The sequence below is a fragment of the Anser brachyrhynchus genome, assembly GCF_964034855.1.
Source record: "Anser brachyrhynchus genome assembly, chromosome: 1".
Taxonomy (NCBI): Eukaryota; Metazoa; Chordata; class Aves; order Anseriformes; family Anatidae; genus Anser; species Anser brachyrhynchus.
The window spans coordinates 50,399,975-50,472,063 of record NC_137694.1 but is presented as its reverse complement, the minus strand read 5'-3'; the positions used below and the strand labels follow the sequence as shown (position 1 = coordinate 50,472,063).

The following is a 72,089-nucleotide window of genomic DNA, read 5'->3' as shown; positions in this document are numbered from 1 at the left end:
AAACAAACAAACAAACAAACAAAAAAAACAAAAAAAAAAAAGAAAAAGAGAAAGAGAAAATGCAGAATTACTTCATAGATTTATCTTTATCTTCTTCACTTTAAGCTTTATATTCTTCACTTGAAGGTTCTCTAGTATTGGAGCTCACCAAGTAAGATTTCACTGTCAACAAGAGGTTATTGTACAGTGACAAAAATTGCCTAATCTTGTTATCCCTTAATATTCCTACAGGGAAACAAAGAGCTAAAGCTTTTCAACTGCTGAAGAAGAGACGACAGGGAGAACAGACACTGAGACCAGACCCTTTCTGGGAGACCACGAATTTGCTTTAGATATATATCTCTTTAAAAATAATAGTTAGAGAGAAGGAAAGGTTGGAAGTTAATGATTTTTCCCTATTTTAAAGGATTCTGTGTGACTGTGTGTTTTGAGTACAGCTGTCAAAGGAGGCCTCATTCAGAAGAGGAGATATCGTATCCAGTTAGATTGATGAGAAAGATTTGAAATTAACTTTGCCTAATAGTTTAAATCCTGAAAATTGACTCTTTACTTGACTATGGGTTTAATTGCATAAGAAAATACAGAATTAAACTACTTTGCTTTGGTTGTCAATTTCATTAAGATGGCAGTACTGACCTACTCACCAGCCCTGAGCTCTGACAGGATAGAGAATCAAGAAATATGAAGATGAGATGTATGTTTTTTCCCACACAGTTTTGGAAATAATCCAAAATGGAGGGCTGCAACACAAACGTAACATTTTTTAAATGGTAATAATTTTCATGTAATATATCCAATCTATTAAGTCATTTGCTAATTTTAAAGAGTGGTTATAAAAAGGAAATGTACTTCAGTCTGCCTTCCTTTATGAAGTAATATGAATTTAATGTATTGTTTTCAGAAGGACAGATTTGTGTGACAACTCTTTCCCTAGAGTTTCCAGCTCTGGGGGACTGTGTTTAACAATTTTCATTTTCTTTCTCTGTGTCATGCAATGCTGTCTAACAGTCATCATTTTCAGCAGCTTGAGAAGGGTAATTTGCCATATTTTCTCCCTTAGTCCTTCCTAGGTTAAGTGAATGGATTATTTCAGAAAGTATTAGGATAGCAAATGAGAGAGAGATAAAGAGAAAAAAAAAATAATGTGGATATTTTTGTTCTCCATTTAATTCCAGTCTTATATACATTTTCTTAAGTTATTCTTTAATCATATTGTGATTAATTGCATAAGCTTTGTATCTTGTAAAATACAATTACTTTTTTATTCTAAACAATCTGTCTTTAAATATCATTTAGTTCCTTTGTGTTCTTTAATTTTTGCAGAATTTACAAAAGAGCAATTAATATACTTCTGGTAATTTATTATTTTTCTTATATCTAACAGATCTCTGTTTTTCTCTAAGACAATAATTTAACATTTTTAATGCCTTTTTATAGGAAAATCATAGTATGATTTTGATAAACTCCATTCTCTTTCCTTTATCATAGCCTACCCTGTTAAAACAAGGCTTAAAAAATTCATGTTTATTCTGACAGACAGGAGCTGAGCTTATCTAGAGATGAGGACTGAACACTTCAGGCCTGTACTGGAAATTATTTAGTTAAATTTGACAGGAGCCAGCTGCTAAAAATTGCCATCAAAAAATCCTGCTGCCCCTAATGGCATTCTTTTCCCAGGAGCTTTGGCACTCTGTACTTGAATGGTCCTTCCTCCTCCTCTCTAAGACAGAGACCCAGTCATCTCTCCTTCACTGTACCTCTGCTTTTGTGTACAGGGGAAGGAGGAGAATTTCCTTGCCAACTTCTTGCCTTCTGGCCCTGGCCCTGAAATTGGTTGCTGTTCCCTTGGCAGCACATGATCCTGGAGCTCTACAGCTGTATGCTGCAGCTAGTGACAAATAGACAGCTTCAAGCTGCCTACTTCATCTTCTGCAGCACATTTACTTTCTTAACACATTCATCTTCCTTGCAAAATAAAATATTAAATCCAATTGTAGAAGGCAGAAATCACGAATGTGGAAAACAGTGATTTTCTCTACTGTTTGAAATACCACTTTTTCAGTGACAAGAAGCTTTGTAAATAAAATAAAGCAGGATTAGCTGTATTCTTATATTTCAGAGACACTGGTAGCTGAGGAAAAGGCAGATATGATAGTTGGCCCACCATACACCCTGAAACAATAGAGAGGTGTTGAGGCATGAGGCCTTCATAAGATCTCTTATAATATAATATGAAAAAATCTGTTAACTCTTGCTTAAAAGGTTATTCTAAATTCTGATCATGAATAAAGAAGGCTTATTTAGGAGAATGAACAGTCTGTTTTGTGGAAATAGAAAAAGATCTTTGATCACTTGGTTTGGTAGGCAAAAAGCTAAGATTCTGTGTTTCTGTGGAGGCCAAGGAAATATATAGGTAAAGCCGAAACAAGAAGCTAGTTGTATTTATACAAGGATAGGTGTGGCTAATAATCAGTTTAAGCTGGAAACAAGCAAACTACACAGGACTGATATTCTGAAACTGCCTTCCAAAAGGAGCAGTGGGAAGAAATAATTCCTAAATGGAGTTTAATCAGCGTATGACAAAGATGTTAAATTCTGCTTGTAGAAGAGAATAGCAGGTGATAGGAGTGTGAGGCCAAGGCAGTCTCTTGCTGTCCTTTCAGCAGACGGATAATGCAAGGAATGTAAGTGCATAAATTTATTTAATCTTTCTTTGTCCCAATGAATGAATATCCAGTATTTCCCTATAGACAGGTATGTGATGTTTCTCTGCAATGATGAGAAGCATTTCTGTCTCAAGTACTGTCATGGATGTCCTTTACGATCTCCTGTTTGTTCTTTCATCAATAGAACTTGCTGGCACAATTTTTATAGAAGTAGTAGGTGATACAGTGGAGATAAGGGCAAAGAGAGCTTTCTCTAACCTATGCAAGGTTGTGGTGCATCTCTTCATTGCTGTAAGGATCAGAAGGTGTGTTAAGGACTTCACAAATCACATGTTACCATGCCAGAATTAAGGGAAAAGACCTAATTACATGGTGAAGGTAAGCTAGAAATGGAATAAATTATGTTGGAGAAAACTGAGAATGTATTAACATTGTCTTTTACAGCAGAATAATGCTGGCAACAAGTGCTTTTCAAAACGTGTGTGAACATGTCCATCCTTTTATAATAACAGAAACTGATCCTTCGCTTGTGTTGTGGCATAGACTAGATCTTCAGAAATCTAAAACCTTTTCTGTCCATGTTTTCTTTTTGTCTTGGGATGAAATGACATGTTTGAGACTTTGGATGCTTCAGACTTATATTCAGATATCCTTATGAAGGTCTGCCTGCTTCAGTGCCCTGAGTGGATGTAAGGGGACTAGAAACAGAAGAACTAAGAATGGTGTTAGAAACTGATTCTTTCCTTGACTCAGGGGGAAATGTTACGGGACAGAGTTAGTCTCTGTTAACTTTATATAACCTGCATGAACTGTAGGTCAAGGGGATTAAAAAAGTCTGCAGTCAGTTTTAAGAAACCTGTTTTCACAATTGCCAGTTTTCCTGAGGTAAGTGGAGTAGCCAAAAAGGTTGCAAAACTGATGGTTTAAAGCAAAATGTATTCTCCCTATTGAAAATTCCTTTAGTAAATTGAAGATCTTATTTCAAGCAGTTTAAGCTTCATATTGGATTTTATTGTTCAGTAAAGTAATGAAAAATCCCATTGTATCCTTGATCTTTTCCCATTTGCTTTTTAAGAGAAATCCAAACATACAAAGGTACAATATTATATATTCTATCCTTTGTATGTGTGTCTGTGTATTTATTTATAATCACTGTTTCCGTGGGTGCCACAATAACAAATTTTGTTTTTAACCATCTATTCCAGCAATTTCATTTTACTTGGTGGAAATGATCTTGATTTATATACATAATCACATGATCAAAATTTGACCTTCTGTTTGGCTCTTAGTTATGCTGTATGTACAATAACAATATAATGAACTTGTACTATTTCAATAGCTACAGTGACATTAACAAATGGTCCTGGAACACAGCAAAGATTCTTCCGCAAGATAAGATACCATAAATTTAGTTACTGGAGCATTGCAACTGACGATGCTGAGGTTTGATTTTTAAACAGAATAGCTGCGTTAATCCCATCTCCATTGAATGCACAAAGAAAGAATTCATGGTAATTAGGAAGAGACAAATGGCAGCATTCACATGTGGAATTCTGGGCCCACATATGCGTCTACTAACCACTTTAGGTCTTTAGGTTTCTTACTTGGCAGAAAAGAAATTATATACAAGGGGAACTTGCATACTGGAATGAGGCTCCGCTCTGTCTCCAGACATAAAGAACATCTACAGGGTGAGTGGAAGCAGGTTTATAGTAATTATACAGGGAGCTGGAAACAGCCTGGTTGCCTAATATATTCCATTTTCATTTTACGTTTTTCTTGTATCTGTATTAAATGTTCTAATACCTCCTTTAAGGCTGTTACAAATAAACAATTTAGGCTAGAAAACTGTGTTTTCCTTTGTCTCATGAAAGCTGCTTTGAATTTGTCTAAAACAGAAATTGCAAAAAAATGGAATTTATTTTCCGTGACTTGAATTCCCCAGGAAAACTTGAGCAGTCTGCTAAAATACTAGCTGAGCATGAGCAACCTGAGACTGAATCCGTCTGTTCTGTAGAGGTGCATGCAGAACTGTGAATGACCCAAAACTTTCAGAGCAATGATAGTGATAGTGGAAGTGAAAATTGAAGGAAAAAAATGGGCATATTGTCTCTGTTTAACAGACTCAGCCACACAAAAGTTTCTAATGATGGGAAAGAAAAGGAAGCAGGATGGACTTGGCTTTCTGGAATGGTGGTGATGGTGGTGGCACATGTTCTGCTGAGGTATGGAAGCCAGCCTTAGCTTCTAGCTATTCAAATGTGACTGGCAGCTCAAGTTCAGGTGTGTATGCTGAAGAGCTAAATTTAGGGGAGTTTCCCTAGATGTCACTTAATTTATAAATAGGGAAATTCAGCCCTCTCCTTTCTAAAAAAGTAGGGAATTCTCTAAAGAAAATCTGTTCATTATACCATTAGACCATACTATATGAATGTTCCAGAATTTAATAAGTGGTTCATATACTGTCTGTTGAAATCACATTTATGTGTCTGATGAATTAATTATATAGAATGTCTAATTATATGTCCATTTACTTTTCCCCTTTCATTTAATGTGTGGGACAGATACATAAAGAGATAAAATGTCTTGAATTACCAATGCACAACTAACCATTAATTTGGCATTTCCTCAAATTCTTAGTCCTTACTTTTGCCTCCTAAAAATATTATCATAAAACCAAGATAGCATTGGTTTTAGTATAGGCTGAAGAATGCATGCCAGAAGAGCCGTAATCTTTGCATGTGGTTTAAAAAGATAACTCAAGCTTTGTAATACTGGAGGTTCCTTATATAGTGACACTGCATATTAGTGTTTCTTAAGGGAACATAGATAACAAAGATGCTTCACCCAGAACATAGTTGCCCTCCTTGTGTGTAGATTTATAATATTTATTCCAGTCTCTAAGTATGTATTACTCCATACAAACAAAAAGTAATAGTATGTTAATTAACACATTGATTTATTAGTGGTTTTGAACAGAGTAAAAACAGAGGAGAAGAGGAAAATAGTTGGCTTATAAGGGGAATCTCTAGGAAGCAAAGCTAAATCCCATCATATAAGTTTTGAAAAAAGCAGCATTTTTACCACGCTGTGTTGTGGAGTTGAAGGTGATAATGTAAATGCACCAAAAGGGAGCAACTGCCTTGTGTGCTAAAAGCAGTTTGAAACACCTCCTAAGCATGGATCTTTTTGCAAAAGATCACAAAACCAATGCATTTTAAATCTTGACTGTGTGTTGATATTTGTGTATTTGTTTTTGAATACCATATTTTGCTCCTTGTGTAGAAACTACTTGAATTAAATAAAAAATAATAATTTTAAAAAGCAGCATAATAAAAACTGCCATATTTAAGAATTCTATTGTAAGCTTATATTTAGGTGGCCTAAATCCCAGTACCCACCCCTTGTGACTCATGCTTCAGAGTCCTTATCCACTAGGAAAGACTAGTTATATGTGGGGTATAGACCATCTTAGTTTGGGGCCCTTCCAGATGTTAAATGTGGAATTAGCATCCTCTTAGGCAACCAGATTTCCAGCATGGGTATTCGTCCCTATATTTTGCAACTTTAATTCATTAGGAGTAATCCTTATGTAACTACAGCTCAGTTAAGAGTACTCACATAAGTGTTTATTTTGTCGAATCCTTGAATTATGTTTACAATACAGTTCTGCTATAGAAGTTTATAGAAGCTTTTTATGACCTAGCTGTTATTTGCGTGCACTGAAATGGAAAAGTAAAGGTGAAGGAAAACGTTACTTGTGACTTAAGCCTGTAATACCTGACCTGCTGAGAAGGATCCTGTCTTTTCAGAATTTCACTCTGAAAAATAACCATCCAAACATACCAGTTGTGCATATTTAGAAAATAAAGTGTTCTCACATGAATATGCTCTTTAAACTGCAGTGATTACAGAACAGGAGTGGAGAAGAAAAGACGGATTCAGAAATCCTCCTGGATCTGGAAATATGCTTTTGTGAAACACTGGGAAAATGATTGAGCCTGATTTTAATAACAAAATTTTATAATAGGGAGCTACTCATTTTGTTCATATCAGGCCTTTCAAGATGCTTTATTTATGAGGAATTTTAAGTTAAAAAGCAACTACTGAAATCACTAAAAAGCTATTCAGTTAAGGAGTAACAAGAAACCTAAGTGTTTGATGCTATTCCCACTGAAAATTTACTTCCTTGACTTCTATGGAAGTAGGATGAGGTTAATAATACTGATTTTGTTTCCTCAAGTGGTCATGTCTCCCACGTGCCTGGTGACAGGATGAGGGGGAATGGGCTAAAGTTGCACCAGGGGAGGTTTAGGTTCGATATTAGGAAAAACTTCTTTACTGAAAGGGTTGTTAGGCATTGGAATGGGCTGCCCAGGGAAGTGGTTGAGTCACCATCCCTGGAGATCTTTAAAAGATGTTTAGATGTAGAGCTTAGTGATATGGTTTAGTGAAGGACTTTTTAGTGTTAGGTCAGAGGTTGGACTAGGTGATCTTGGAGGTCTCTTCCAACCTAGACGATTCTGTGATTCTGTGATTCTGTGATATCATTGTTTTGACAGTCCTTTGGATCAGGTTTTAATCAGCTTTCAGATCTGCACTAGCTGCAGATCTGGAAGGGAGCTCTGCAATACCACTCTGTTCTTTTTCATCACCACGGCAAGAAACAGCACCAAAAATAAATAAATAAATAAAATAAAATAAAATAAAAAATAAAAAATTCAGAGGTGAATTATAACTTCTTTTAAAAATTCACAAACCTCTTCTCTGATATCTCAGAAGAAACACTCTGTACACTTCAATTAAAGTAATTACTGTCATGTTCTAAAGTTAGCCTTTTGAAACTCCTGATTTAGTTCTCAAGAGCTCCAAGCTGCTGTCTGACTTCTGTCCAAGGGACACCAATAAGACTTCTAAAAATCTTTTGAGAGAACTATCATGTGAGGAGCATGAATAATTTTTTTTTTCAAATGACTGTTATGTCGCTTCTTTGAATTAATGGAATAACATCCTGAAGCTATGGTGCTCTTTTTGTTTCTCTAGAGAACCCCCAACCAGATGAACACACAGCCTCACTTTCTATTGCAAAACTAAAGAAACAGTATACTTTGCCATCACAAGAACTGGACTTTAACTGCCTGTTTTCATTGTCTTGATTTATGGTACTTATGAGTTCATTCCCTCTGGCAGAGACTCGGACAGGGAAATCTGCATCTTTCTTTCAGGATATATTTCTTTAAAAACACTGTAATCTTTTCCTTGGAATTTTACAAAACAGCAGCAAGAACCTCATCCAGTGTAAATTTGCCTGCTGTATTGACTATGATAGAGCTCTGCTAATTTACATTAGCTGATTATCTGGCCTATGTTTTTTAACTTTCAAAAAATGCAAAGGGCTGTTTCAGGAACCGAAAAAGCTGTGCTTGACCTTTAAAACTACTTACACACAAGGGAGACAAGAAATGTGTGTGTTTGTTCTTGATCTCTTACTGCTTTAAAATTTAAACAAGTGCTTTAAAAATAGTTTAGACCAATGTTAAGCACTTTGACAGGATTAATAGCATTCTCTTTCTCTCTCTCTCTTTTTTTTTTTTCTGAGACCTTCTCCAATTTCATTTTAGCCAAGGTTAGACCTGTAAGTGCTAAGCTAACTTTGCACTGGGAAATAGAGGAAGTCAAATACTGAGTAAGAAATATCAGTGTTTGTCTTATTACTGGCTAAATAAGGCTGTGAATGAAAAACACTAGAACAGCTGACCTGCAAAAAGATGCACAGATAAGTTGTAAGTTTATCTAATCATTTTATGCAACCTGAGAAACACAACTGCTCCACAACCATGCTGGCTTTCCTTTCCCTCATTTTCCTTCCATCAAGTTACAATCATTTTTTCACACAGCTGGATTTTAGCACCCACCTGTCTTTCTTGACAATGGCAGTTGTATGTGTCCGATAATTTTTATTGCCCATTAACACAAATTGAGTTTCATGACTTGGAGATGTGGGGCTTTTGCTTCTTTACCTTGTACATTATTTCAATTTTTCTGCCAGTTTCCAAGTCAACCCTGGCTGCAGAGGAGCAGTTGTGCCCCACATTAATTCTTCCTGTGCTTTGTTTCCATGGCACAGGCAACTCTCTGCATGTTGACTTCTGCAGTCCAAGAAGCACACAATTATTTTTCACAGTAGGCTAAGGAGAACAGGAAATGCCCTTCCAGTTGTTTTAGCCATAGATGCCTAGAGTTATTAGGAGCAAAATAACGTCTTGCTACAGTGGAGTAATTCTCCAGACATTGTCCTCCTTAAACAGGACTGAGCGACTTCTCTTGTTCCATTAACAAGCAGGCATAGCCCTGCTGCTTGATCCTGCACTTGTCTGATTACTCACTTCTACCCTATCCGCTCTTGCTGGAGGGAAGGCCATACAAACAGTGGGTGGCTCCAGCAGTGGAAGGAGGAACAAAGCACAGAAAGCTAGGTGGCTCCTGGCCATAAACCCTCTTCCCTTGTCTCTCCTGAAGATGGTTGCATTGCAAGCACATCAGGATTTTCAGCAGGGCTTTGCCTCCACCCTCCAGAAGTGCAGTGTCTATGGAATATGTCCATTGCTCTGTGAAGGCAAATTTTACTTCTGTGAAGATGAAGGTGGAATTCAATTTTGCTTGCACAACTGAGGTTCTGAGCTAGGATTTTACCAACAGAAATTTTACATTGTGCCTAGACAGCTGAAAAGACCACTGCCACTGCTGTATTGGATGTAGGACACGTGCATGAGTGTGTTGATGCAGTGCAGTAGTGCAGTTTTCAAACTGCACTCAGTCATCTCCACTGAAGGCACATTGGCTTGGTTTATAGAGCAGGTTTTGTGCATGTGTATTAGTTTCCGTCTGGTTGAAACTAAACCAGAAGCTTTTCTCCAGGAATGTACAGATGTACACAACCCTTAGTGGGGGTTCCAAACCATTGACCAGTCCTTTGAGTAGCTGAGTCTTGTTCATGATGGGAATGTCCACTTCAAGGCATCAGACCAGATCTAGTCTGAGAGAAGACCCCTGAGACATAAATAATGCAGATGTAGGGGCAGCAGCAGCTTTAGTCTTCCAATCTGCTTTGACTTGCTGAGGTATTTGTTAATGTAGATGTAGCTTTACCTACCTGAAGAGATATTTATAGGCTGTTAAGACTTTCCACGGAACTAGCCCAGAGCTAGAAGTTGGAAAGGCTGAATAGTCTGTGGTAGATAATGTCTATGGGAACACCTAGAGGCTTATATTTTATACAGTTGCTTGGTGGGAATGCATTCTTCATGCCATCATTTCCTGGGAAGCATAAAGCACTCCACAAAACATGCATTTTTAGATACTCTTCCTTCACTGCACAATTGGAGCTCTAACTTTGATCAGTTCTTGAACTTGCCAGTGGTCATAAAAGCTCAGAGGCAGAGGCACCATGTACCTTTTTAATCTTGTTTATTGGTTCAGCTCACAGCGATGAAAGTGAAGAAATCCATGTCACAGAATATAGAAGTCAAGATGTCACAGAATATAGAAGACAAGAAGTCCTAAGACAATATTTTTATTGACTGGATAATTAGTCTCTGCTGCTTGTTTCCTGAACAGTTCTGGTGATTCTCTCCTGAGTAGTTATAAGAATAATTATTTCTGTCCTTATATAGAAAGCAATTATATTTAGAGTATATTTAAGAATATATTTGAGAAACTTTTAACTTTTTAACTTTCATTTCTTGTTTTTCTTCTTATCTGTTTTGATTTTCTGTTTTATCCAGTGAATGAATTCCAGATGTTTTCAGTCTTCCCACTTACTTCTCATGCTATCCTACATATTTAATTAGGAAATGTTTGCTGTATTTAACAGTTTTTCTCCATGTGGATCTGTTTTATATAATTCTTATGATTAAATATATCATGTTACATATTAAATATTACATACTTTATGTTGTTTTATGTCATATCTTATAGATTGTTATATGTATTTTATATATATATTTATAATTTTAATTATTACAGTCTACACATAGTGAGAAGAGAACAGCATAGCATTGTGTATCACAAATGGCATAAAATTTCAACATGTGACATGATTATAGCCCAGCAAACTGTGTTTCCTTTAAATGGATCTTTTGCATAACAACTATGTGGATAATTGAAAATCAGAGAATCATCTATTTCAATGAAAAAATTTCACCATGTTCCTAGAACAGTCAGTCATTTGGGTGAAAAGATTCTGTATTTGTGTATGCTTCATAGTGTTTGGTTTAGCAGCTTGTGTTTTTTGTAAAATGAATATGAGAATATGAACGCTATCTATTAACACAACTCACTGAAAGCAAGGAAGCTGTGTTTCAGTGGATTATTGCTTTCTGTTTTGAACATTAGTGGGGCTGATTTATCCAAAGCAATATAATTCTTCAATTTATGAAGAAGCTGATGAATTTACTGCTAATGTTCTCCATCACTTGACTAGTCACTGCAAGAGTAAAACTCATGTACAAATTTCTTACCGATAAGTCTTCATTTTAGGTCACAGTGAATGTTTTCCTTTTGTTTTGAGTTCCACAGATGCTGCTGATGTGCATATATTTGAAAAAGTGAATTTGGTATCTCCCAGAGCAAGATAAGCAGTCATTATAGTCACGTTAACCATGCAGGTGAAACTGCTGGAGTACTACATGTTACACACTTTTAATCACAATAAAGTTCTAGCTGAGAGGTAAGACAAGTCTTTTCTAATTCTTAAATTATCACTTGACTAATAGAAAGACTGAAGAGAAATTGCATTATAGAACTACAATAGAAGAATTATAGAAAGTACTATATAGCTTCTAAATTCTAGTTAGAATATCTTAATACTTTATCTATTTTTCTTTTAAATAGAATTGCATTTCATAGGAACTCAGATACTCAGAACTTGATAGATTTTGTAAAATGTTCTTGTTTTTAAAAGAGCATTTAAGCAAGATAATTACTCCTAATTAGCACCAAGAAAACGGGGAAGTGACTATAAATTTGGGATATAAATGTTGGCCAATGTTTCGGACAAGGTGCTGATTCCTGCATTTTTAAATGTCATTAAAGAGCTTAGAAAGGGCAAAGAATAAGAGTGTTGTGTCTGCCTGATGCTGACAAGACCAGAAACCTCTTCTTTTCCTAAACAAGTGTATCACAGTTGTTTACAGTACTATATGTTTTACATTTATGTGAGACCTGGAAGGCAGAATAATGACTTTACAGAATATGTTAATATTCTGCAGTTTGAAACATTTTAACAGCTAGCTTTGTATGTATCATGAAGGTAGTTAAGATTTCAGCAAACAGTAAACTTAAACTTAAATAAAACAAATCTCAGAAAAAAAAAAAAAAAAGACTTCTGTGTGCCTGGGAAGTAAGTTATATATCACTGAATCATATTCATGCATATGAATATATATCCATAAAAAAAAAGTCCAATAATTAATAGTACTAAAGGTACAAACAAAATAATGACCATTGTATTTTAATTGAGTCATTGTATCAGGCTTGCCTCCTCAATCCAACACTGAGCTGAAATAACTCTGGATACAATACTGCATTTGCAACTCTGTTGTGTGGCATTCCAGTAGAAGCCATACAAGTGTCCAGAAATGTCTGCTTTCAGTTGTGATGTGGCATATGCTACCATATGTTTTTCACAACTCCATTGAAAAGCACATCATAGCCCTTACCACCATGGCCCTTACCTCAGGCCCTTACCACCTAAAATATGCTGTTGTTGCTCCTGAGAGTGGTATGAAGGCAGTGTGACCATCTCCTGATGGTTCTGGCCTTCAATTAGAAAAGGCCCCAAAACCAAAATTAGCATTCCTTTAATTTCTTGCTGCTTTGTCTTTCAGCGCTCCTGCTAACTCATTTCTGTTCTCATCCAACTCTCCTCACCTGCAACTTCTTAATGTCTTAACAGTAGCTTTTGATTTACTCCATGTACTTCTGCTGTTCCTTTATATTAAGTCTTTTGATGTCTTTTGCCGTTTTATGTTTTTTATTTGCATGATTCTTTTTTTTTCTTCAGTTGCACTTAATGAAGCAAAATCCATTCCTTCTCTCTCTCTCTCTTTTTTTTTTTGTGTGTCTCAGACTAATTGTGTGTTTGATAAGTTTTATTTCAGTGAGTACTTACTCTGCTACTTTACTTTTCTCCTTATTACACCTTCCCAAGAGATCAAAGCCACATGGTCCTGAGATAAATTTTATAATATTTTTATTGTTATTATTTGGTTGCTTTCACTCCTCCCCTTTTTTGCTCTTTTTAGATTTGTACTCCATCATTTTCCGATCAGTTGCATAAAAATAATTGTCCATTTGCATATCCTCAGACACTTTCTCTATCTGTTAGTCTCCTCTAAAGCAACAGTCCCCTTATAATTTCCTCTAACTCTAATATTAAAAAGTTGGCCTTAGTGTACTGCAATATCTCAGAATAAAAACTTTCTTTCAAATTAAAGTAACAATACTACAATAGACAATGTACCTATTCTTTTTTCTACTTTACTTCCATTTATGGACATTCTTCCATTTGGCTTCTTGGTTATTCCTGTATATCAGATAATATATTTGATACATATAACATTTTGTACAACTTTACATCATATAGCAGTCATAATTTAGAGTAGAATGTCTTGTCCCATTTTTCCTTGCTTGTTCTTCCTGAACATGTCACATTTTTGTTAGCAATATGTCAGTCCTGTGACTTCTAAATTGCCAATTAAACTGCAGCCTTCATTGTTTACTAAAATGATATATATTGAGTTTATAAATTAATTTATTTTTGATATTAAGTTTCCCATAAAATCTTCAGACACAATAAATTATATGGTTTGTGAGGACTTCAATATTTTTTTTATTTTGAAAGCATGAAGGTAAATCTCAGAAAGTCAATTTTATTTCTTGACTCTTCACATATAAGTGACTCTTTCCTTAATTCGCCTTGCAATGATAGTGAGTTTTTACATGACCTTGAGTTTGAGCTTGAATTTCTAACTGTGTGTTCTAATGTCAACATGTATATAAGATGAGATTTGGTGTACTGGATCAGACAAAAGCACAGCTAGCTTAGTAACCTGTCTTCAACAGTGCCAAAGCTTAGTGAATCACAATAATTCACTTTGGAAGGGACCTCAGGAGAACTCTAGTCCACCCTCTATCTTCTCAGTAGCCTCTTCACAGGTATTGGAATACTGCTATTAGGTCCCCCCTTCTTTTCTCCAGTCTAACAAACACAGAGAGAGAAAGAGCCTACAGTATCACTTCCCCAGAATACCCTCCTGGCTTCCATCAATTTTTGGCTCAGTGACTAAATTTTTGTGTCAGTGATGATGTTTTTTTTTAATAGCCCTTAATCACTTTGTCTTTCATTAACTCTTTAAGAATTTTGTGGCAAGAAGTCTTATAGCTCAGCTACGTTACATTTTGGTTGTTTTGACCCAACCAATCACTAGTTTTGTTTGATGACTCCTATTTCTACTGGAAGAAAGTGTGTAGAGTTTATTCAGTGGCCTAATGATACTCTTTGGTTCTGTATTCCTTTTTTGCTACTTTTCAACAGCGTGTTTGCTTTTCTATAGTAACTGAGTGCTGAGCATAGAAACGTCTATTATAATCACAGAATCACAGAATCATATAGGTTGGAAGAGACCTCCAAGATCACCTAGTCCAACCTCTGACCTAGCACTAACAAGTCCTCCACTAAACTATATCACTAAGCTCTACATCTAAACGTCTTTTAAAGATCTCCAGGGATGGTGACTCAACCACTTCCCTGGGCAGCCCATTCCAATGCCTAACAACCCTTTCAGTAAAGAAGTTCTTCCTAACATCCAACCTAAACCTCCCTTGGCACAACTTTAGCCCATTCCCCCTCATCCTATCACCAGGCACGTGGAAGAATAGACCAATCCGCACCTCGCTACAGCCTCTTTTAAGGTACCTGTAGAGAGCAATAAGGTCGCCCCTGAACCTTCTCTTTTCCAGACTGAACAATCCCAGCTCCCTCAGCCGCTCCTCGTAAGACTTGTTCTCCAGACCCCTCACCAGCTTCGTTGCCCTTCTCCGGACTCGCTCGAGAACCTTGATGTCCTTATTGTAGCGAGAGGCCCAAAACTGAACACAGTACTTGAGGTGTCCTTGATCTCTTTCCTCTGGGGTACTGGTCAGAGTCCATTATCACTTTTGTCTTCTTTTGTGCAGCATTTACATTAATCTTCACTGAAACTTATCTATCATTTTAACATCCAGTCATGATATCTCATGCTTTCCGTCTATGCTTCTATGCTGATGCTAAACTCCTCTATCCTTAACAAATGCAATAGTTACAGGAAACTCACTATTTTATAAAATTTTGAATGACATAGTCCCAGTATTAGTACCTGTAAACCTGGTTTTTGGTTTTGTTTTTAATGGCCCTAACTTCCCTGAGTGCTCCTTTTATCCTCTGAATATGTCCTGGCTCTTTGGACTCCCTGACAGACTTCCTGTGCCTGATATATTTTAAAAAAATATTTATTGTTGTTTTTTGCAAACTTTCCTCAAGTGGTCTTCTGGTTTGCCTTACTGCATTTTCATGTTTAACCTGCCAAAGTTTCACCCTCTCTAGTTTCCATACTTGGATACCACTTCAACATTTTCAAACATGCCTTCTTGTCTTCAATAATCTTTCTTAGCACTGTTGTTTAGCCATGCTGGCTTCCTTTTGCTTTTCTCAAATCTTTCATGACAGGAAATATGCATATCCTTTGAACCTTCAGTATAGTCTCTAAACTGTACTTTTGCTGCTGGCAGATTTAACTCATTTTTTTCACCTTTTTATGGTCTTTTAGCTACCTCTTATAGTATATTTTAACAGGCTTCATTATTCCTAGCTAATCATTCTTTTGGGGATTGAGCACAATTTTTTTTTTTTTCTGTTGCTGCTGCCAATTTTTTCTAGCATATTGTGGTCACTTTTACAGCATCGTTCTTTCTCAGTAAATCGTGATGAGGACAGCTGAATTGAATTAAAGTAGAACATATCTCCAGAGAGTAAAAACACAACATTTCTGTCCAGTTTCTAAAGCACTATTATTTACCCTATAAGCTTTCCTAGAATTCTTCATTTTGGAAGCCAGCTTCCTTCCAAACTCCAGACTGGAGAGAGGTTAAATGATGCTATGTAGGGAAATCTTCTGCATCACAATGTCTATCTGTTTAAGAGTGTGAGTGAAGCATACGGGCAATTATTTCAAAAATGCTTTAGTATATCTGGTTAGACTCTGTTACAGAAGCATCCTGCCTATGTCTTGGCACAGTCATATGCTAATAAATGTCAGAAGAGCAGAATAAAACAGTCTGCTTGGACCCTAGGGATTCACCTAACCCAAAGAAATCTTCATATAACTCTTTAAAATACAATTATATCTCTTTTGTCTTATTGCATTCAATCTGACTAATAATTTTTTAGCAAAATACATAAAATAGAGTATACATTTTCAAAGTCATTGCTTCTACCTCTACTCTCTCTTTATAATTGTTCTCTTTATCCCATAATCGACTTGGTGATATAACCTGCTGAATTTACTCTAGGAAGAACTGTAATATCCACCAAAATAGCAATTTTTACCATTGTCTCTAATTAACCAGGGAATAGTTGTGTTGGCCATATCTGACTATTTTTATTAACATGGGATATGATTTACTGGCGACTGAATTTAGGGTACAGAGTACATTAGCTTGTTTCACTTGATGTTTCTTACAGAATTAGTAATCTGTTTCACAAACATGTTCCAAATGCATAACACAGAAAAAAATAATTCCACTTAGGTAAGTCAATACTCTCCTAGCACTATTGCTCTAAAAAGTTTCATCTCCAGCTAATCATAAGATGACTGCACATTTTTAACATATCTTCTTCAGCCCAGCTGGAGCACTTACTTAGATAGCAATATATAGCCTCAGAAAGGGACAGGAATAGAATGTTTAGTCTAACTTAAGCTGTTTTAGACATTTCATACAGACGACTTCAAGAAGGAGTATAAAGCTGCAACATCACTTTTAAGCTAATCTGTACTGGCATTGCCAGAATACTACCATTTGTCCACTCCAGCTCCATATGCCACACCTCTCATGCCAGCACTTGAAGTAATCTGAATCTGCAAAAAGAGTCAGTTCAAATGCTCAAATATCTACACTGAAAAAATAACATTTCACTTAAAAAAAAAAAAAAAAGGAATTAATTTTCTGCTGAACTGGCTCTGAGATCACTATGTGGCTAGAAAAGAATAGGAACTGGTGGTAAGGGCAGAGGAGGAAACACCAAAAGCAGAAGTTTCTGTAGCTCTATCAGACATATGTAGACTCTGTCTTCACCATCAGCTAGATCTTTGTAAGAATGGACATTAGTAAAACCTTTGAGATTGCTTACTGCCACTTTAAAGCTGCCATCTTTAATGGCAGTCGCTACAAAGGAAGAGATCTTGAAACAACAAAAAAATAGTTGGGATAAATAGGAAAAATATTTGCTCCAGTGACTGCAGTAGTAAATTGTTTTTTGAAAGATGTATAAAAAGCAGGCTTTCCTTGCAAAAAGGGGAGAGGAGTAAGCAAGATTTTCCAAAAGCACCTTGCCTTCAGTTATGGTTTCAACTATTGTACCTGCATAATAAAATCAGAAATTTTCCCAATTTCTACATTCTCACACAGCCTTGCTAGAACTGATTAGATTACTGAGACTTGACAGTTATTTTCCCTGTAACTGCAGTTGGCAGAAGACATTTTTGCATGAATCTGGGTGAAGGGATTGGCACTACAATGGTTTACACTGTATTATTATATTTTTAGGAAAGAAAAAATAAAAACGTTTTCTTTCAATGAAATGGCAAGCTATGAGAAAACCACAAGAAGTTGTGCAATTCTGATGATTATGAAATCTTCGCATTTTTTGCCTAGGATTTGAAGTATCTAGCTGCCAAGTCTGAAATCCATGTCCTTTTGTATCACAGTAGGCTAACTCCCTACTTACCACAGACATTATCCCACAACTTACTACAGAAAATGGAGCCAAAACACCATTGTATGGTCTACAAAGACTGTTAGCTAAGATATTAATCTAGTAAATACCAAATCTCTGCTATTTCCCTTTATATATGATCTTCGTAATTGCGTAACACACTTCTTTTTTTTTTTTTTTTTTGAGTTTTGCTTCAACTCGCTGCCTATCGAATCTGTTCCTTCTCTTTTTAGAAAAAAAAAAAAGGTTGGTTTTTTTTTTATGTTCCCAATTTTAATGTCTGGACCGCATTGGATCAGAGCCTACTGCAGCTGCAACTACTTACAACAGAGTGGTGTTTGAGGGAAAAGTTTACCAAAACTTCCTTTTTCCCACTATTCCCTCATGAGGGTCAGCACTTAAGCAGTAATTGTGCATGTTTCCCCTGATCTTAGTGGAGTTTTCTTTCTTGATGAATGGGACTTCAGGAGAAGAGCACTCAAGTGACTGCAGAAAAGAACATAAGCTGATTACACTCAAAATTGGCTGTTCGGTGTCCATAGCTGAAGAATGGTGCCATTACGTAATAAGCCTACGTACAAGTTCATCAAGCCGCTGTTTCATGGAGTGTGCATGTGAATGACTGCTGTTTGAGTTTGGCTGCTCTCACACCCAAACATCATGGACAGATCTCTGGCTCCACTAGTGTCACCCTTCCCTCTCTTCTTTCTGTATTGGGCTTACATGGCAAGGGTTTGGTAGCAGGGGGCTGCAGAGCTGGCATCTGTGAGCAGAGCCCAGCAGCTGCCCCATGTCAGATCAGAGCCAGATCCAGCCGGCTCCCAAAGGGACCCGCTGCTGGCCAGAGCCAAGCCAGTGATCAACATTAGCTGAGTCTCTGTGAGAAAAGATTTAAGAAAGGGAAAAAACTGCGCTGTGACAGCAGCTGGGAGAGACAAGTGAGAAGCAGCCCTGCAGACACCAAGGTCAGTGCAGAAGGAGGGCAGGAGGTGCTCCAGGCACAGAGCAGAAAGTTCCCCTATGGCCTGTGGAGAGGCCCCTGGTGGAGCAGGCTGTCCCCCTGCAGCCCATGGGTCCCACACGGAGCAGATCTCCACGCTGCAGCCCATGGAGGAGCCCCCGGTGGAGCAGATGGATGTGGCCTGGAGGAGGCTGCGGCCCATGGAGAGCCCCCGCAGGAGCAGGCCCCGGGCCGGAGCTGCAGCCCGTGGAGAGGAGCCCACGCAGGAGCAGGGGGCCTGGGGGGAGCTGCCGCCTGTGGGGGACCAGTGTTGGAGCAGTTTGCTCCTCACAGATGGACCCCGTGGTACAGAGCCATGTTGGAGCAGTGCTTGAAGAGCTGCTGCCTGTGGGCAGCCCCCGCAGGATCAGTTCAGGAAGGACGGCATCCCGTGGGAGGGACCCCACGTGGAGCAGGGGTAGAGAGTGACCATGAAGGAGCAGCAGAGATGAAGTGTTAGGGACTGACTGCAACCCCCATTCCCCGTTCCCCTGCGCTGCTCTGGGGGAGGAGGTAGAAGAGGGTGGATGGGGGCGAAAGATGTTTTTAGTTTGCTTTTAGTTTCTCACTATGCTAGTCTGCTAGTGATAGGCAATACATTACACTAATCTCCCTATGCTGAATCTGCTTTGCTGGAGACAATAATTGTTGAGAGACCTCCCTGTCCTTACCTCAACCCTTGAGCCTTTTCCGTTGTATTTTCTCCTCCTTTCCTCCTTTTACTTTGAGGAGTGGGAGTGAGAGAGCGGTTAAAGTCAAGTTCAGTTGCCCAGCAGGGTAAAACCACCACAGTAATAAAACAGCTTGCTTTAGCCTCTTGCTTTAAGATAAATTCACACAAGAGACCAGTTTGTTGACAAATCTATCAGAAACATTTAAAGCATTTTAATTTGATTAGCTTGATTGCTTTCCCCAAATAAACTGTAATGTTCTACAGCTTTAGTTTACAGTGTGGTGCCAGAAATGAAAGGTTTTTAGCCTTCAGCTAGCAGTTCTTTTCTGGTATTTCTTTAATGACTGCAGTGCAAGGAGTATGGAGGTGTTAAATGAAGGAAGCTGATGGGAACATGCATTTAAAAGCTTTTCAAAATACACAAAGGATTTCTGAATTCTCATGGCCACTAAGTTTTCTTAAATATCAATCAATTGCAAGAGGACTAATCTAGCTTTTTTTTTTTTTTTTTTGTCGTTTACTCAGTAGTGGTCACTTTTCTCATATGTTCTTGAGTTAATAATGACCTGCAGAGCATGTAACATCACAAGGAATTTCTTCTTCTCACTGCTTGGACAAGAAAGAAATCGTTTGGTGTGCTGCCCTTCCCTGGCCTGTCCCTCAGCAACCCCACTTGTTAGCAGGTGGTAGATGTGGGGCTGTTCTCCTCAGTGACTTAAGAAGTCCTTGTCTTCTGCCACTGTGAAGTGTACGAGTGGTTTCAGAGCTTTAATTGGGTAACTCTGCTGGAGGTGAGGACAAGTGAAGACCTTCCTAGGCAGGGTGAGTGGGATATATGTGGCAAAGCAGGAGGAATCTGGAGGCAGCATGGCCATTTTGAGGAAACAGCATGAAAGGAAGGGAGCTACAGTGCTAAGGCTTGGGGCAGATGTGGGAGATAAGAACCTCATGTATTAGAGGGGTGACTCCTGACATTGTGGGGAGTGAAAAGGGCGTGAAACAGAGAATGTAGTTCTTGTGAGAAACATTTTTGCAGCCAGCTAATTGTGGGACCAATCTGGCTAGTGAGCTGCAGTTGGGTTTTAGTTTGATGATGTCATAGATAGAGACCCCTCTCTACCATTGATGATGTGACATCATAGCACAGATAGACAGCACTGAGAATTTAATTAATAAGGAATTGTTCTGTGAACATAATGATTAAAAATTGATTCTTGTGGATTTTTTTTTTCTCATTAAGCTAAAAAACTTATCCTTTAAACTTCAGTTCTGGATTTCCTAATATTATGGTAGAATTACACTGACATTAGCTAGGTTCATTTACATACTAATGTTTAAAATATTGGTAATCATTCATATTATTGTTTTGTGTAACTTAGGGAAATATAGAGGCCTGAAGGGTGTTGTTGGAGTGATTTACAATTAAAATTTTTCTGTAAAAATGGCACACTTGCTCCATGCATCAGATCTCTGTATATTGGGAATATGTTTATTTTACTGACAAGCCCCCTTTTTTTTTTTTTTTTTTTTTACATGTTTTATAACAGTTGCTGTGCAAAAGAAGCATCCAGATAGTAAATTCAGTGATGGAAATTTGAGGATAAAATCTAATGTATTAATATATTTTTTTGTTTCCTCTGCCCTTCGCGTGTACTTTTCCTATGATTGTAGGCACTTTTGCACAGGAGCTATAGATTGCATTATGCCCTGGGCTGAAGTGCTATGTGAAGACAACCAAGACAGCTCTAAAGAAAACCAGCAACAATCTTGGCATGGTACTCAGTACAGTTAACTCTCTGACATACAAATTACAGCGGTTTGCACTAGGCCTTGTGACTGTGGTTAGCTATGTTCTGATTCTTGTTTATGGCTAGATCTTGTACCACCTCAATACACTGCCATCTGCATTTTTTTTGTGTTTATTCTGGATACTTGGAGAGCTTGTGGAGATCTAACTGGGTCCTAAGGGGACACACAGACACATTTAATATAGGTCTTGTGCATCATGACAAATAATAATAATTCCTGTTCAACTGTGAAATTCTGGTGTCATTTAAACCTATACACCCCATTCGAAACAACAGGATTTGGATGTAAATTTTATCATTGGAATCTTTAGGTCTAGTCTTAAGCCTGTTGGATATATTTTAGTGGATATATTTCCACAAACTTCAAAAGGTGCTTGTGCCAATTCTTTGACATATATGTGAGAAAACACATGAATAAGCAAGGCTGGCACAAATATGAGAACATTTACTATCTGTAAACTGAACAGATACAACACACACAAAAAAAATAGAAACATAATACCTGTTCCACAATTTATATTTTAAGGTCAGAATCTTACTTTCACAACCAAACATTCACCTTTACAAATAGATTTAGTTAAGGACAACGTAGGTAAATAAGTCTTTCTTTTCAGATATATGTAGATACCTGAGCTGAATCTTAACAGCTTATGTCCTTAACTTTCCTTTGGGAGAAGATAGACCAAGATTCCTGATGTTGTCAGTGTAGGGAATTACTTCAGTTCCTTCCTCCTGTGAGAGGAATGACAAAAATAGTATAGGTATTCTCCAGATACCAGAGGAGGAGGAAGTTACACCTATTAGTAGTGTGAAGAATAATATAGTCATCCTTGGCTTTTCCTCCCTGGAAATGACTTCAGGGATAGAAAACTGTTAAAGCACATGTGACTCTGTGTCTCTCCTTTGGCCATCTAAGAGATTAAAACAGGGAATGGTTATACCTCTGTTACCTTGCTGCTCATATAGAGCCATACATTTTGTAGCAAAATTAAAGAGAACCTTTAAAACACATTCTATGGTATAGTCACCAGAGCTGTGCTGCTAGAACTTAACCACTTCATTACATGTTTTTTTTAAACTCTGGTCAAGAGTATAACAAAGCAGATTGTGCAACATTCTGTTTTTATGGTTTCTGTATAAACATATTAAATAGAATTTTTCTTAATGATGCAGTCATTTATTAATAACAAAAAGAGAATTTATACATCTGTTTTGTTAGTGACTTTCAGAAATTCTGATTATGACAAACTTGCAAGATTAACTCCAAACATTCTAGTTCTAAACATTGCTACATTACTAGTGCTTAGTGAGACTCAGGCCCTGCCAATTCCACTCCAGGCTTTCAGAACAGATAGTCCTTGGTGAAGTCATATCTTTCTGCACATTCGTTCAAAGCATGGTCTCATTTTTTGTTCTCTAACCTGATGTCAGGACCATTCCTATCTCTTTCCCATCCCTGATTTCTCTTCCCAATCCCTTTTCTCTGGCACAGGCACTTCAGGCACTTCTATTTCCTTTTTTTTTTTTTTCCCTTTTTTTCCCTCATCTTCCTTCTCATCTACATCTCCTTACAATTGTCTTCCACTCATACTTTTTTCTCTCTTGACTCCACAGTACTTCTCACCAGCCCTTCTTCACCTCCACAGATGACTTTCCTCACCTAGTCACCATCACATCTTGCCTTGTCTCCACTCCTTTGAAAGAGTTGTTTGCTTTCTCTTTCCAGGCTCTCAAATCTTCCCATCTCATTCCAGTAGGCACTATAACCAGCATCACCTGTTGGTTAAAAATTTGAATACTTCAGCACTGTGTGTGCTTACATTTCTCCTTGCATACTTCCAGTCCCCTGAATTAGTTTCTTGGCACCAGTCCTTTAGAACTGCCACAGTTTTGGCAGGACTGAGTCCCTCTGCTCGGCTGAGATCAACTGTCAAAATGTTCCTCTGTGCTTCTTCCCAAGCAGAGTCCAGCTCATTGTGCATTCCCAGGCTGCACTTCTTGAAGTTAGCCCTGCACACAACAGCACCTCCCTGTCTTCATATTCAAGAGTGGGGTAGTCCAAATTCTGTCCCAGGGTATGGGACACCTGGATATGATTCCTATATCTTCCCATGGTCCAGTTTCTGCAGAGCACTCTGCAGTAAAGTACTTTATACTACTGAGGCAGTTGACTAACACTAGTCTTGAGCCCATAGTTTGCTTCAATGCATGAACAGTGTGCACAATGGGAGAACTCAGGCTCTAAGTGAGCTATGTTAACAGCAAAGACATACCCTTTCAGTCTCTCCTGTTGCATCTGTTTCTTTTTATATGGAATAATTGCATATTACATGGGTGGAGAGAGAAGAAGGTGAGTGAGTGAAAGACAAGAATGTGTTCAAAACTTGTGAGTCTACCATCTGGAATGGCTGCATAAAAAAAGAACATAATATATATACAGCACAATAAATGACTGAATGACATGACTGATAACAAGGGGAGAGTGCCCTCCTTTTAGTACATGTAGGAATTCATATTGCTGCAAGTGGCAGTGTTGCTGCAGAACACTTCTTACAGATATCAGACAACACTGTTTAAAATATTTTTATTTCTTTTTTGGAAAGCATTATCCTCTGTCATTTTTTGTATAAATGTCAGAATAATAATTCCAGAGACCAATAGTATGTGGTGTTTACTGCAATCTAGATATGTGTATACAATTAGGAAAATCTTATGCAAAAAAATACACATCACATCCTAAAAATCTTCCATCTTCTCCCTCGATCAAACAAATTTAAAAGGAAAAAAAAAGCCACAGTCACATTGATGATAATCTTACTTTGTGTCATTACTAATTCCATTTTTTTACACTTTTTACTTTCTAAATCATAGTGGCCCCCATTACTCCATTTCTTTTGGGAGTTAGATCTAAAATGGTTCTTTACATTCTTTTACAGTCTGCTTAAATTCTCTTACTACATCCTCACATCAACTTAAATTTTGTCTCTGTTCTTAGAGCCCTGTACTCCACTAATATAAACTGCCATACTCTGTTCTCAGTTAAACTGCACAGATTATACCAGCTGAGTTTTTGTTTCCTAGCTTTTGCACATAAATAATACCTGTGAATAACAGTCATTTTCTCTAACCATATCTTAATTAAAAAATAAAAAATAAAAAATCTTGGGTGTCTTCCTCCTTCAAGCGTTTTAAAATGTTGTGGTTCTTGAACAATTTCCAGTTTGTCTATATTTTTATTTTTCTGATATTAGACAGTAATGGAGAAAGAAACTTTTACTTCCCCACAGTGTGACTTAGAATCACAGAATGGCTCGGGTTGGAAGGAACCTTAAAGATCATGTGGTTCCAACCCTCCTGCCATGGGCAGGGATGCCACCCACTAGATCAGGTTGCCCAGGGCCTCGTCCAACCTGGCCTCGAACATGTCCTGGAATGGGGCATCCACAATCTCTCTGGGCAAACTGTTCCAGTGCCTTACCACCCAGTGAGTAAAGAATTTCTTTCTAAAATCTAATCTAAATCTCCCCTCTTTTAATTTAAAGTCATTCCCCCTTGTCCTATCACTATATGCTAGTGTAAAAAGTCACTCTCCGTCTTTTTTATAAGCCTCCTTTAAGTACTGAAAAGCTGCCACGAGGTCTCTCCGAAGCCTTGTCTTCTTCAGGAACAAGATCCCCAGCTTCATAGGAGAAGTGCTCCTACGTTTCGTCATAGGAGAGGTGCTCCAGCCATCTTATCAACTTTGTGGCCCTCCTCTGGACCTGCTCTAACAGATCCACATCCTCCTTGTGCTGGGGGCTCCAGGCCTGGATGCAGTACTCCAAGTGGGGCCTCACAAGGGCAGAGTAGAAGGACACAATCACCTGCCTCAGCTTGGTGACCACTCCTCTGTTGATGCAGCCCAAAATGCAGCTGGCCTTCTGGGCTGCAGGTGCTCACTGCTGCTGGTCACGTGGAGCTTTTTGTCCACCAGAACCCCTGAACTGATTCCTCTCTGTGTGAAACCTAAGTTATTCTAGCATTTTTGCTGCCAAATCTTTCACATTTAATTTGTTGAACAAGGTGTCTTTAAGAGATACAGCACCTCTCAACAAGTATCTCGTCTCTGGATTTCCTTCTCCAAAATGTATTGTAGTTACTTTCATTTGGATCAGATTCTGATAATCATGATAAAGCTATTACAATTGGCATCTTACTTTGTCAAGACTAACACTAATACAAGGTGATATTCAATGTAAGTCTAACAGAGTCTGTTTTTTGTTGTACTCTGTCCATGTTTCCACTATTCTGCTCCTTATAGTAATCTATTATTCTCAAATATGTTGGAGGTCCTAAGTGAGTACTACCTGTGAGTTTTGCATTTTAGCTTTTACATGTTGCTGATATTCCAGTAAATGGTAAGTGGTATTTGCAGACAGGTCAAAGGACTAAGAAGGAAGTAATAAGCAAAAGCTAGAGAATACAGATAAATTAATGCATGTGTGATTATATATTTTTAATGTTGTCTTAATGCGTACATGACAAAATAATGATATGACTGCTCTTTAACCACTTCTGAGTTATCCACTTTGTTAAAGATATCATTATCAAGAAAAACATTAAAGAATTCTTTCAAGAATATTTGTCTCTTCTAAAGAGTTCAATTAATTTTAAAAGAAATCAATTTTTTAAAGTGGAACTGTAGAGAGCAGACACATCAAGGGAGGTGATTCTCCCCCTCTACTCAACTATTGTGAGACCCCACTTGGAGTGCTGTGTTCATCTCTGGGGTCCCCAGCACAAGAAGGGCATGGACCTGATGGAGCAAGTCCAGAGGAGGGCCACAAGGATGATCAAGGGGCTGGCCCATCTCTCCAAAGAAGAGAAGCTGGGAGTAAGGGATGTTCAGCCTGGAGAAGAGAAGGCTCTGGGGAGACCTTACAGCAGCCTTCCAGTACCTAAAGGAGGCATACAGGAAAGCTGGGGGGGGACTCCTTAATAGGAACTATAGTGATAGGAGAAAGGGTAATGGATTTAAACTAAAATAAGATTTTAGATTAGATATAAGGAGTACATTCTTTGGTTGGCGAGGCACTGGAACTGTCTGCCCCCAGAAGATGTGGACACCTGGAAGTGTTCAAGACCAGGTTGGATGGGGCTTTGGGCAACATGATCTAGTGTTAGGTGTCGCTGCCCATGGCTGGGTGGTTGGAACCAGATGAACTAGTCACCGTCACTGGTGACAGATAAAGGCACAGGAGCAGACAGGCACAACCTAGAGAGTGAACCTATGACTTCTTAATGATAGAACTGGAAAAAATTTTGGTTTTGTCTGTCAGGAGTGAAATGCTGAGTAAAGGAGCAGAAACAGAGGTCGTGTCATGAGGAGAAAAAATGCCTTTGAACACAGATAGGCTAATGGTGTAAGGAAGGCTTTAAACTAAAATTATTAGTTTCCAATAACACTGAATCAGTGAATGTTATGTAGAAAAATGTGGAAACAGGACTGAGAAGTAGGGGAGCTGTGAATAGTCATAATTAGGTCATAGGAGACAAAAATAGGAAAATGTTACGTGAATCTTCCCAGTGTTCAAGCAACAACAAGTAAACAAGAGGATTTGGAGATTATCATACATTTCTCTTTTTATTATTTAATTGACAAAAAAGAAAAAAAACACTTGAGATGATTCATATGACTATCATAAAATAAATCATGAGTACAGCTTGTTTAAGGACTCTTTACAAGGAAACAGAAGGGAGATATTTAAATGGTAAACAATTTTGTCCGAAGAGTAGACTCATGGAAAGGGACGTGGCAGTTCTGGTCGATGGCAATTTAAATATGAGTCAACAGTGTGCCCTGGCAGCCAAAATGGCCAACCAAATCCTGGGGTACATCAAGCAAGACATTGCTGTCCAACTGAGGGGAGTGATTGTCCTGGTCTACTGTGTGGTGGTGCAGCTTTACCTTGAGTGCTGTGTAGTTTTGGGCAACGCAATGTAAGAAGGACATAAAACTATTAGAGTGTCTAAAGGAGGGCAACAAAGATCTTAGAGGGTCTAGAGAGTAAGAGGTATGAGAAGCAGCTGAGGTCACTTGGCTTGTTCAGTCTGGAGAAGAAGAGGTTGAGGGGTGTTGAGGGGTGCCCTCGTCATGGTCTACAGCTTCCTCAAGAGGTGAGCAGAGGGGCAGGTGCTGATCTCTGCTCTCTGGGGTCCAGTGGTAGGACCTGAGGGAACAGCATGAAGCTGCATCATTGAAGGTTCAGATTGGATATTGGGATAAGATTCTTCACTGAGAGGGTGCTGGGCACTAGAACAGGTTCCCCAAGGAAGCAGTGATGGTACCAAGCCTGCTGGATTTCAAGAAGCATTTGGACAATGTTCTCAGACATATGGTTTCATTTTTGGGTGGTTCTGAGTGGAGCCATGTGTTGAACTTGATGATCCTTGTGGGCCCCTTCCAACTCAGGATATTCTATGATATTCTATTAATGATTTTATGCTTCTATGATTCTGTGTACTAAGAACTAGATCATTGAAAGTCTCTGGATATTGATCAGTGGAGAGAAAAAATGAGAACAGTCATGCTCAGAATTCTTTCTGCAAATCTCTAAGTCATGAATGTCTTTAGTTGTGTGGCTTTATGTAGCAAATGTAAGATTTGTTGTTAATGTAAAACTTTGTTGTGGTTTAACCCGGCTGGCAGCTAAACACCACACAGCCGTTCGCTCACCCTCCCCCCTCCCTCTCTGGGATGGGGGAGAGAAACGGGAAAGTGAAGCCGGTGAGTTGAGATAAAGACAGTTTATTAAGACAGGAATATAATAATAACAATAATAACAATAATAGTGATAATGATAATAGTATTAACAATAATAATGTGTAAGAAAACAAGTGATGCACAATGGAATTGCTCACCACCCGCTGACCGATGCCCAGCCTATTCCCGAGCCGCCGGCCCCCCCACCCCGGCCAGCCACCCCTATATATTGTTTAGCATGACGTCAGATGGTATGGAATACCCCTTTGGCCAGTTTGGGTCAGCTGTCCTGGGTCTGTCCCCTCCCAGCTCCTGCTGCACCCCCAGCCTGCTCGCTGGCAGGACAGAGCGAGAAGCCGAAAAGTCCTTGGCCTGGTGTAAACACTGCTCTGCAACAATTAAAACATCAGCATGTTATCAGCGCTCTTCTCATCCTAATCCAAAACATAGCACCCTACCAGCTACTATGAGCTACTTAACTCTGTCCTAACTGGAACCAGGACAAACTTGAAGAAATTTGCTATGAAAGGGGTACTTTCTGAAAACTCAGCCTATGCTGAGTCCTATTGGTAAACTAAACAATCCTGGGAGTGTTCTGAATGTCACCTCCACTATGACACTGTTAGAAGTGTTCTTGTCATAGTTTTGATCCAGAGCATGTCTGGAAGTCCTCTTGATATCCATTGGAGTGGTAGCCATTTGGTGACAGAGGCCACCCTGTCTTGAAACCTGTAACAGACTGCTGTGGCATGGGAAAACCCGTGGAGCATGGCCAAGACCGGGGTAAACATTTCCTGATAAGAGGAGGGAGGATGTCTCACTGCTCAAGCAACAACTTGCTTTTGTAAGAAAAGAGAGGAACATACACATATGAGGAGCATGCTGGGGAAGAACTGGGGTTACGTTCACCTGGGTGTAGCATAATCATAATAAACAGCAATTCTGTCAATACTGCTGTTTTGGAGAATGCACTCCAAAACATTTACATCCAGTGACATCTAAAATCACCAATGGAGGTGTATGGCCATTTACAGGATGAATCCTCAACAGCTTCCCAAGGTCAGAATGCTCTGACAGCATCCCTTGTGTGGACGGACCAGAAGTAGCTGGGGATGTGGCACACGTAGAGGAAGAGCTAGGTGGTTCACACATGCCCTATCGGGCCAGGATGGGATTTCCCTTTTGGTGCTGGTAGGGAAAAGGAGTGGTAGAGAGAAGTGGAGGGGAGTACGGTGCACATGGAGCTTTCTCCTTCTGTCAGGATGCTGTTGCTTTTCATCTCCTAGCTTCTAGACCTGTTTCATGCTTCATTAGTGGGTGTCCCTAAAGCAAAGCGTATGTGCCATCTGCTTTTTCATCCTCTAATATCTTTTTGCCCCAGTACAAGAGCACTTACTTCAATACACCCAATGACATTTTTTTCACAAGAGACACGTATATATGCACTGTCCTACTTAACCCAAACTCATTCTTGAGGAGAAAAGGGTAAGGGAAGGGCCTGTGCTCATCCCGAGCTACAGATGGTGAGGAAGGCCCATTCCTGCTGTCCTCAGCCATTTCTCGTGACGTCCACTGGTCTTAGTGCAGAGTGGATTGGGAGAGGTCAGATTTTAGCAGGTTCTTAGTAAAAGAAGATGTGTTGGGTTGCTATCTAGGGTTTAGGTCTTTATTTTTAAAAAAGAGTAGTGATGTTCCCTACTTTCTCAGTGCTTCCACTACAGACAGATCACAATCCTTACTCTATTTCTCTATTTCAGCATCCAGCTGGTAGTGAACAAGTATTAAAGAGCAGCTAGTCAGGAAGCAGGAAAATTTATTAAATGTTAGAGGAAAAGAAAAAAAAAAGGATAATTTTCTAGCAAAGGTAGAATTTCTGTCATTGACAGCTCCCCAAAACAGGTTAGAAAGTATGCCAAAAGGTTTTAAGGATGGTTGGTTCAGCCTTGGGTTGGTGCAATGTAAAAGATAATACTTAAGGATATCTTTTTTTTTTTTTTTTGATATCTTTTATATTCTGGATACAAACATGAAGTATGCAAGAAAAAATAATACATGTACTCTTTCTTTTAGCACTATTTTATTACATGGCACCCAAAAGTACTAGCAGGGAGCAGCTGAGAACACTGATTCCTTCCAGAAAGACCTTATCCTTGAGTGACAGCAACATAAATGAAACAAAAGGTAACAGAGTCATTTCAGAGCAAATCACAGAGCAAAACAAAGGGCAGAAAAGTAATTTGAGAAGCAGTTACTATTTGCCATCAATAACAACCTAGAGGAAAATATGAAACAAAGCTCTGAGTTCTGTTTGCATAAGCAAAGCTAATGTTCAGGATTACTAAATAAGCAAAAGATTTGAAGTATGTAATATCAACACCCTTTTTAAACAAGTTCTTGCAGAACCTTTGATAAAGAAGTCAAGAAGCCTGTATAAGCCTCTGGACATCTACAATTAGCTGAACCAAAGAAGATGAAATAGCTAATGAGGGACAAAACATTGCAAGTATTTTTATGTGTTTGAAAATGAACTCAGTGTTTATTTATTGTATACTTTTGATGCTAGATTATTACTGTTATCATATATCTAACACTTACCCAAGAAGAAAATAGTAAAACACAACAGCATGTATTAGCCTCTGTAATAGGTTCTGGTGCAAGGAACACATAATCTAAAATACATTTTTATTTGAAAATATATTTTTTTCAACTTGTTTGGCTTTAATAACCGAAAATGTAGACTTGTAACATAAGCTTCATGGAAATATGATATGAATAGGCACAGCTTCATCCAACTCATTTAATATAGCACAGACTCTATTCTGACCTGCAGCAATGCTACTTTCATTTTTAATTCTTGCTTACTTGATGAGAAAAAAACCCATCATTAAAATTAGGAGTATAGTCTTGTGTATAAAACCTCATTCCTGGTTTTGAGTAAAGACAGAGCTAGGTTTCAGTTGGGAAGTTCAGCCATGGACATTCTAGGCCTCAGGTCTATAGCCTGTAAGGTTCTCCCTTACACTGATTTTTAAAAACATGGTTGTGTGGGACATGAGAGTATTTGTCAGCCTATAGCAAGCAGCTAACATATGGTACGCCATATTTAATTTTCTTCATAATGATGAGAAATTTATTAAAACAAGAAATGTCAGAGGTGAAAAAGGTCTTGTAAATACATGCAGGTTTTTGAACATTGTAGAAATAGAAGTGTTTATATTTTAAGAAGGAACTGGATTTAAATTAAAAATATTTTGTGGATGTAAGTCTGAACAGGATTCACAAAGATGTACTTTAAATAAGACCCTCAAATATAAATATTAATGTACTAAATGAATGTGTTGTCTACTACTCTGCCAAGGAACGATGGAAAGTAGATGGTTCTCCATCTGCTAGGAACAGACAAAATCAGAACACTCCAGATATGATCACTAAGAGAGACACTGACACAGAAAGACCTTGAAATCTGTATACATGCTGATGCTTTCTCATGTTACACTTAGCAATGCAGATCAATGATGTGGAGTGAGATTCAGTTTGTCTTCCATGGGGCATCTAGACTGCAGTAATCTCCCCAGAGCAGGGTCTGCAATGCCTGGCCCCTTCATGACCAAACATTCTAAGTTCATCAGGGATCTTTAAAATAAGGCTTCCACACGAATTCTTCTTGTTTGCTTGACAGACCACCCAGTGATTTAGCCACTGAATTTGGGCATTAGAATTAGGTATTCAAAGGATAACAATCTCCATTGTAAGCTGCTTTACAAAGAGCAAATGTGCCTATGGTATTATTATTATTATTTTTTTTCACATTGGGGGTAAGTATGCATAAATCATAATTCCTGTATATTTGGTTCAAAATGTCTTGAAAGAGTTTCTAGTTAAAATTCGTACCTTGTAAAACAAATGTCGTTTTTCTGAAACAAGGAATTTCTGCAATAACAAGTCCTAGCCTATGCTTCAAAGGTGAATACAACCCAAATTTGGTACACAGTTGAAGCCAGCAAATAATCTGCTCTGCCACCAGAGGTGACAAACAGAATCATGGAATAATAGACTGGTTTGAGTCAGAAGGGACCATACAGATCATTTAGTTACAACCCCCTTGTCATGGGCAGGGACACCTTCCACTAGATCAGGTTGCCCAAAGCCCCTGGCCTTGGACACTTCCAGGGATGGGGCAATCCATGATAAAGAGTCCATGTTTCTTGTAGCCCCATTTAAGTAATGGAAGGCCACTGTAAGGTCTTCCCAGAGCCTTCACTTCTCCAGACTGAACATCCACAGATCTCTTAGCCTTTCTACACTGGAGAGGTGCTCCAGCTCTCTGATCATTTCTGTGACCCTCCTCTGGACTCACTCTAGCAGGTCCTGAATGCAGAACTGGATGCAGTACTCCAGGTACTGCACAAGAGTGGAGTAGAGGGTGAAAACCACGACTCTTCAACTGCTAGCCACGCTTCTTTGCAAGCACACATTGCAGGCTCATGTTGAGTTTTTCATCAACAAACACCCCCAAGCTCTTCATAGGGCTACTTGCAACCTGCCCATAGCCCAGCCTGTATTTTTGCTCAGGATTGCCCTGGCCTAGATGCAGGACCTTGCACTTGGCCTTGTTGAATTTCATGAGTTCACAGGCCCACCTCTGAAGCCTGTCCAAGTCCCTCTGGACGACATCCCTTCCTTCCAGCATGTCAACTGCACCACACAGTTGGTGACGTCTGCAAACTTTCTGAGGACTACATTCAATCCCACTGTCTGTGTCACTAACGGAGATGTTAAATAAAACCAGTAAGGAGGTATAGAGAAGGAGAAGGCAAGAAGGGTTGCCTATCTTGAAATATATTTTTCTTGAAAAGGCATTTAAGCTGATCAGCACCTTCTCCCTGTCTTTTCTCATACAGAATCACTTTTTTAATTTTAAATGATTTGATCTAAGAGAAGAACAGCAGATGTTCAGTGAATTACATTTTCTGTCTATCGATAATTTGATTTTAAAAAGGAAACAGGAACTATATTCTCTTGTTTAGAGGAAAACACTGGTACATCCCCCTCCCCATCTTTGAATTCAAATGCCACATATTAGAACTTCTCCACCACAGGAAAAAAAAAAAAATCTGTTCCATGTTTTCATTGATTTCTTTTCTCTCCTTTTATACTTGGACAGTTGCATGCTATGGATTTAAACCTAAAAAGCTAAAAAACGCCCAGAATAGAAAATACTAAGAGTAATATTTGAATAATTTATTAAAGCTTTTGCCTTTCAATGAAATGAAAGGAATTGCAGTAGGAATCTGGAAAGCATCACTGTATTGTTTTTATAAAATAAGATTTCCCATTCATTTTAATGGTTTCCTCTCACTAAATGCTTATCCCTGTATTCCAGTTCTTTTAGATGGAGAGAATAAAAGATCTAGTCAATTTTGAAATACATTAGTGACTGCCAGACTCTCATCCCTATAGAAAATGATGTTTCTGCCTAGTTTCAATGGAAATTTAAGTACACTAGCGATTATATCTGAGATCATCTCTTACCTGCAATGGCTCTAGACTGGTCTGGATTCATGAAGGGATCTGAATTAAATATAGACTTAAAATGTAAAGAGGTTACAGAAATTACTACACAAGTAAATGTAAAACATTATTAGGCAATGAGTTTGAAAAGCTTGTAATCATTATAGTCCTGGTTTTGGCTGGGATAGAGTTAATTTTCTTCTTGGGTCTGGTATGTGTCATGTTTTGGGTTTAGGAGAAAAATAATGCTGATGACACACCAATGTTTTAGTTGTTGCAGAACAGTGCTTACACAGAATCAAGGACTTCTCAGCTTCTGCTGTCCTGCCAGCGAGGAGGCTGGGGGTGCACAAGAAGCTGGGAAGGGACAGAACCAGGACAGCTGGCCCAAACTGGCCGAAGGAACATCCCATACCATGTGATGTCATGCTGAACAATAAAACTGGGAGGGTTGGCTCTGGGGTTGGGGGGGGCTGGAGGGGGGGCACTGCTCAGGGACTGGCTGGACATCCGTTGGTAGGTGGTAAGCAATTGCATTGTACATCACTTATTTCGTATACATATTATTATTTTTATTATCCATTCTTTTATGTCCAATTAAACTGTCTTTATCTCATCCTATGAGTTGTTTTTTTTTTTTTCCCAATTCTCTCCCCTGTCTGACTGTGGTAGTGGTGGGGATGTGGGGATGAGTAAATGGTTGTGTGGTGCTTAGCTCCCTGCTGGATTAAACCATAACAGTGACCTTTTAAAAAATCTACCAGTGCCAATAACTGATAAGTTATAACAAAATAGTTAATTTGTTTTACGACAGTGAAGTATAATACTAAAAACCCAGCTATGGCAGAAATATTTTAAATTAAACCTAAAGACTTCACTGTAGCCTTGGATATATAAAGTCTACAGTGTGTCTCAACTTCCTGTGTTTGTTGTGATTTTAATGCATCAGATCAAAAGTATTTTTACAGAAAAATAAAGTGCAAATATTTTTGATATTTGAAAAGTATAATTTGCATAGTTGTCTTACATATTTCAACATAATCAGAAACATCTTTGAGAACATACCAACCTAAGCAACAAATGGTCTGCAACCAATCTTCCTTGTAAAAATAACAAGTAAAAGACATGAATCCACCTTTTGGCAATTATAACATGCTCTCTGTGAGGTGGAAGGCTGAATGGGTAGTAATTGGTTGTTTTGCAGGATAGAAACCTTTTCCACCTTTGTATGGATGAAAGCTTTAATAATTTTGGAGATAAGATGGCATGTATGTTAAACAAGTTGTTTGGACATAATATTTCTGTCCCACAACTTTATATAAACCTTCATCCTTACCGTAGTGCCTGCTCCACATTTATTCAGCTGACCTTTTCCTTTGAAACCATGAATGTGTTGGTTGGAGAAGGTTGAAGTTCTGATATTTTTCATATGTAAAATTGGAAACTGGACAAAGGCCCCCAAATGTATTTCTGTCTTCTCATTGTCTCCCAGCTTAGTTTTAGCAGAACCCTTTTCTTGCTGTAAGCACATCTAAATAATATATTTGTAGCCACTTTGACCATATTTATATTTCCTCTCTGTATGTTTTGTAGCTACATCATATTGATAGTCATCTACATGTAGTAGATAGTAGATAGTTATCAATATGATAAGGCCCAAAAGCTCTGCATGGGCTACTTTCATTTTGTCAGTCATGTCTCATTTAGTCCTGAAAAGCAGGTTCTTCACTATAATCAGTTAGCGCTGCCAGCCTCCATTGCACAGTTGCTCAATTTTTCAAGCAGTTTTATTTTCGTCAGCCAGTCTCTCACACACACATATTGCCTCTCCTAAATTTCTGAATATCCAACTAATTCTTTCTCTTCTCAGACCTCCAAATTCTCCCACATGATTTTTTTTTTTTGGAAAAAAAAAAAAAATCTGTATCTAGGTCTAGAGTCCATTTAAATAAAGCAGTAATGAGCTGAAGAAGAAATTACATTTACAGCATAATTGTGCCTCATAATGGATTACCATATTCAATCTTGTTATACATTTATAAAACATAATTTTACAACACTATAATGATTACAGAAAGTATAGCAGCTATATATATGCATATATTCTAATATCAGAAATCTGCCCTAAACTGAGAAGCTCAGTCTGAAAACTTGAAGTGTTTTTACTTCAAGTTTCAGAAGTTCAGAAAGTTGAAGTTGTATATTTTCCAAGTAAGAATAAGGCTCATATTTTTAAATGGTGCTGTAAGAACTGTTAAAAATCATTCCATCTCTTAAAGATTTTTTATTACCAAAACTGAATGTTGATTATAAACAGGATAAATACAAGCCATGATGTGCAATGGAGTGACTAGATATTGTTCTGCAGTTATTATACAGGAGGTAGGATTCATTGATTTAATTAGACTGTAGTTAATTTTTGTAACTAAATATTTCTGAAACAAATGTATAATGATATCAGGTATTTAAAGCTAATCACCACAGTTTTCTATGTGTCCCAACCATTTCCATATGACACAATGGTCAAGCTATCGTTCTCTTAGAAGATAGATGTGAATTCATCTACCATGGCTGTGTTTTTCTTCATTATCTCCCTTCTCTGCTGTGAAAAGCGTCTTTGATTCTTTAATTCTAGGAATACAGGTGTGTGTTTATTTATTCATTTATTTATTTATTTTTACAAGTTAAGATAATTTACAGCAGGGCTTTTCCACAGAAACTGCACATTCTCAATCTGTGGAAACATGAGACAGTATGTTCTTCAGAAAGGCATAACCTGCCTAACATTTACCAGTATGTGCCTCAAGGTAAAAACATTGCATATGGGTAGTTCCTGAAAAGAAACTGATGTGGCAACGACTCAGACATTGGTGTACCTTGGAATAACTTGTTTGTCTGCTCATATTTTTAATTTCTTAATTTCAGGAATGTTCTCGAATACATTTGTTCACAAGCAGTATGATGGCTACTACATTTAGATGAATTTGAAGAGGATATATAGCATGAAAAATATTTTTTATACAATGCGCAAACAATTAATACATTTTCAGAAGTCTGTCCCTACCAACCTCAGACCACAGCTATTTTGTAAAACAAAAAGAAAAAGAAGGCATGTTACTTCTTATTCCCAGGGAAACCTCATAAAATCAATGCAAAAGTAGCTGTGAGAGCAAGATTTGTTTTTACACTGTTCCTCACAGAACCACAGAATCACAGAATTGTCTAGGTTGGAAGAGACCTCCAAGATCACCCAGTCCAACCTCTTACCTAATACTGACAAGTCCTCCACTAAATTTCCTCCTACAGTGTTTCTAGTAAACATATTCATTTCTATTTATGGATTTGAAATTTCCATTATTATTTTGCAGTTTCATTGCTGTGAAACTAATAATCAGCTATTCATCTTGGAATCAAGTCATATAAATTTTCTTGAGTTTATTTTTACTATTATTTTAAAAATACCTCCTGTGTGGGCACCTGCACTACTCTCTTCTATATATCACAGAATTACAGAATCACAGAATCATCTAGGTTGGAAGAGACCTCCAAGATCACCAAGTCCAACCTCTGACCCAACACTACCAAGTCCTCCACTAAACTATATCACTAAACTCTACATCTAAACGTCTTTTAAAGACCTCCAGGGATGGTGACTCAACCACTTCCCTGGGCAGCCCATTCCAATGCCTAACAACCCTTTCAGTAAAGAAGTTCCTCCTAACATCCAACCTAAAACTCCCCTGGCACAACTTTAGCCCATTCCCCCTCACCCTGTCACCAGGCATGTGGGAGAATAGACCAACCCCGACCTCGCTACAGCCTATTTTAAGGTACCTGTAGAGAGCGATAAGGCCGCCCCTGAGCCTTCTCTTTTCCAGACTGAACAATCCCAGCTCCCTCAGGCACTCCTCGTAAGACTTGTTCTTCAGACTCCTCACCAGCTTCGTTGCCCTTCTTTGGACTCGTTCGAGCACCTCGATGTCCTTATTGTAGCGAGGGGTCCAAAACTGAACACAGTACTCGAGGCGCGGCCTTACCAGAGCCGAGTACAGGGGGACAATCACTTCCCTAGCCCTGCTGGCCACACTGTTTCAGGGATGCTGTTGGCCTTCTTGGCCACCTGAGCACACTGCTGGCTCATATTCAGCCAACTATCAACCAATACTCCCAGGTCCTTCACTGCCAGGCAGCTTTCTAACCACTCATCTCCCAAATTTTTCAAGCTGGAATGTCTTAAATCCTTCTGTTAGTGCTAAGCAATTTCCTTCAGGCTTTTTTCCCTTTTAACAAACTTACATACTGCAGATTCAGGATGTTAAGAGAATCTTTATTTTAAAAGGGTGGTTGGTATTTTTTCACAATTGTGCTTTTAGGTAGCATTAAGATCTTCAGTGAAGTTGTTTATATCATTTAATTCAATGTTTTCTGTCCAGGAGATATTCTTTCCAGTCTTGTCTGCTGTAGAATTTTTATCTATAAAATTATGAACCCTAAGGTAGCTTTGCTGTCACAGAAGACTAATAGCTTAGGGATTTTAGGCACTTAAGTAGATAACATAATTTAGAAAACATAATTTTCTAAAAGTGATTTTAAAATACCACACTGCAAAATTTTCAGCACAATAGAATGATACTGTTGTTATTCCTAATGCCATTGGAACTTCAATGGTATTAAAAAGAAGTACAGCAATGGTCTAAGTTGGAACAGCGTCTTTCTCTGTCCTTACTTCATTTGTTGTTGTTGTTGTTGTTGTTTTTTATTTGTTTGATTTTGATTTTTGGTATAATAATTCCCTTTCAAACCTAAAAAAAAAAAAAAAAAGTTACCAAGGAAATTCTACAAGTGTGGCAAGAGTTGAGAGTTAATGGGTTTATTTGGATTTATGGATCTAGTAAAGAGATAAGAGGAAGAAGTTTATTAGTTTGATGGTCCAAGTGAGACAGTAATATAGAGAATACACCTCTTAGACCACAGGTCCTGTCAAGGTTCCACTGAACAGATTTAGAGGTAAGTTTTATAATGATGTTTTCATAAAGTCATAGAATCATATAATGGCTCAGGTTGGAAGGGACCTTAAAGATCATCTAACTCCAACCCCCTATCATAGGCAAGGATGCCACCCAGTAGATCAGGTTGGCCAAAGCCCCATCCAGCCTGGCCCTGAACGCCTCCAGGGATGGGGCATCCACAGCTTCTCTGGGCAACCTGTGCCAGTGCCTCACCACCCTTACAGTGAAGAATTTCCTCCTGATGTCTAATCTAAATCTATCCTCTTTTAGTTTAAGACCATTCCCCATTGTCCTTCCATTATCAACCAAGTAAGGAATCCTTCTCCATCTTTTTTTATAAGACCACTTTAAGTATCAAAAGGCCACACTGAGGTCTCCCCAGAGCCTTCTCATCTCCAGGATGAATATCCCCAGCTCTCTCAGCCTTTCTTCATAGGAGAGGTGCTCCAGCCCTCCAATCTTTGTAGCCCTCCTCTGGACTCTCTTGAACAGGTCCACATCCTTTTCGTGCTAGGGGACCCAAACCTGGACACAGCACCCCAAGTGGGTCCTCATGATAGCAGAGCAGAGGGGGACAATCACCTCCCTTGACCTGCTCCACTCCTCTTTTGATGCAGCCCAGGATGCACTTGGCTTTCTGGGCTGCAAGTGCATACTGTTGGCTCATGTTGAGGTTTTTGTCCACCAGAACCCCCAAGTCCTTCTCTGTAGGGCTGCTCTCAATGAGTTCTTTGTTCTTCTGTCTGGGGTTGCCCTGACCCAGGTGCAGCAGCTTGTACTTGGATTTGTTGAACCTCATGCAGTTCACATGGGCCCACTCCTCCAGCCTGTCCAGGTCCCTTTGAATGGCATCTTTTCCTTCTTTGATATCAACCACACCACTCAGCTTGGTGTCATCTGCAAACTTGCTGAGGGTGCACTCAGTCCTATCATCTATGTCATTGATGAAGATATTGAAAAGCACCAGCCCCGAGACAGACCCCTGAACGGCACTGCTTGTCACCGGTCTCCACCTGGACATAAAGCCATTGACAACTACACTCTGGGTGCAGCCACTGAGCCAATTCCTTATCCACCAGATGGTCCACCCTTCAAATCCATATCATTCCATTTTAGAGATTGTGATATTGTTGTCAAAGGCCTTACAGAAGTCCAAGTAGATGACATCAGTCGGTCTTCCCTTGTCAACAAATGCAGTTACTCCACTATAGAAGGCCACCAGACTGGGCAGGCATGATTTACCCTCGGTGGAGCTATGCTGGTTGTCCCAGATCACCTCCTTTTCCTGCATGTGCCTTAACATTGCCTCCAGGAGGATTTGTTCCATGATCTTGCCAGGCACAGAGGTTAGGCTCACCAGTTTTTAGTTCCCTGCGTCTTCCTTTCTACCCGTTTTGCTTTCGTAATTGGCGTAACTATAAGAAATATCTACCTGTTACTTTTTTAACACTTCAGTGTTTGATAAAACATTTATTTTATTTTATTTTATTTTATTTTATTTTATTTTATTTTATTTTATTTTATTTTATTTTATTTTATTTTATTTTATTTTATTTTATTTTATTTTATTTTATTTTATTTTATTTTATTTTATTTTATTTTATTTTATTTTATTTTATTTATTTTTTAGTTTGAATAGCTATTTATAGGGAACGAAGGCAAAGTGTGATATTGTTTCAAATCAGCAGGAAGGCACATTAAAAGCCACTGAAAATATTTTTATGTGATCTAGAAGGGAATACCCAATTAGTCAAGGACATTGAGCCTAGCTTCCCTTGTTAAGAAGAAAAAAAACTTTGTTAAACTCTTCTGGACTATTTTTGAAATATTATTGTTGAAAATGATTTGTAGTAATGTAGTCTGAAATCTTCCTTTCCAAAACAGATTCTCTTTAATTTTACTTATTTTTTAAATTTACTTCTTGGTGTTTAGTTAGCAATTCTATTTTCAAATGTAAGACTTTTAATTGTTTAAATATCTAAAAGGATATAAGCTTCTTTTGTGATGTCAGTATGCAAGTGGTCCATATCTAAATGCAAATAGTTCAATATCTACTATTGGCACTGCTGTGTAAGCAGTATTTTTTCTAGTACAGCAACTGGAAATCAACTGACCTTAAGATAACTATGCAGGGGAGTATAATGTCTGAACAGATAAGGTGTTTAGAGCCCTACTTGTGAATCTCAACTGCCAAATCTGTCTCCCATGATTAAGATGAGTAGCTAAAGCTACTTCCATAAAATCTGTTTCTTCTTGTCAGTAAATGGCTGGATTGGAGAAAATTTAGGAAAGAATTGAAGAAAAATGACTGTTGCATTTGGGGACAGTTTGTTACTTTAAAGGAGGTGTGCTAGTTCTGGCTTGGATGTTAAATCACAAAGGCAGTTAAAAGCTTTTCCAAAAAGACTGAGCTGCTTAGGTCTAATGAGATATCTGTGGGAAAGGCACTGATGCCACGGGATGGTTCAACTTCCCGTCCCATACAGGAAAACAACTAGTTTTCAGCCCAGTCTTCAAGGGAACATCAGATAGGTTCTCTTATCAAACCTCATCAACTCATTCATTTCCTGGAGGGACAGGAAAAGCACTAGCAACTGCCAAAACTTTTGGAGAATCCTGGAGAGAAAATTAGCTCTCCAGGGTAAACATGCAAAATCTCAGACTGTTTCAAACAAATTAAGAGTGCAGACTGGCAAAGTAATGAGCAGTTGCTTATGATTATGGATAGCAAGATAATCCATTTTGTAGCACAGGGAATTCTCATCCCACATCTTCATTACACTTTAGCTTTAGTAGTATTTTAAATTCAAAATTTATTTAACTGTTTATATTTTTCATTTTGATCAAAGGGGATTAAAATATTTCTCTTAGCCAATAGCCCTGTGTCTGCATTCCCATGCATACTAGAAGCACAGTCTTTACATTCCCACCTAGGAATGCCTCTTTTTGTGTTCTCATTTACCTCGGACTCCATGTCTTGCAATGCATTTCACAAACTGCTTTAAAAAACATTTTTTGCACTTCTGTCTTTAAATTGTTTTCAGTTGTGCCAGTAATAATTCTTATCCCATCTACTCCAATAGGTATCCTATCCTCAACCCTACTGGAAGCACCTGCTGCTAACAACTGCAGCCATCAGCTGGTACAAATGTGAGTTTACACATCTGTGAAATTAATACAATCAAAAACATAAGAGTTTTTGATGTATTGAATACCTTTTGAAAACTTAGTAAAGAAGGTATTGTACCTACCTAGGCAATATCTGTCTTTTTGAATTGTTTATGTAGATAAATTTATCAGAATTACTTCCAGAACCTAATAATAATGATAAAAATAATCCTATATATATATAAGTACAGTGTGACATGCCAGAAGTATCTTGGAAGGAAATCCTCTCTACTTCAGTATGAAGAACTTCATCAAATGTTTTCTTGATTGTTGTGGCACTGATATCAGTTTATATGTTAATTGGTTCTAGCTTACCAAAGAAAGGATGTATTGTGTCCATTTTTACCTTGTAAGGAAAATGGGGTGTCATCTAATTCTAATGTATAGCAAGTAAAAAACAGAAATGTGATAGGAAATCTACAGGCAGAAAACTTATATATCTGTGCTAAATGGTATTTCTCATTTCCAAATTGACTTCCTGTAAGACAGCATCACTAAAAGAATCACTAAATTGTCATAAGGATCTGGGGGAAAAAATGTTTTAAAAGTTAATCACTGTATCCTGGATTAAACCAATAAAAGAAGATCATATCAATCAGAAATGAAAAGTTTCAGTATTTAAATTTGCCAAACCTCCTCTCCGCACTTTTCCCTCCTAGTGCAATCTAAACACACCCTTGAATTACTCTGTTATTCTGTGATCTCCATTCTATCAACATTAATGCTGATTTCTCCTCTTGTTTCAAGTTTGCATGGTCAGTTTAAGACTAAGATAGTCAAAACTAGATGTTTATGTTTCTTTCTAAGCCTTTTTGCACTTATTTTGCAGTTGGCAATATTACTGTTCCTGGATTCACAAATAACCTTTGTTAAGGTACTGTTTTTGTCTTTACTGTAGTAGGGATACAGACTGTAGAGAAATGCTATAATTTTTGTCAATAATTTATTTTCAGTATCTAAATTTACCAGTGTTACTGACTGCTTGACTTATTTTGATCCTTATGCACTGTTGTCATCACTGCAGTTGCCTCTTGGCCTTATATAAATCCATCCAAAAGTACCATACATGTTATTTTCAAAACCTGCTGTTTTTACCTTTTAAATTCTATGGTGAGTTGACATTATCAACTCTCCATTATTACAGCATCAAGAATAAGCTTACCATTATTATTTTGAACATTCTCAAAAATGTCGATCCTAGTTATAAAATAGTAAATCTAACATCTTGTCGGGTTTCCTAGCCCCATGACTCTGCAAGTGGTATTACTTCGACTTTTCATTACTCATTTTTTCCAGATTCCCTATATTTTCTTTAATGCTCACTATAATCAAATACCTCCACAAGTTTTCTCATGAAGTTATAATGTTGCCCTTCCTCACACCGAAGAGTATCCTTTTTGTTAATGTTATATGCTTGCTTGTATCTTAAAAAAAAAAAAAATACGATTACAACTCTGTCAAAAAAGCATATATAAAATGGCCACTAATATAATTAGGGCATCTTATTGAAAGTGAGTTTTAGTAGAAATCTACTTTTGAAAAAATAAAAAAGCATAAAATATATTTTGCTTTTCCTTAAAAAGTGCAACTTTTCATCAAGAAACTGAATTCCACCAAATAACTCACATTTAAGATAAGCATTTTAGAATTCAGATGTTTTCCCTTGTCTAAGAAATCACTCTAAACATTGCATAAGGTACAGTAGTCTCCCAAGTAGAACACAAGATGTTTATGTTTTGGCTGGTGTCTATTTATGTTCTCTTTTCTTCATCATGTTTTTTTCACTTCTCTCTGCCTTCAGAAGAAGGCCCCTGCCTTCATAAGCATCTTCACTTTTGGAGATGGTTGCCAGTTTTTAAGACTAAACTACAGAAGAAGATAGGTAAGAAACATAGCATCTTGTTCTGGAAGTTCATTAGGGTAGTGTGAAGTAATCTGTCACTGACCACAGTAAATTTAAGAGAAAGAGGAAAACACCAGAAGCAGAAAACTGGATACACAGGTGAAACAGGATCAGATCAGAAATCATGAGCTACAGGGGCAGAGATCAAAAACACCCTAAGGGACTCTAATCTGAGATCACAGTGTTTCAAACTGCTGAGGAAACTGAGACAAGGGAAAGCATGTAGGTGTTTTATCTAGATTTGTATACTTATCCTAATATAGAAGGTGTGGAGATTTGGTATCCTTGTAGGTTCTATATGGTTGGTTGCTGTAGCTATCGTTTGCCCTGAAGTGGTGAACTATCCCTCCTATCCCTTTTTTTTTTTTTTTTTTTTTTTTTTTACGGGTAGTCAATCCTAATCTGGTGATTGCAGCGCTGCGAGATTGCATATTCTTTCTTCTGTGAAGAGTAATGATGAGGAATGCTTTTCAAAACAGCCTATGGTGGCAACGGAAACAAGGAGTCCTCAGATCTAATACTGTGGAAGGAACTTTAAACTTCATTGTGACAGGACCTAAACAGAGTAATTGTTCTGAGAGAGCAGTATTAAAGCTCATTTGTCTCTCTGTATTTGTGGTATTGCTTTATACACAGGTTCTGATCTAGGTGGCTGCTACCCTAAGTGTTATTGCTATATTTTTTTCTGAAAAAATCCGAAACCTGGGCAACTTAAATTTTTCTGACACATTTCTGAAGTAATATCCCAGAAATCCCCAGGAATGATGCAATGCCTTAATTTCCTATTTTCAAAGTGAATTGAATGAGATTGTTTATCTCACACACACACACACAAGCAGGTATAGCATGTAACCATTCTTTCTATTCATTCTTTCTGGTAGGTATGAAAGAGTAAGAAACTTTTCAGAACTGGTGACATGAGGTTGAAATTCTCTAAAACTGTTTTAACCTTTGGGTTCATCTTTTGCTTGATAGAGCTTTCTTTATGATTTAGCCAGTTTATAGTCTGTAACAATTTGAGCCTTTATCCAGCAGCCATTATCTCCTGAGTTCTACCCAGGACTAAGTTTTCCTATTTAAACCATTTCTGTGTATATTTCCCATATAAAGACCTGTATCACTGGAATATTATGAGACACACATAGTAAATGCACAGTTTGCATTTGCAAACCATCCTGAAACTGCAGAAGGGCGTTTATACATTCTCTGTGCTTTATGGTACAAGCCTGTTAGAATTACAAGTTTAAATAAAAGTTTCACAAGTATTTTGAAAGCTTTGGAACACACAATTAGAAAAGAATAAGATACTTTTTTGTTTGTTTTCTTTCTTTCTTTTTTTTTTCATTGTAATATCAGCATGAATTTCTGGAAAAGAGATTAATTTTCTTCAGTACTGATCTAATTGCTGCCTTGGAATTTATATCAGTCCAACAGTATAAATAACCTTGCATGTTAATTTAAAATTGCATTTGCCATCACTAGCACTCCATGGTATTTCATTTCACAACAGAATTATTGCATTGTATTTTTAAGAGAACTTTTTTTTAGCAAAGTCCTAGGAAGGGCTAGAAAATCTCCAAGTATTTAAGAAGGCCACATCATGAAGATTTGAAAATGTTTTGTTAAATACTAAGTTTCCAAAATGCAACTAAGCTTTTCACATTTTTATAAAAGTTTTCTCTTCTTTTTTGTTTCATTTATGAGTTCATAATAGTATAAAAACGTATAATAGGAATTAACGCTATTTTCACAGACTCTGTAATTCTTTTCTGTTTCTTTATATCCCATGTGTATTGCAAATGTGTGGAACACAGTTGTTTATTGGAAATTCCAAAGCAACAGAAATGTATACTCTTAATATTAAAGTTTATTTTATCAACACTAAATAAACCCAAACTGTTTCTGAAACAGTTATTTAACTACAGCTAGAAATGTACCCAATATCGTAAAATTACGGGTACATGTCTGAAAGAATGCAAAATCATTTGGAAGCATATATGAAAGAGTTTGTTATCATTTTTGAATTATTTCACGGTATCACAGATTTCTAGGTTCGAAGAGACCTCAAGATCATCGAGTCCAACCTCCGACCTAACACTAAGTACTCCACTAAACCATATCGCTAAGCTCTACATCTAAACGTCTTTTAAAGACCTCCAGGGATGGTGACTCCACCACCTCCCTGGGCAGCCCGTTCCAATGCTTAATAACTCTTTCGGTAAAGAAGTACTTCCTAACATGCAACCTAAAACTCCCCTGTCGCAACTTTCGCCCATTCCCCCTCGTCCTGTCACCAGGCACGTAGGAGAACAGACCAACCCCCACCTCTTTACAGTCTCCTTTAAGGTAGATGTAGAGAGCGATAAGGTCGCCCCTGAGCCTCCTCTTCTCCAGGCTGAACAAGCCCAGCTCCCTCAGCCGCTCCTCGTAAGACTTGTTCTCCAGACCCCTCACCAGCTTGGTCGCCCTTCTCTGCACTCACTCGAGCACGTCCATGTCCTTCTTGTAGCGAGGGGCCCAAAACTGAACACAGTACTCGAGGTGCGGCCTCACCAGAGCCGAGTACAGGGGCACAATCACTTCCCTCGACCTGCTGGCCACACTGCCTCTTATACAGGCCAGGATGCTGTTGGCCTTCTTGGCCACCTGGGCACACTGCTGGCTCATATTCAGCCGACTATCAACCAATACTCCCAGGTCCCTCTCGGCCAGGCAGCTTTCCAGCCACTCATCTCCCAGCCTGTAGCTCTGGTTGGGGTTGTTGCGCCCCAGGTGCAGGACCCGGCACTTGGCCTTGTTGAACTTCATGCAGTTGACCTCAGCCCATCGCTCCAGCCTATCCAGATCCTCCTGCAGAGCCTTCCTGCCCTCAAGCAGATCGACACACGCACTTAGCTTGGTGTCATCTGCAAACTTACTGAGGGTGCACTGGACGCCCTCATCCAGATCATCGATAAAGATATTAAAGAGGGCCGGCCCCAGTACCGAGCCCTGGGGGACACCACTAATGACCGGCCTCCAACCAGATTTGACTCCATTCACCACAACTCTCTGGGCCCGGCTATCCAGCCAGTTTCTAACCCAGCGAAGCGTACGCCAGTCCAAGCCCCGAGCAGCCAGTTTCTTGAGGAGAATGTTGTGGGGAACTGTGTCAAAAGCCTTACTGAGGTCAAGGTAAACCACATCCACAGCCTTTCCCTCATCCACCAAGCGCGTCACTTGGTCATAGAAGGAGATCAGGTTCGTCAAGCAGGACCTGCCTTTCATAAACCCATGCTGAGTGGGCCTGATCGCCTGCTTGCCCTGCATTTAATTCATTTAATGCATTTAATTCTCATCATTAAATATATGAAGTGCTTTGAGTAAATCACTTTTGGAATTTACATTGAATAGATGATAGCATGATGTTTAAAAGATATTCCATGAGAAATTAACTGCTTCACACCTTTAGAACAAGGTTCTGGACGAAGATCAGAAATTAAATAAAGAAGATCAAAGGTTTCCATAGTTTAATTGTGTCCAGATATTTATCTTCTAGCAAGAGATTCAGATCATTCATGGTGTTTTGTATAAAGACTTCAAATATATCATTCTCGTATTTAGTATCACTGAATGCACTTATACATGAATTTGACATTCCTACATACTGCAGGCAAGTGATATTGGTGTGAACATAAAAAGATATCTGAACTATTGCTTGTCTAAATTACAAAAAAGTTTAACCATTACTATCTCTCCTTGCAGAGAGTAGGAGAAGGTATTAGTACAGAAGTACCTTGTGGATTTTGGTCTTCCTTAAATACCTATACCCCATTCTACAAAAACAAAAATCAACAACAACAAAGAGCAGTAGAAATCAAATCTTTAAATCCTTTACCTGAGTTGAAAGGCTGTTGTTGCAAAATATTTTTTGTGTGTAAATGGCTGGATATTCAGAATGAGATGGCATTAATGTTTTACAAAACACTGTTAGTGAGCTAATCTATAATTTCCTGTTATAGATAGCACAAAGTATTCTGAGGGACACTGCTGATTACTGAGTTTTTAGTTTTATATTTGTGGAAGTATGTCCCATGAGTTAGGATGCTTTTCTTTCTCCTGTGTTAGTAGAGGGAACCTGCATGATTGTTTGGACATCTAAATTTGAGTCAGCAAAAAATTACTGAGAAATTACATGTAGAGTTAAAAATCTCTTTATGTTCATTTTTATTATTATTATTATTATTTAGATTACAATGTGTGATTTGTATTATATGCCTGTGTTCACAATAGACTTACCCTTTAGTATTGTAATGTTTCTCTGTCTGTGAAAACATTTTTCAGAGTGATGTTATCATTATTAATTTCTTATGGCTATTGAAATAATAAAACATGTAAGGCTGAAATATGGTGTAAATTTAAGTATATAATTTGGTTTCAGTTAATTACCTATCAACTGAAATGGACAATAGTAAGCAGATATACTTTTCCTCTTTAATCAACTTTTGTTACTCTCCTCTCTTTTAACTTTTTGCGTTTTAGCCAAACTTGCCTGTTGCTTGTTCCTTCTGGTTTTTACTTTTTTTACTTTTTTTTTTTTTTTTGTATTTTATTCAAGAGTTCCCTTGCACAGAGCAGCTTCTCAACTACAAGTTCTCTTCCTATTCATACAATCTCTTCTAAAATCCCACTTATTATCCCATCTTATTCTACTGAGAAATTAAGGAACACCAGATCAAGATAGCTAGTCCAAACTTAATTTATCTTCCCTCCCTAGCCTATGAATATGAATCACGTGGTATAGTCTTTAATTAAAAGTTTAAATAGTGTGGTTTTTTTTTTCCTCTCCATATTTTTTTGCCTCATTCAGTGTGTAGGAAGGCTGATTTCTTTAAAAGTGGCCACCCAGTATTTTATCCTGTATATGCTTCATTGCAGTAATTGGAATGGGCTACTTCTATACTCACTACAATTCTGAAACTTGATTTATGTAGATGCCAAAGCCTGACATTAAGGAAATTTCCCTTGGGAGATAAAAAATCCTGGAACACCAAAAACCTACCTCAGGGAACTCTCTACTGGGTATGTTGTTTTCCAGGCTTCCTGAAGGAACTAATCTTTTGCTTTTTTTTTTCTGTAGGGCATATTTGTTACATCTGCTTCAGGAGACACAAGCTCACCTTGCTCCTGTTCCAATGCAAACAAGCCAAGAGTCTTTGTAACTAACTGTAGCACCAAACCTGATCAGCCCTACTGCAAGGTTGAGTTTCTTACCCAAGCTCACTGCTTTTTTCACATGGTCACATGGGCCCTAGATCGCTCCAAGCAATTCGACTTGTGTTTGCATTTGCTGAGTAACAAAATAGCTTTTGAGTGCCCGGATTATATCATGCAAGTACAAACCCTGAGAACCTGCTCTGCTGCAGGGATCTGGCAATTCAAACCAGCCTGGTTCAGTGTCCAAGGGTGCATTTCTTTCTGATTTGAAAATTTAATTATTTTTCTCCTGCTCTGATTGGAGAGGCGGATGTGATCCTTTCAGGCATGAATTATCCTATGATCTATTGCCTCCTAGTAGTTCTAAACCTGGAGAAGAGGAAAGATACGGAGTACATCTTTTGGTTTCAGGTTTTCTGAAAGCCTCTCCTTGTTGAGTGTACTGTTTTTACAGACGCCAGTCTGGAAAGACTAATCTTCTCTGTGCATTGACTGGAGACGCTAAACACAAATTGACTTGCATCACAGAAGATATCTGCACTGCAAGTAAAGTGTCACACATACGACGTTGAAATTATAGACAGATGCGTATCCTCCTAAAACTCTGATTCACAACCAAACTATGCTGCTTGGACTGTCCAGTTACTTCCTAGAGCATGCAGATTTTTCTCATATTTTTATCCAGTAACATCTTTAACTTGATCTAGGTGCTGTAGAAGAAATAAAATTATCATTTCATTTAAATAATTTGTGACCCACCAGAAGAAACCCACAATTTTCAGTGAAAGTAGGCCTAGAATGTTTTACACCATTAATTAATGCAAATATTTGAGTCCATCACACCTTCATAATATGTTTGTTTATTAACTAGGAAAAGCACTAGTTGTATACTTTATGAAATCCAAATTCTAAAATGGTGCCTAAAGAAAAAAATCTTTTTATTGATTGAGATAAGATACTGTTGTTATACTGGAACATGTTATGCTCACTTACTGCTGGAGAACACTGGATTCTAATTTCAATAGACACTCTAAAGGTGTATTTTAAACAATTTTAGAAGAAAAAACACAGCAACCCTCTCAGAAACTTTCTGCAAGATGAACTTTTAGAACTTAAAAAGGTCAAACAACTAAAGTAATGCTATGGACACACCCTCTGTTTCCACAGGACATGTTCTCATTCAGGAAGTCTGGTGCTAATTACTTTGAATCAAAGAGCCGGACAAGCATATCCTTCCAGCTTGGGAGATATGCATCTGGTGGGTTTAGGAAGGGATTCTGCTAATGGTCAGGTAACTGCTACATGGGAAAATTACCTCTCATTCTTCTGTTTAGCAAAAGTTATTAGTCATGTTTGAGTCACAAATAAGTGGAGAATAAATGGATGAGGTAGAATGACCTTTTAACTTTTCCTCTTCTTTTTCCACATATTTGTCTACAAATACCTTTTTCTGAAGTGTAGGATCTGTAGCAAAGAAACAAAAAGAAAAAAGCTGCTTTTGTTAGGTGTGTTTGGTAGTGACTTGAATGAAATTGAGTTACTCTGCCAAATCAAAAAATGTGGATGGAATTTTGCAGCTGGTCTTTAGGAATTCCGCTGTAAGAGGCTGGAAGATGAGTCCTATATTACTTTCAGAGTTTTACTGTGTTTTTACTTTTTATTGCCAAGTCTGTGAATGAGGAAAGGATCATTTCATTCTCTGATACTAATGAATGGTTGATTTTTTTTCATGTAAGACTTCTCCTACTTAGCCACACAGTAAAAAATTGTATAATTTCACATTTGATTTATTACAACGGCTTTTTTTTTTTCTTACATTGACAAAACAAATCTATAGGTTTGCATAATGCTTGCTTCTGTTGAGTGCTGCTACAAAGATTATACTCCTGCCCATGTAACACATTGCTTTGTAGCCTGACACCCACTCTTCTCTACTTAAGAAGTTACTTTTTACTTTCAAAACTATAGTCAATGTTATCCTATTCTTCAGATTTCATTCATAGCAAAAAGTCAGATGACACTTCCAGTCAGCCAGTACTGCATCTTTTTCTCCCATTTACTAGGTTTTAAACAAGAATGCATATGATTTCTCCCATGTGTAGTTCCCCAAAAAATCCCCCAAGCAATTTAATTATTCTTTTACATTTTTTCACTAAAATACTCATTTGCCATGATAGCTTCAAAATTTGGCGGTAGTGGAAGCACTATTATACTTGCTAATATCATATGACCATATACTGTTTTATCCATTTGTTGTGTCTCACATTTATACAATAATCTGCCTTGAGAAAGTCCATTTTTTGGCCATTTGTGAAGTGCCTAGTGAACATGCATTCCTGAGTCACCATAGATCCAAAAAATTATCTTATTTTAAGTGTAGTATAGCAGTAATAACTTGAACCTTTGTGCTCAAGGAAGTGTTCAGTAACTAATGTGCAATGTGCAGTTTTGCCAAGAGTGGGGTTTTCATAAGTTGTTGACTTTCACTGAAATGCGAAGTGACAGTAAAAATCAGGACCTGGCACTTCTAGATCTGTCATATAGTCTTGAAATTTTCACTGTGGGTAAATTTTCTACAGTTCCAAAGGGTTGGAAAAAAAATGAATTAAAATCAAGAGCTCTCTTCATTTTGCTATTTGCTGTTTACATATTGTCCAAACAAAATTTGCTGTTTGTGTCTTCACACTGTCAACAGTGAGCGCAATAGCAATAGAGTGGTATTGCAGAAAAGAGAGCACCATCTGTTCTCTGTATTCAAGGTGGACAGAATTACAAATGTTGAGCTAAGGCAGCAGCAAAACATCTGGTTAGAGTTTAGGGAAAAAAATCTATCACGAAGAATAGTGAAATTTTGAGGGAGCATAAAATGAACATTCTCAAAACTGTGTGAGAAGTTAGGCAAAGATCAGTTATGACAGAAAATGGGTTTTGGCCTCTCAGGAGCCCTTTCTATTCTTACTGTAAATTTCACAGACAGGTAGGTATCTAATCGTGTTATTGTAATATGGTTCCAGATTAAAAAAAAAAAAAAGGGGGGGGGGAAGGGGGGGCAGGGTGAAATTAAAAGGAAGGGTTATTTAAGAAGTGAGGTAATGATGTATCAAGCCAACTTCATAACCAAGAAATACCATGTAAACAATTATTGATTTGATGTATAATACTTCTGCGGTCTTTATTATGTCTTAATTAAGGGGATTATTTTTTTTTTACCTGTTTTGTTTTTGTTTTTGTTTTTTCTAATTAGTCATATAAAGAGGTCTGAGAGATTCTATTTGAGAAAAAAAAAAAAAAAAGTCCTTCTTTTTGGTCCTTTACATCTATTTTCAAGTCAAATCCCTAGTTTTTTATTAGATATTTGTCTGTCACAAAGAAAGTAAGTGGGAGTTTTGCAAGTCTTAACTAAAGGAGAAAAAGTGCAGAAAACTTTTACACAGACATATTTGTTTCTGAGACTTTTGTTTAAATAGGCTGTAACCAAAACAAAAATGAAAGGATTGGTTTTATAAACTCATCTGTGTTTGCTTTGAACAGCTGAAGCTTCACAAAACAGAAAAAAGCCTAAAAGGGAGAGATTAGTTTGATTAGAATCATGTCAAAAGATGAAGAAACCACTTCCATTTGTGAAGAGCTGTGTAAAAGATAATATTAAAATCTTGGAACTTTGGCTACATCAACTGTCTGCAATAGTCGAAGCAATGCAGATATCACTAGTCAGTGCAATTAAATATAACTTCTAGGCTGCTTTACTGTAGGCACTGAGCTGTTACACGTTTGGGCAGCAGTGATTCCGTAGAAGAGAAATGTGTCTTGATAACCAACCTTTCTCTGCATTTTCACAACTACACTGAGGGCAAACTCGGAACAACTGATTTTCTGAATCAAATGATTTCACTGAACTGAATAAAGATCTCTTTCCCTTTCTGCTAACCAAATTTCAGTCAATAAATATTCTAATTTTTAAACAAAACCACCTGTTCATCTACTGAATGTTCCCAAATCCATAGTACCTTCACTTTACTTGTGAAAAGACAACATGTAGAGAAAAAGAGATTTTATTTATTTATTTATTTGTAAATAGAAAAAAATAAATTTATCACACCTCTATTTGTATCACACTCATAGAACACTTTCTTTAATCCACATTAAACCACTATAATTTGGCTCTGGGACTGTGGGAGAAGAAAAGAAAAAGAAAGAGAGAGAATATGTTTTTATTTTTATTTTATTTTTTTTTTTTTTTATCTAGAAAGCTTTCACAATTACAGGATTCCTATCACCACTTTCTAAAGGCATGGTAAATGACTGTGTCAGCACTGCTATTCTGATCTTTTTAGGGGGGTTATTAAAAAAAAAAAAAAAACTGACATCATTCTAATAGTTTTTTCTACAGTTTGTGATATCTGCTGCTGTACATCAATACTTGACGCAGATTTAGATAATACCAATGTCCTAAAGTTAGCTATTTAGCTATTCTATTCCCATCACAACTGACAAATAAAAGTTTAGAGAATATTCACATCTTACCAGCCTCCACTGAGAAATAAAAAAATAAAAATAAATAAATAAAAATACATTCACTTTTAGTACGGTTCTGTTTCTTTTAACCTTTGGCATACTTCACCAAAGCCAAGTGAGCAGAGCCCTTCTGGTGTTGGTTAAGTAATAGTAAGAATCTTTAGTAGATGAAATAATCATTTTATTTATTTATTTATTTATTTATTTTATAGCAAGTAAGGGCAGAAAGGCTGAAACAGAAAAATTAGAGTTAGAAAGAGTTAGGAAAATGTTAGTTTAAATCTTGTACCTGTTATTATTTTTATTTATTCCATAATACTCATTGTAATCAATTGGGTAATAATGTATATATGTGACAAATAAATTCATCCATAAAATGGCTTATAGTGCACTAATCAGGCATTACTGCAAAACCAGTAGTAGGGAGTTGCTGAATCCAGTAGCCCAATGGAGGCAAGGCTGCACAGCTCCACGACCCCATGTCCCCCCACTTAGGGAGCCTGAGTACATGTCATTTGAACAGACAGGCAGCTCAGCACCATGCAGTCGCTTGCTCACTCCCCCTACCCCAGTGGGAGGGGGAAGAGAAAAGTAAAAAAGGTAAAACTTGCGTGTGGAGATACAGACAGTTTAACAAGACAGAAAATGAAATGGAAATAATAATAATAACAATAACAACAAATATAATAATAATAAATGATAATAAATGATAATGATAAAGAATATACAGGGAAAGTGATGCACAGTGCAATTGCTCACCAGTAGCTGTCTGATGCCCAGCCAGTCCCCAATCAGTAGCAGTTCCCCCTAAGTCCATCCTGACTAACTCCCCTAGTTTTATTGCTGAGCATGACCCCACATGGCATGGGACATCCCTTTGGCCAGTTTGGACCAGCTGTCCTGGCTGTGTCCCTTCCCAGATCCTGGTGCACCCCCAAGCCTCCTCGCTGGCAGGTCAGCGCAAGAAGCTGAGAAGTCCTTGTCTCTGTGTAAGCACTGTTCTAATACAACTAAATAATACAACTAAATAATACAACTAAAATATTGGTGTGTTATCAACATTATTTTCAGCCTAAATCCAAAACACAGAACCATACCAGATACTAGGACGAAAATTAACTCTATCATAGCCAAAACCAGAACAGCATGTATTCGCAGTAAGCACACATGAAAACACACATATACAACACCACAAATACATATGTACACACAGCCAGTCACACACAGATGGACACTCTCAATACTCATGCAAACACAAACAGCACCAACGGCCTTGTCCAGCTCCCCTCTCTGACTGAGCATGATGGAGGTCTGCTAGTGTGAAGAGTCTGCAGCCCAACTCCAGTTGCTGGTAAAGATCCACACATGTAAACACACAGAATCACACATGAGCACCAATTGATCTTGGCCCCAGGCCCTGTGTTCCCTCTGACAGCTACCTGGGACTCCCCTATAGCCAGGTTCTCCTGTGGTCTCACCCTTGGAGACACACACTCCCTTGCTCCCAGGCTACTTCATCTACTTGCAGGCTAACCTGGTTTGATCTTTGGTAATGCCACAGACCTGCTTGCACACCCACACTTGCTCCAGGCACTGCACCATGATGCTACTCCAGCTGCTGTCAGGAAGGCACACAGGGTCTCCATGTAGTGCATGGCCAGACAAGTCCACTGACAGACCCACTGTTTATGCTTTGCCAGTCCACTTTATCCCTTCATTTTCCCATGCATGATTCTTCCCAAACTGTCTTGATCCCTCCCTTTTACCACATTTGGTCCCTCACCTAAAGATCTCATCACTTGTCTTGTGCAATCCCTAAATGCTCTTCCCTGCATCTCATAATGTGCCCCATACTGCTAGACAGTAACCCTACTGAAAGATGCTCCAGAGAGTTGCTTCTGTTCACTCATCTTGATGGGTTTCACACCTGCATGTGGGGACTGAGGCTCTCCTGGAACAGGGTTGGGAGGGGTCCAGACAGGGTGTCTATTCATCTGCATTCATAATTTGGGTTCCCTTTCCTGCCACCATACCTGTGTGCTCCACTGTGCTTCTATACATGGGCCTTTGAGGAGCTGAGCCCACCTCTGATGGGCCTGGAAGTAGCTATGATTTGTTTTCCCCCACCCGCAATTGTTCCTCTGCACTTCTTGGTGTGCATGGAGAACAGTGTTTTACCACATAACTTAACAGCTTTATCACTGCTCTCTGTTAGTGGGTTTGGCTATTGGAGGAGAAGACCAAGTACAATGGCGAACAATGGCATTCAACTGTCTATAATAATCATTGGCCCACAGTAGTTTTGTTAAGAACAGAACTGGGAAAACTGGATTATCCCATCTCAGATTAAGGGATTTAGGAAAGTAGATTGTTGTATGTGACCGATGAAAGTAACCTGAAGGTAACCTGAGTAATTATGCTAACTTTAAAATTAATTTTAATAGCTTCACTTTAGTATTACATTACCTAAGTATTTTTAAAATATAGAATTTTTCGAATAATGAACATTAGTCTATTAGAATGGGCTCAGAAAATGAATCAGACATGAATTGTTAATAGGTGGCTCATTCTGATTTTGATGAGACATTTGTTCTAAGAAAATGGATGTTATTAATTTTAGCTGAGCAAGCATGGCATATTCCAGAATAGATTAGCATATCATTACGGTATCAGGATTATATGCAAAGGAGCTTTTTCCTTCATATTTCTCTGCTTTTTAATCATAGAATCAAAGGATATGCCAAGTGGGAAGAAACCCACACGGAACATCGAGACCAACTCATGTCTCCACTTGGGGCTACCTAAAAAGTAAATAATTTGTCTAAGGACATTGTCCAAACGCTTCTTGAACTCTGGCAGGCTCAGTGCCATGACCACTTCTCTGGGGAGCCTGTTCCATAGCCCAAGCACCCTCTCAGTGAAGATCCTTTTCCTAATATCCAATCTGAACCTCCCCTGATACAGCTTCATACTGTTCCCTCGGGTCCTATATCAAGTCACCAGAGGGATCAGCGCCTCCCCCTCCACTCCCACTCATGAGGAAGCTGCAGGCTGCCATGAGGCCTGCCATCAGTCTCCTCTTCTTTACACTGAACAAACCAAGTGACCTTAGCCACTTCTCATATGTCTTGCCCTCTAGAGCCTTCACCGTATTTGCTGCCCTTCTTTAGACACTCTAATAATTTTATGTCCTTCTTATACCGTGGTGCTCAAATATATACACAGCACTCAATGTGAGGTTGCACCAGCACAGAGTAGAGTAGGACAATCACTTCCCCAGACCAGCTAGCATTGCTGTGCTTACAGTTGGTACTTTTGGCTGCCAAGGCACATTAATGACTCATATTCAACTTGCCCAAACACCCAGATCCCATTCTGTGGGGCTGCTCTCCATCTTCTCATCCCCCAGTCTGTACTTATATCCAGGACTCCCCCATTCCAGATGCAGAATCTAGCACTTACTATAACCCTTTCAGCCTGACCTATCAGCCAATTGTTTACCCATCATATTATGTATTTGTTTAGCTCTATGCCCAACATTGTCCAGAAGGATACTGTGAGAAACAGTATTGAAAGCTTTGTTTAAATCCGCTAGTTTCCCTTGGTCAACTAGTTGGGTTTCCTTGTCATAAAAGGAAATAAGGGTGTTGAACAGGACTTTCCCCTCATGAACCTGTGTTGGCTATGATCAATGACTGCATTGTCTTTCAAGTGTTTTTCAGTAACTCTCTGGGTAACCTTCTCCGTAATTTTAGCTATGACTGGAGGAGACTGACAGGGATGTAATTACCAGGGTCTTCTTTCTTGCCCTTCTTGAAAACTGGGACAACGTTTGCCACCTTCCAATTGACTGGAACCTGCCCAGGTTCCTAAGATCATTGAAAAATAATTGAGAGTTCTTGATTAACCAGCTCTTTGAGTACCCTGGGATTAATCCCATTGGGCCCCATAGATTTATGTTCATCCAGGTGGAGCAGCAAACCCCACACAAGCTCCAAGTTGGCTGGGAATTTTTTGTTTCCACAGTCATGGTCCTCTAGATCAGGGCTACAGGGGTCCCAGGGCTCATCAGCAGAAGGCACTAAACATCTCTCCTTTAGCTACAGCCTAATTTGTGAGGTGACTAATCTCCCCCTTCAATATGGTTTTGTGGTTTTGTTTATCCACAGATGGAATGTTTTTAAGAGAGGATTAATGGCTTTCTTAGTGATTTAAAAAAAAAAAAAAAAAAAAAAAGAGGTGTAAAGAGGTGTTTGTTTTCCCAGATTTCTGAGTAGGCCTTTGGCTCCTGATTCTATTAATTTTAGTCCAACACTAGATATTTAAAACCAACCTTTTTTTACCACCATAATCACCTGGCAAGAGAATTGCAGTTGTACATTTATTAAAATGAATGAGCAAATGAATATTAAAAATCCAAAGGCAATTATTACATATCCTCAAGGAGTATGCCAAGAATAGTAATAAGGCCAATGATGCCATGCTGTATTAATACTTACATTTAATTTATGATATTTTAGAAATTAAACATGCTTGCACTTCACCTTTTATTCAGCTAATCATACTCTGTAAAACATCCATTTTACTATCCAATTTTACTACTTTACTACTGAGCCAATGGCTACTGAACCATTCATCAGGGCTTCACTCAAGAACAATTTATTATTTTACCTGTGGCAGTATTGTAAAATAACAAATTATTTCAAAAAGAGCCCTGATCTTTGTTAAGACTGTGTTAGCTCCTGTTATTAGCTTGTGAGCTATAAACAGAAACCAGCTGGGCTGCTCAGTGTATTACCATAGCTCTCTAGCTAGCATTGATGCAACATCAGTCAGACACAATTCCACACCTATGGTCTAGTTTGTATTTAGAAGAGTTGTTTGGTTGTTTAGAAATTATAAAATTGGTTTCCATTTATGTCAGGTAGACATAAAAATACAATGGAGATTTTCCTCCAGGAAACAGATAATGATCAGATGTTCACATTGATGTTATATGAAATCTGCTGGTGATCTGATCATGAACTAACTGCATGGTGTACCTGAAGATCTTGACATAAGCAAACAATAATTCTTCATTCTTGTCTTTAGATGAAATCTGAATTGATAGCCTGTCCCCAGAGTGGTTTCAAGCATAGATTCCAGTTTTCCTCTTTGTCATGTATTCCCATTATTAGGGAAGTTGTTAGGAGGCAGAGGAAATGATATCATTAGTAAGCTGCTTATGTGTCGTTCTGTTTCTAGGGTCTGGACTTTGCAATGAAGGACTGCATTCATTATCTATGTGAGCTAGAGGCATGACAGGGAGTGGCTTGTCTGAAACTTAGATCATAAATGAGACTGCAATATTGATTTATGGAAGCAGATGCAAAAAACAAAACAAAACAAAACAAAACAACAACAAAATAAAAGAAGTTGATTGAGAACATGAGTCTGCCATTGCCTGCTAAACTTTGTGAGAATCGGAATTTAAAACAGTTTTAGGCTTCCTAACTTCTGTTTGATATTCCTACTATAAGTTACACAGTAAGCCTGTTATGATACATGTTTAGATAATAATACGCCATCCTTTGAATGCAGATCTTGCTACTGCTTTCTATTGTTCTATTTTAAAATTAGTGCATCAAGCTAATATAGCCTGTCAGGGACTGAAACTGGTAATAGATGCAGCAATCAATTTAGTGAGCCATTCACCAGTGAGAGGAAGGCAGTATCTCATCTTCTAAGGCCTGCACTGGTTGCTTAATTGCTTCCAGAAGCAGTTTAAGATGCTATAAATCATGTAAGTCTACAAAATGTTTATTATCCAATGTTGTATTACCACAGCTGATGCCAGAAAGAAGATGTCAGTCTCAAGAGAACTTGAGACTGATAGATATCTTTGCACTCTCCTCTTCATTTCTCCTTCACTTTTCCCTTTGCACCATGCACACACATTCAATCAGATGTGTTTTCCATAAATGCTCTAGAACTGCAAACATTACTTCCAGCATCACTGGAGTCAAACTGCCTGTGTGCAATTGTATTCAGTTTCAGGTTACATAATATATCTTTTGAGAGGGCAGAAAAAAGGTATTGGAAACTTAGCATCCCACAAAGATTAGAGGTTGGAAAGGAGTTTGCTGAGTTTCAAATTAAGAGATGCTTTATTGTTGATGTTATTTTATGTACTGTGTTATTAATAGTTAAGCTACTTAGAGCTTTAGATAAGTTCATATTATTATTTAGATGAACTAAGCAGATCTTAAATTCTAGTTATAATGGCAACATATGCCATTCATCTTTTGGTATTAACCTTCAGTTCTAGTCCCAGTGAACTGATTTCTAATTTTTGAAGAATAAATCAACGTTAAATACATTGCATAGCATGTACTAAATTTTAATTGCATACACTGCTTCTGAAAAAAAGTACAGAGTATTTTGTAAATTTATATAAAACTACCGATTGAAATGAATTTTCCTAGTTGAATGTGTAAGACACAAGAACTACATGAATATCATTGCACATGAAACAAACAGTATATGCAATGGAAATAATATAATGGTTTTCTTTACTAGAAAATATTGTTATAAACATGGAAATAATTAATAGTAGAATAGATTATATTTAAAAACGTGAAAGCAATTATTATGATTACAACATGATACGCATATCCAAAAGGACAACCATAGCAATAGACAGAATTTTAATTCTTATTCACTCTACAACAAACAAATAACCACGTTAACATTCCTTTACTGTTGTTTGACGATATAAACTGCATATACTCTCATTTTATATTTCATAATGATACTACATTAAATAAGCAATGAAAATTAAAAATACAAAAAAAAAAAAAAAGAAAGAAAGAAATGTTTCTAACAGGTGAACTCTGTTCCAATGTCAAGGTATTTTTAGAATAGAGATGGTAATGCTATAATGGAATACATCTCACCTAATATCAATGTTTTAAAATTAGTGACCTTCTCTAAGTGAGAAATCTAGATTTCTTCTATAGCTAATGGAAAGGAATTTCAGCACACTTCCTTGAGACATATTTTAACACCCAGAATGCAGGTGAAAGTAAGATGAATTTGTATTTGGGTATTGGTATTTGTGGCTAAAAAAGCTTTGCATAGGTTAATATATATTATTGTTGCAGCATGGCAGCATTTTCATGACTGTACGTCTACCTGAGGAAATAGTCTGCATTTAGTTGCATTTGGATTGGATTTGGATCTGTCAAAAGTGTATGAATTCCTTTTGTGAGATCTTGCCTTTCTATTTTGATTGTTCCAGTGTCCTTTGAAGATTTCCACTAGTCTTCTATGTGTGTTATGAAGGGTGAAGATTAAAAGCTTGATTTAAAAGCCTATAATTTTTACTGGCTCTGTATTTATTTTTTTTTTTTAAGAACAATAACCAATGAAAGATACTGATTGTGTTCACAGAATTTATAGGAAAGATTTCAAAATGAAGTTATATAATTTTTATTTGCCTGTAATTTTTTTTATTAAATAGCAGAGTGGAAATGAATATTATAATAGTTCCAACTGCAATGGAACAACACAAGGGGAAAAAAACAATAAATATGATTCCTTCAGTGCTCTGAAGTTATTTTCTTCCAGCTTTTCTTTAGAGGTACCTTAGTACTGAGAATCTCAGTGTAAACAAAAATGCATACTATTTGTAAGGCCCAACTATTTTATTAGGAATCATAAGTAAATATCATACTTTCCAAGGCTTAGATATTTTAAAAACAGAAAAAAAAAAAAGAAAAAAAAAGATATAATTATGATAGTGAGTCATGTATCACTTTCTGTATCTCATTAGATAAAAAGGTAGCAGAGTATTGGAGGTTTCAAATTATACTATTATTTAAGCTGACAGATGCTCTCCAAAGGACACTGTTGTAATTGTGCTGGAAACATGGTATAATGATCCTAACACATTTTACATGATATCAGCTTTTAAGCAAATGGACATACAAAATGTAGCTTTTACCTTCAGTTAGTAGCACATCTTTCTATAACATGCTTTGCTAGCCTAGGAAACATAAAAGTAAGAAATGCTGTAGTAGACAGTGCACAGAAGTTGCCTAAACAATGTCTAATGGTAATTAACAACAGGAGAGTATGTTTTGCTCCTGAATCTGCCACTTAAAAGTTCTCTTTTATGGACTTGTTTAAAAAATTATGGGCTAGAAGGAATTTAATTGTAAATTGGACATTAGAAACATCATGGAGCCAGACTAAATTCTTTGCTTTATACACCATCAAATATGATGTCTCCAATGTTAAATTTCAAATATGGTTATAAATTACGCATCTATGATCTGTTTTCTGCTATTTAGCAACATTTTTTTTTATTTAAAGAAATAAAATTATTTGAAATTGCTCCAACAGAACAGCTTCCAAATATATCTCCAGCTATGGAGTTGTTATGGAAACAGAAACTTTGTTATGTGTATAGTTGACTACACTTTAAAAGCAAAATGCAATGGCTGAACTCTTATTTGAGCGCAAAACTTATTTTGAACTTTTAAAAGATAGAGCTATGAGTTAGGTAAGTACTTATGCTTAAAACTCAGATTGGGGCATGGGAAAATACTTCTTCAATAAAACAGATGCCTTTCAATGTCTTCAGGGGAAGTTAAATTATTTTACTGACATCAAAGGAATATAATTAAACATCTATGATGGCTAAACAAAATAATAGCAAGTAGAGGCTTCTTCACATTACATTAGGTAACTATACTCTCACAAATGGCTTGGGCATTTCCTCTGACAGCTCATATATGAGATTTGATTTGGATTAATTAAAATTAGTGGTGAAAATAGCATGTACATTTATTCCTCATCAGAAAAATGAAAATGATTAACAATTTATCTTTTACTGTAGGCTTGCTACTTTGACCAGCTTTCTAGAACAAAAGGTGCTGTCAGTCTACTAAAAAGTGTACTGTAATTGACAATACAATTGAAAATACAGAAATAAAGATACAGAATTTCACATGGCTAACCACTACAAAAGCCTACTAGACTTCTGAATCCTCGTTTTACAAGTAGAGAAGAACTTCAGGAGTCAAAATTTGCCTACAGTTTGGGGGTGTGAAATTTAGATCCTCCAATGAATAGTATTTTGCATCCCTAACTTCACACATTTGTTCATCTAATAACTGTGTTCTGTTTGTCCTTTCATTTTTAGTTTGCCTCTGAATGTATGCTCTTGCAGAAATCCAGTCGATGGGTACCTAACATGGGATATGAAATGCAAAAACTTCTCCCTACCACTCCAAACTGTTTATAGAGAAAATCTATGTTTAAGACAAAGTAACTTAGAAGCCCATCTTTCAGATGGATGAAATTATACAAGACTATAATTATTTTAATATAATTGGAAATCTTGTCTACAATAACTTGGTTATTTAGCAACTGCAATGGGTTAACAGAGAGGACCTTTTTTTGGTCTTGGCATGGTATTTTCATTGCAGAGATAGTAAAATTCCATCTAGTACGTCAAGCCTGTTTCCCAACCTCTTTTTTTTTTTTTCTTTATAGTCTTTAAATCTCAGATACTCTTTCCTTATTAAGTCTCCAAGACACAATAAAAATGTAAGAATTTCACAGTCTTGTGTTTCTGACAGCGGCCAGGAGAAGGAATTTAAAGAAAAAGTATCTGAAGTAGTTAGACACAAGTTCTTTCTCCCTTTCTTCTTCCCCTCCTCCCCTTCCTAAGGCATCTGTCAATAAGAAAGATAGGGATTTACATTTAACTGAATCAGAGGGTTCCGATGATGTACAAACTATTTTGTCTTGCATAACAAATCAGGTTACATAATACTTTTTGATGATTCAGAATTAAACCAATTCCTTGGTTTTGAATGATTTGAGAACAACGCAGATACATAGATCTGTATCTACTGTACACAAAAGACAATGCACTCCATATTGCCCACAAATGAAAGCAGTGGTTTATACATATTTCCATGAAGTAAAGGCGAAGATAGAAAAGGATGTCTGAAAAGATCTATGTCATGAAATAGAGGAAGATAGCATTAACCAAGTTATTCATGTGCATTGAGAAAAATCTGAGGGTGTGTTTTTACATGCTGTGACAAAGACACACTTTTGCCTCTTTTTTACATTACAACATAAGGTTTCAGCTATACTTCATATTAACATACACTTCAGCTTACTCTCAAAGTACATACAAACAATATATACAGAGTGTAGACTTTGCATAGTACAGCCAAATGCTGGGGAAGTAATGACTACTATAATGATGTACTGTGGACAAAATTCCTCAGAATCACAGGCCAAGTCCTGCCAAATGTCTCCACTTCAACTGGCAGACCACATAACAGGAAAATTTTTATGCTTCAGTTGTATGCAGCAAGTTCTGTCTGGATTATGGTAATAGGGAAACTCCAGCCTATCCCACTTTTAATACTAACTTTAAAATGAGATTGCTAGTGTGATTGGTTTTAAGGAAAGAGTCACAAGCCTTCAGGCATATACTGGGGTTGTTTATAGTAAGGAGTCACAAATTCTGACAAGAAAGCAAAGGAATCCTCAATGGTATGAATATTTAAAGTCACTTTAACATGTCAACATTAACAACGTATTGAAAAGGTCAGTATTATGGCGATAGACATCTTTAAGGTGTTAGCTTTTAAAGTTATAAGGTTTGTGTGCTCAGACATTTTTCTGATTGAAAAAAAGAAGACAGTGAGTGGAATGCCTATAGCCAAGCAAAAGTAACATTCTAGAGAAGAGGCTGTTGTTTTGCCTGTTTTCATTGCTCTTTACTCTCTAAAACTTGAAAATACAATTTCATATAGCTCTGAGAAATGAATCTGGACAATCTGGGCCTCCATCACATCAGCTGAATAGACTCAGACGTATGATATTCAGTGCATGATAATATTGTATGTGCAAGAAAACATTGAATATAGACCAGACTGTGGTTGAAAATGACAGAGAATAGAATTTAGCCAAGTGACATAAGTATTAAAGAATTGTCCTGGGACTGAGGAGCCAATCAGTTTGTGTCAACAGAGTATTCCTCATCCTATGTCACCCTAGCTCCTCTGACAAGGTATTATCCCTACTAATAACTGATACCTTGTGACACTACCACAACTTACTATTGGCAATGTATGCAATTTTTAAGTTTTTAAATGATTGGTTGACAAAGGCCTGTTGCTCATGAAATGGTGATTCTCTAATAGTCAACAAGGTATCTGCGGTACAGAGCAAACAACAAAGAGGAAGGCTTAAAAAGCATTCACATGTGAATTTTAGTTGTGTAATCACAGATAATCTCACTCAGAATGACAACTGGAGGTCTCACATGACTAATTCTAAAACATCTTCAAAATTTCTAAACATCTTTATATTCTGAAAATCTAAACCTAAAGCATAATCACAACCAACCCAGAGAAATACTAACATCAGCCTCAGTCTCACAGAAAGAGAATTGAAAACACAATTAAAAATAAATACGTCGGTATGAGTGATCTTCCCAGAGAATCAGGAATAATTCAGGGTGGATGGGACCTGAGGAAGTCTTTAGTCCGATCTTCTCAAAGCAGGGTCAATTCTGTGATCAGATCAGGCTGCTCAGGGCTTCATCCAATCAGACAAATCCACAAGTACCCAGCGCCCCTAGGAAGCCTGTTCCAATCCTCGGTAAGTGTCACTGAGATTTTTTTTCCTTATGTACGGTTTGCATCTTAATTTTCCTTGTTCTCCTGTCATTCACCTCAGTACAGAGTCTAGCCTTACCTTCTTGTTAACCTCCCCTTAGGTGTTGGAAAGCTGCTATTAAGTCCCCACAAAGCTTTGTTGTCTGCATGCCAAGCAAGCTCTTCCCTCAGCCTCTCCTCATCTGTCATTATGCTCCAGTGAATCACATTTACAATGTGCATATTGAATGCATGAATGTAAAATATACATGTAATGATTTTAAGAGACCTTATCATAAAGCCAAAAAATATTTTTAGCTAAATCAGATAGGAGAAAGATTTTAGCAAGATAAGAATGAGATTTGGATACTACTTAAAAGCATCTGCTAGATGCTGTCAATCTTGCTATCATGCAATTAGGAAGAGTATTCGGATAAAAAAAAATCACTCAGCATTTAGAGAGTAAATTAAGAAATGCACAAAAATACTCATAAGAAGTAAAATATGGGAGAAGATGCTACTGAACATCAGTCAGAAACTAGGAAGTGTGGGAAATTGGTAAAGATAAAAGACAAAGAGAAAGCAGTAACAGAAAATATGAAAATATAAAGGAAAATAAATTTATAATGGATGTTAGGAAAGAAAAATTCATAGCAAGTTATTTTTCTCTTAGTAAATAGGTATTGAAAAAATTGTCAGTAAAACATTCAAGAGATTTTTCTGTTCACTAGTTACTGAATAAACAAATCCAATGATCATGATCTAGATCTTTACAGTTGCCCATCCAATTTTGATTTAAATTATAACATAGTGCTTCATAACAGACTTGATTAATAAACATTGAAAGAGCGTAATCAAATTAATGCCAGTCATAACTGGTTTATGAAGAATAACACTCATATTTACCCTTATATTTTTCCCTTATGAGGTTAAAAGTATTGTTTGTAGGGGCATTGATGCATGCATTTTTTTGTAGAGACTTATAAATATCTGTGATATTGCACTACATTTTCATTGATGAATTACTGCTAGATCAACAGCAAGAGTTCAGTGACTTACAGTAGCATTACAGACCTGCAGTCGCAGGCATTTCTAACATAGTATTACTCTTAATTTAACATTTTCAACATATTTTATCGATGATAAGGTATGAAGTTACCACTGACAAAATTGCAATTAGGACAATAACTCATGCTTAGGAAGGCAAAACAGTGATGCATAACAATTAAAACAATTTAACAAGATGAGTGGTATGAAAATGTGTAAGTTTGCACTTTTGGATAAAAAAGACCACGTACCAGGTGTACCAAGGGAAAAAGTATCCTCACTCAGTACAGATATCTGTGGCTGAAACTGATTTGGGGTCTCAGCAAAATCAGATGCTTTTGGTACTGAAAGAGCTGAGGCATCCACTGGATTAAAAAATAGTGTAATATGTCAAAGAGAGGAACAAAAACATTTAATCCCACTTTTTTTATCTTACTTTTGGCATTGCTTTACTGGAATACTGCAGCAAATCATGAAATTTACAGTTCAAAAAGGAAGTTAAAAATGAGAAGATTCATGACAATTCCAAATTATCAGGAGTTTTATCTCCTACTAGAGAAGACAAAAATGATGTACAATCTTTCATGAAGATAATTTCTTCATGATACATAAAAGATCTGCTCAAGTTCTTCACTCCAAGAGACAAAATGATATCTAAGTGCAAGAATGGAATAAAAATAATAGATAAATGTTAGTGGTAAAGATAATTTGTACGGCTACTTGCTGTATCAAACAGGCTGATGTATGAATGACTGGTGTTTTGTTTTTTTTTTTCTTGAGGTTAGATTTGGTACATACTTATTTGATGACTCAAAAGATAGCCCTGTGGACAGATTAAGCACCACAATTTTACTGTCAATAATTGGAAGAATTAATAATGCAGATTTTGAAACTTCTTATAAAATAATACATTTTTGAAATGAAGTCTGTTTGCATTTTCCTGCTTGTTTGATTTCGAAAGATTCCATTATCTTTTCTTTCCTTTTTTTTTTTTTTGCAACTTATTCACTTATATTTTGTGATATGAGTTCCTTAAAGTGTTCACTTTGAAAGTGTTTGCCACCTCCCATTGTTTCTGAATGAAGTGAAGCTTCTCTTCAAGTAAAATTATTATATTTGTTTAAACAAATGTAAAAATATCATAGAATATCCTGAGTTGAAATGGACTCACAAGGATTTTTGACTCCAACTCCTGTAACATAGGTTATGGTTAGAATTCAGAAAATGCTTTTCACAGCTGCAAAGCATAGTTCTATTTATTACTTTTTCCAGAAAAGGTTAAATAAGTTAAAAAAAATGTTAAAGGGAACACTTCTAAAGACCAGTTACAGTCACCAGTATACTCCATAGTTTAAAACACATGGTTTAAAATAGTTACAATGTGGAATCTTTAAAATAAACTGACTGATTTTTCTGTAAGAACTATCCTTGTTAAGTACAAGTTTGTTTAAGACTACTGAAATATGAATCTTTGGTTTTAATCAAATAATACCTTGCTGTGCTACAAACATTTTGGCATCTTATTGAAACAGGTCAGAGATGTGCTTATCTTTTCTAAGGCAGACTTTGTATTTCATTAAATATGGTGTATCAAACATGTTGGGCAACAGATAACAAATGTACTTTATATCCCCAAACCATATGGCTTTTTCTTGGAATCAGTTTATGTCTGTAATAACCAATTTTGTAAAAATTAAGCTTCTGCTAAGGAATTATGTATGATTTTCAACTATTGCCAATAGTCTGAAGAATGACTGAATTTGATTGTATGAAAGTGAAATAAAGTTTGTGGCATCAGGAAAACTGCTATGTTAAAAGCAGAAAACAACAAAAGATATAAGGATTTGGGTTACATTAATAATAACAACCTGTAGGAGTATCATTAAATGAAAGTGAGTTTAGTGAAATATTTTCTATTTGAAAATTTTCACTTGTGTATGTGGTTAAGTGCTCCCAGATGAGTGTTCAGCTAGCCCGTGAGATGGCTAGCACCTGTACACAGACAATGACATGAAATATTTGTGACCTGATTTATATCACCCTTAAAAAGGATGTTGCACAATGGACACATTTAGACAAGGAAATTTCATAATTTGTTATTTGTTGCTTTGTGGCTAGTGCATGAACTAAATATATGATAAGAATTGCTGGTATGTGATTGCATGTTTAATGTATGGATAAATAGTTAGAAAGGGCATGATAAAAATGTGAAAGAAGGCAGTAACCACTAGAAGAATGTGTAGCACAGTATAATGGGATTAACAAAATACTTGCCTGAGGAAGCAGGATGTTTCAATATTTGTATTCTAGTCTCTGCATGAGTCAGGCACCATATTTTATTGTTTGATAACCAATTCCAGTGTTATGCTTTCTACCTCCCATATAGTCTGGTTAAGAATCTGGGTATAGATAATGGTTTGTGGGTAGGCAAGCTTTAACTAGTAGAAGACACAGAAGTGTAATTAGAAACAGACTTGTTGGCAGTAAATTACTAACTGCACTTTGCAATGCCTAAAGTACACTGCTGCTTTTTGAGTGCCCAGACTGGTCAGTGCACAAAGCAGGGCTGCTGTATATAAATAATAGCTACCTGCCCTTGTTTGGGGTGTCTCAACAGGCAAGACTTCCATTCTCAGGGAAGTACTTTATTAAAAAATCATTTAAAAAAATACTCTGTCTAGTTGCCTGAAAAACATTCAGTGTTGAATTAAAATATATGGATGATTATGTATCTTCATGTGATGGTTTTGAAAGTATAAAACTTACTACTCTGTTTCAACATCAAGCAATCAAAGCACTTCAAACTGAGGTTGTGTTTAACCATACTCCAGTTGTTCCTTCACAGTGTCATATGCTTTGCACATTGGACTCAGGCCAGGAGTATTTTTGTGTTTACTTTCTAAAATGTCAGTGGCTCTTCTGTAGCTACTAGTCCTCCTTTAGCTGTACAAACACTCCTCTTGAAGGTAAGATTCTCAGAGGTTATAAATATTTACTATTATAACATAACTTCCTCCATACGAAGTAAACTCCAAATCAAAATGACTACCCAATGTAAGATTTTTTAACGCAAGTTTAACTTACCTAAGCTGTGTCGGTGAAGGTGCCTGTGTCCAAACAAAAATTATTATCCTCTTAGCTGCTACCTACATTATATATGACTTGATAGGAGACATTTTCTTTACAAATATTCTCATCTGAATTGCGCTCAGTGTATCAAAGGAAATATCAGATGTTTCATAGCCTTTTGCAAAAGAATTTCCTTATTATTCACCAAAAATCTGCACAAAGTATTGGCTTTCTATTACCAAAGCACTCCCTCTGGTTTTCATCTTAGATATTCATAAGTCAGGAGACCTTGGACTTGTGCAATTCCATTCAGCAAAGTCACAACATAGTTTCTGAAAAGCTGATTTTAGACGACTGTGTAGATTAGAGCTTCATGATTTTGTTTCTAAATTCCTTCACACTTGACAAATAGTAAGCCAAACAGTTGTAAATCTTCTAGACGATTATAACCAAAACTAAGAACCTCACCAGTAATTCATCTTAATAAAATGTGTTGAAAAGCCACTGTTCTTTTTGGGTGAGCATCACAGCTGCATCTGATGTATATTCTTGTTAAACCATACTTTTTTTTTCGCTAACTTAGGCAATTTGTCACAGTTGTCAAAGATACCTCAAACAGCATTTAAAAAGCTAATCAAATTACTTAAAGTATTATATATTTTTGAGTCAACAAACTTGATTTGTCTAAATTATTATCATCACTCTATTGTTTATAGCTTATCAATTGTGTTCTTTTACAAACTGTAAGCTTGCAGTGTAGATGCACGCAGATAAATTTTGGTACATAAAATAAATTCTGAAAATTCATAAGCAGTAGCAAGCCATTCATCTTTGTGTTTACATAAAAAGTAAAAATCTAAGCATCTGCCCTCCTATAGGCATGCATTTTCATGAACTTTTAAATTCAATTTTATATTGACATGTGTGAAATAGTGTAATGTATATCCAGACATGCCTAGAAACTGCCTAACAATTTCTGCATATTACTTCTATACATAGTTAATTGCAATAAATGGTGTACTTCTGTGAAATTTTGTTTTCAGTAGTAATGGGAATGTTTCTGTACATGGGAAAAATAAAAATCACAGAACTTTCATCATCTGAAACCCAGGCCCTAAAGTGTGTCTTTTTCCTTGCCTTATCTCTGCCTTATAATTTCACTGCATAGCATGAGTATTTATTTCAATGAGATTTTCACATAATGGGAGATGATTTTTAGCAACTACAGCTTGACCTATACTAATCAAAACCTGGACAATTGTACCATTGTACCTGGAAATAGCACACAAAAGTGTGGTGTGTTTGCCATGGACAGCTGACAGATGCCCACCCAGCTGCTCTGCCACTCCCCTCCTCAATAGGACAGGGTAAGAAAATAAGATGGAAAAGCTCATGGATAAAAATAAAGAGAGGAAGGTCACTTACCAGTTATCATCGTGGACATAACAGACTCCTCTTCAAGAAAATTCATTTAATTTATTGCCATTTAAAAGCAGAGTAGTATGGTGAGAAATAAACACAAAAGCTAAACCACCTTCTCTCAAGAGCCACCTTTTGTTGTTGTTTTGTTTTGTTTTGTTTTTCTCTCCAAGCTCAACCCTACTCCTTCATTCCTGACTCTGCCCACTGCACACCCCTGAGCAGCGCAGGGGGATAGAGGGTGTGGCTTGTGGTCAGTCTACAACAGCTCCCCTCTGCTCTTCCTTTCTCCTCATGCTTTTCCTCTGCTCGTCTTCTACAGGCTGCAGCCCTTCAGGGTAAATGCTGGAACAGCAGCATTAACTCCTCTTTACTGGCAACAAATTCTTCAAGGCATACCAACCTGCACAGGGTCCTCCGTGAGCCATGGGGTCCTCTCTGTGGGCTGCAGGGGAAACTCTGCACCAGCACCTGCAGCAGCTACTCGCCCTCTTTCTCCCACCTTGGTGTTCACAGGGCTGTTTTTCACACTGTTTTTCCTCACTGTTGCCTGGTATTTTTTCCTTTCCTAAATTCTCTTTCCCTGGGCCCAGCAATGCCCTGTGGTGGGTCTGTTGGAGTGGGCTGGAACTGGCAGTGTCCGGCATGGGGCAGCCCCGACCTCGCCTCACAGGGAAGCTCTGCAGCCTCCTAATATCACAGGGGCTCCTGCACCCAATGCGAACAGTACATAAAACATATTTAAACAACACAAATCATAAATAGGGTCACTTAGCAACCTGCAAAATTGCTTACATGTTCAATCAGAAGATCCACCGCTCTAATATTTAATCTTTTGTTACTTTCAGAATATAATCTGCTCCCTGTTTTCATAGATTTTAATTATGTTAAGTGTTATTGAAAAAAAAAGGTTCATTTGGTGATAATAATGCAAATGGATTTATGCTCTCTATGGGAAATATTATATTGCCTCAGTTAAATATTTCTTTGATAACATTACACAGCACCCCAAAGGAGCCAGAAGCAATGTAACAAGTGATGGTTTAGAAACTCGATGTGTTTGACTTAATCCATTTTCACCGAAGCTGTTGTTAATTAAATGTTCCTAATACTTATGAGAGTTGCAGAAATGACCTTAGGAAATTTCTGCTAACCCTAGACACTATTATCTCAGTAAGAACAGTTCTGTTTTTCCCTTACAAGAAAATAAAATGGAGGACAGAATACAAAAATAAGTCTTACCATTTTACATTACAAGTAATTTTTGTTTTCATATCCAGAGTCAACCTTCCCATTTTTGTTTGTATGCATATGTCTCACTTAAATTATTGTTCTTCTATCTGGTCAGAATTTATAAACATAGCCTGCTTGGGTAGTTTTGTTTCCAGAAACCAAATTCTAATAACACGTCAAGAAAAGAAACTCCTGTGAGCTAAATATTTCACTTAGAGGCAATGAGGACAAATCATACATTTTCACGATTCACAATCCATTATAGAATAAATTGTCTTGTATTTGTTTTTCTCATTGGAAATACTTCCCAGAGCAATTATTGGTTTATTTATTCATTAGATGTTTTAGATTGCTTTTTTTTCTTGCTTTGTTTTGTTTTCCAGTAGTTTTTGCTTTTGAGCATGCTGTTCTTCATATCTTGAAGAGTCTA

General features: G+C 37.4%; 1 long non-coding RNA gene across 1 annotated transcript; it reads right to left on the bottom strand.

The window, feature by feature from the left end:
- Positions 1-21,686: 21,686 nt before the first annotated feature.
- On the bottom strand, positions 21,687-71,210 carry LOC308192075. Its single transcript, XR_013948529.1, has 3 exons — positions 70,433-71,210; positions 22,839-22,954; positions 21,687-21,910 (listed from the first exon to the last, which is right to left on the bottom strand). It is a non-coding gene; the product is annotated as an uncharacterized lncRNA (long non-coding RNA).
- Positions 71,211-72,089: the final 879 nt, after the last annotated feature.